The sequence below is a fragment of the Amblyomma mixtum genome, chromosome 2 (assembly GCF_055824585.1).
Source record: "Amblyomma mixtum isolate Tamu chromosome 2, ASM5582458v1, whole genome shotgun sequence".
Lineage (NCBI taxonomy): Eukaryota > Metazoa > Arthropoda > Arachnida > Ixodida > Ixodidae > Amblyomma > Amblyomma mixtum.
The window spans coordinates 28887999-28950560 of NC_143013.1; the positions used below are offsets into that span (position 1 = coordinate 28887999).

The 62562-nt window shown below is 45.5% G+C and overlaps 3 protein-coding genes across 3 annotated transcripts; all 3 read left to right on the forward strand.

Annotated features, from left to right (window-relative positions):
* Positions 1-1156: 1156 nt before the first annotated feature.
* On the forward strand, positions 1157-18714 carry LOC149358800 (solute carrier organic anion transporter family member 74D-like). The gene is made up of 9 exons (XM_089570991.1): positions 1157-2045; positions 2632-2718; positions 4191-4397; positions 9972-10136; positions 11722-11920; positions 13371-13500; positions 15139-15323; positions 16706-16770; positions 17835-18714. The coding sequence occupies exons 1-9, from the start codon at positions 1343-1345 to the stop codon at positions 18161-18163; spliced, it is 2070 nt and encodes a 689-aa protein (XP_089427117.1). The 5' UTR covers positions 1157-1342; the 3' UTR covers positions 18164-18714.
* A 7397-nt stretch (positions 18715-26111) lies between these two features.
* On the forward strand, positions 26112-43243 carry LOC149358801 (solute carrier organic anion transporter family member 74D-like). Its single transcript, XM_089570992.1, has 9 exons — positions 26112-27065; positions 27702-27788; positions 29106-29312; positions 33010-33174; positions 35642-35840; positions 37466-37595; positions 38169-38353; positions 39892-39956; positions 41534-43243. The coding sequence occupies exons 1-9, from the start codon at positions 26351-26353 to the stop codon at positions 41860-41862; spliced, it is 2082 nt and encodes a 693-aa protein (XP_089427118.1). The 5' UTR covers positions 26112-26350; the 3' UTR covers positions 41863-43243.
* Positions 43244-44084: 841 nt separating this feature from the next.
* On the forward strand, positions 44085-60747 carry LOC149358802 (solute carrier organic anion transporter family member 74D-like). Its single transcript, XM_089570993.1, has 10 exons — positions 44085-44241; positions 45289-46171; positions 47388-47474; positions 53543-53734; positions 54832-54996; positions 56288-56483; positions 56680-56818; positions 58119-58303; positions 58838-58902; positions 60002-60747. Exons 2-10 carry the CDS (start codon positions 45451-45453, stop codon positions 60424-60426), a joined length of 2175 nt encoding a protein of 724 aa, XP_089427119.1. The 5' UTR covers positions 44085-44241; positions 45289-45450; the 3' UTR covers positions 60427-60747.
* The last annotated feature ends 1815 nt before the right edge of the window (positions 60748-62562 follow it).

A 62562-nucleotide genomic window follows, 5' to 3' on the forward strand; every position in this document is an offset into this window, starting at 1 on the left:
GGTCCGTAATCTCAGCGAAATAACAATAAGAACCGTCGGAAGAGTCTGAAAGTCCATTTCAATGCAGGCACCACTTCGTGAAAGCAGCGCGTAACTCTATTTATGTAGAAGGTTCGCCTGGTTGCGCTGAATGCCACCCGGATTAGTAATAGTCCTGGTCGGATTCAGCTTATTAGCATTGAATACAGTATTCTTGGCAGAGAATATTTGGTCTTGGGACGTTATTTATTGAAATGTGTACGAAGGGCAATGCATAAAAGCCTGTCTTTCAATGAACATTCTAGAGAAACTGAAATCGGCCTGTATCGATGGGTTGGTGCGTATTAATTCCAAATGATAATACTTTATTTGAGAACAGGGCTTTAAAAAACCACAAAAGACCAACAAAATGAAATGCACGCCTCAGGCCATTTTCCCACTCTCACACCCGAAAAAAAAAAGATGGCAAAATTACCTAGTCTCTTTGTAAACCTGTCAGGTTAGACCGTATCGCTATCCACTTCCAGTCACCGATCATGGAGTTTATAATTTTCACGACGTCAGCATCAACGTCACTAGTTTGAATCGAGTGGAAAGTAGTTTTAGTTTGAACTGCAAATTTCTCATAAATGATTGCATATCGTGCTACCAAACAACACAAATGAGCCAAAAAAAAAACCTCCATAACATTTGGATGTTGTTGTAGTAGTTGCAATCACTGTCTCTTTAATGACAGCGTGAAAGGTGGGGAAAGTGGGACAGGCAAGCTCACAGTGTAACATCATTTCATTAGCCTTAACTTCACACGAAGAGCAGGGGATGACTGGTGAAATCTCTATTCCCCCGCAATTGCTTTGCGCGTATTCACAAACGCGATTGCAAGTGCGTTTCCAAAAGACCAGGAGCATCACGCAGCCAAGAGCAATCTTCTCTAGACAACCCAAGATGATCACATTGCCACCAAAAGAAAGCATTAGGCGAGACAAGGCCACAGCTAGGCGATAGATACCCTGAAAAGTCTTCTGGCGACATCGCGTGGTCCGATATCCCCCTCGGACCAAGACGAGTCCCTTGCTTATCGGCGAAAGATGTGTTTAGATGTTATCAGCGAGAAGGTTCACTTTGTGGCTATCGGGAAACACAGCGCTGGCAGATTTGCTGGCCCCTTCAAAGCCACCTTAGTCACAGATCAGCTCCGTGCCTACTGGTACGACGCTGCCAATATCGTCCGCCAGACTGCGCCTTGGAGCCTTCAAGAAGGCCTCTCTCCAGCCTTGTACTCCGGGTCTGCGACCATCACTCTGCAGTCTTCGACGAGCAGCCACCGCGTTTAGTTTGAGGCGGCTAGGCTGGCGAGAGGGCCATGTCTTCCAAGAAGCCCAAGTTCGAAGCGGTTCCGACGAAGGAGCCCGCCGATGATGCAGTTGAAAGGCAGGAGACTGACCCGGATTTTATGTGCGGCATATTAGGATACAGGCCACCCTGGCTCCAGCGATTCGCCAAGGCCTACTACTTTCTCCTGTTCTACACACTGTTCGGCATATTTCAAGGAGCGCTGAAGGCCTACCTGAACGGGTGCATGTCCACAATTGAGAGGAAGTTCGGCCTGACTGGAAAAACCTTCGGCATCATTCTCATCGCGGACAACATCAGCGCGCTCTTCGCTAGCTTGCTGATCGGTTACTACGCCACAAAAATCAGCCGGCCCAAGATCATCTCCTTTGGAGTTTGGATCTCTGTTTTGGGATGCTTCTGCAGCGTCTTGCCCTACCTCATCTACGGGCCAGGATTTATAAACTATGGTGGGCCTACGTCTGACACTGAGACACATGCCGTGTCACTGAGTGCGACCAGACAGCTGAAGTTCTGCACAAAGGTGGAAAACAACGACAGCGATGGTCCCGGAGTTGTCAATGACGAGGCGCCAGCACCGACAGCCATTGTGGCTGTTTTTCTTTTGTTTTTGGCTAACTTTCTCAATGGAATCGGCGGCACGGCCTTCTACATAGCCGGGGCAACGTACACAGACGACAATGTGAAGAAGAAGAACTCTCCAGTGTACTTCAGTAAGTTGAAAATCCTTTTTTGCTCACTGCGTTTTGCTTTCTCCCAGTCACAACTTGTGCCGTGGCATAGGCACGGTCAGGTTGTGCTGAGCATGCTATGAACTGATAACAATTTGATATGCTGCACTAATTAGCGTGACCTCCTGCGTTAATAGGGTCCCGTGAGATTAGGTTAACAAAGGTTTTTAATGACGGTTTAAATGCAGCGTCATATCCGTGGACATTCTGAATATTTATGCTAGAGTACTTAAGCGTTTTAATGGAAGACAAATTTAACAGAAGGGCAGTTCCGTACAGCACTAAACATTCCATCGCTCACGCATCATGTACTCTTTCTTCAAGTCCCAACCGCTTGCTTAGGTTCTCTTGGAACTTCAAGGAGGGAAAACGGAGGTCTTGGTGCCAGCCACCGGGAAGCTTGTAAAGAATTTTCATAGAAGTAGTAAACAGTCATTGTGGTTGAAAGAACAAATTTGTAGTTGTGTCTAATCGGGGTCGAAAAGGAAATCTTCTATTATTATAAAGAGATTATTTATTGTCGTTGTTACAGTAATTTTCTAAAGAGGTTTCGTTTTGTTCTATGCAGGTTTAATCATGTCTCTGCGCCTCGTTGGACCCATGTTGGGGTACGTTTCGGCATCGGTTTGCCTAAGCATCTACGAGTCACCTTTCGGTAAGTAAAATAAGGGAATCACCAATCTCTCTTTTGCACCGTCTCGATTTTCAAGCTTTAAAAAGATTTGACTATTTTCTTCTTAAATCAAGGGAACGCACAAAAATGTAACACGTTGTTAAGTGTTCATCAAAAAGAGAAAATTTAATGGATAGCTACCAGCGGTTCCCAAGCACAGGAAAGAAACATCTGCTTGAACAGAAACTATTTTTCAGAAAGTTGTCTACAGGGCTTGAAAAAAAATGAGGAATTTATTGCCTAGATAAGTACAATATATAGATAAGCTCTTATCTTAACCTTCAGAATCTTCGCAGTGCAATGAAGGCATATGTTATCAGGAAGAATTGTAATAATCTGTATTTCTTTGTTCCTTCTGTTTACTTCGTCCGAGTGGCCTCACGTAAACATATGTTTTGTCTTCCCTTTAACTCTTGCAGGAGCTATAGGTATGCTTGAAAATATTAAGTCCCAATATATACGGGGCGCGCAGTTATTACGGCACGTATTATACTCACACAATGACGCCACACTGGTACAAATGTCTAAAGCGGTTTTGAAGAGGAGCAAATCTTGCAGCAAGTTTCACTAAAGGCACTTTCTGTGGAAGGAAGAACAATTCACATTGTTGCTAGGAGTATTAGAAGAAAAAGAGGCCCCCATCTAAATTACAAATTTCCGGTGTTCCAAAATAACTGAGTTCTAAATATCCAGCGGAAAAACAACGATACTTGAGAGAGCCTTGACTACAGAAGTTCGAAACTGTCGGGTGTTGTGCTTTCGTGCCTAACGCGTAATAAATTGAGGGCGGTTCATTCTATTGGTTTTGCCTTAGAAATATAACGCGGGTGCCACATTTGTTTCAGTTTCTTATTCAGAGGCTCGGGGATACTCCCCACTACAGCAAAGCCAGTTAGATTGTACGCACCTCGTAATTAATAATGGCAGCTGCTGTGGGCACGTTCTTGTGACGCCTTTCATGACCTTTCGGAAGATTTTACGGTTAGCCTACAGAGCTTTCACTGTAATAATTGAAGTTTAAGAGCAGTTTTTTTTTTTTCATACCATTTCTGGATGCTGAGAAATCTGCAAAAAAATTAACGAAATAGTGAGGTTCGCGGAAACCGCGCCATTAATACAGGCGTCAGTGCAGAGTCAGCACTCTTGGTGCTCGATTGTTTTTTTTTTGTTTTCGACCCCGCTTTTTTTGCTCTGTTCAAATTGAAGATTAATCAACTTTCCAAACTTTCTGCCTCGTTTAACTCCTTATCTCTGTTAAAACGTAAACGTAACACCACATATCGAACTGAAGGCAGGCAGCGATAAGTGCATTTATTTCGTGTGCTAACGTTCGCTTTATCCGCTTTCTGAATATATCCCCCAAACTGACAACGTCCTCTGGCCTCCTCCTTTTTTTTTTTTTTTTTGCTGCTGTCTAATATAAAATGTTCTCTCGCATGCTCTGCGCGCACCAGTGGACCCGGGCATAAAGCGGACGCACCCGAACTGGATCGGCGCCTGGTGGCTGGGCTTCGTCGTCTGGGGAGGCGCCATGGCACTGATGTCGCTGCCGATGTCGCTGTTCCCAAAACACATCCGCAGGAGCTCCGTGTATGCGCGGCCTGAGAAGAAAAAAACCGAACCGAAGTCACTTCGTGAAAAGATCGCCAGTGACGCAAGAGGTGAGGACTTTTCTCAAACTCACGGGGCTAAAGTTTGTTTCAGCCATGGGTGCTTGACAAAAAGATGAATAGAACGTTCTCAGTTTGTGCCACTGAATGTGACGGGCTCAAACTTATCAAAAGTAAAAAAAATGGGTAAGGTACAAAAAGAAGAGTTTAATGACGAAAACATAACCGCAGTATACAAGCCTAAAAGGAATAAATGAATTAATAATACCGATAACTGAAAAACAATTCCTTTGCAGTTAACTGTAGTATTGTTTTGTCGTTACGGACAGTAAATAGCTGTGGTGCGATATGTTATGGTATGATAAGGTACGTTTGTTTAATCTCTCCTACACGCGAGTCATGAGAGAAGCTGTATTGCAGGACTTCGGATTTATTTTACCGCATGATGTTCTTTAATGTGCTTAATAACATCACACTGAGCTAGGGTATTTCGGCTACATCGAAATGCACCTGCCGTGGCAGGGATCCGATCTCACGACCTTGGGATAAACAGCCGGACGCGATATTCACTAAGCCACCGCTGAGTCAATAAATAGACAGATACGTGTGGCCCGGTCAGATGCCCTATCAGTGACGCCACTCCTAAATGACAACCAGATTAGGCGCCCCCCGGTCCTTCAGCTAGCTGACGTTGCGACGCTGTGGCATATAAACTTCTCCTCAATCAATTTTAACTTGGTCTTCACTTCACTGACTAAAGTCTCGTGGTCACCGAACGAGAGGACATAAGGTGCCAGTTCAACACTTCATTTTCCGCTGACAGGCGTTGACGCATTGAACATGTTTTGTTTTCAATGCAACTTCTATATGTGATGGACAAATGTTGTCACGAAAAGGGACGGTACTCGGTTTTGTAGAAACACTGAATTTTTTGGGGGGAAAAATTGTATATCACATGAAGTAAAAAACACCGCTTTTGCACTGTTTCGCTTGTTTCAGATACGTTCAACATTGATATAAGTCCTCTGTTTCGCGTGCTCTCTCCAATTCTCGCAAATGCTAGCAAGAATAAATATTCTGTCCTTCTGAACTTGTGTGTTCTACTGTTATTTTATCGTTTAGCTGCGTTTAGTATTGCTCAGTTATTGTATTTCTTTATTCACTGTCTTTTAGCGAATTTTATACGGCTGGGAACTCCCCATAGAAATTATCATATATGTGTTTTAAAACGGACAACTTTTCCTCATGAAACTATGAGTGCCTTGATGTTAATAACTTTTAACAGGTCGGTTAACATAGGCTGAAGTACAAGCCGGAGCTGGTTCAGGTTAATACTCCATGAACTTTCTTGACGCAGAAATTCGCACTGGCCTGCATTCATTGGCAACGGACTTTTTTCAGGACATTCAACGTTTTAGACGAAGCGCGAACGTCTTCAAATAAATAACTTTTTCAGGTCCATGACTCTGTTTCCAGAAACTGTATTATCAAATAAACAGGAACAGATCATGTCGCTATCCCCACAAGGAGTAACCCTGCACAAGACCGCAAATTAGAATAGAATGAAATTCACTCCAAAACAACAGTGTTGGCCCCATAGCATTGCCTAAATTCAATGGAACATCTTTACATTCGATACATGTGGTTATTGTGTACTTTTTATGTCCTCTTTCATCCTGTCCTGACACTCTGTAAGCTCACTATGCCGAAAGTCCTAGATGCTAATACCGTTTATGTCTCCTTTAAGTGCGCCTAAGAAGCCACTTGCTCTATCTAAGCTTTTATTTCCAGTCGAGATCGAGGTGTGTAGCGTTTGTTAACTAGCCCATCATCGCCATTGCTCGCAGTTTTTGTGTTCCCGGTGATCGGAAACATCAGCTTTGTTGTTTAGTAATCCTTGTGTTGGAGCTCATGAAAATAATATTTGCTCTTACAGTAAGTGGGAGTCCTGTCGGCAAAAGGTTCCTAGGCGTATAGATGGACACATTGTGTTGATGCATGTTACGCTTTGTTGCGGCACCAGCACAGATGTGCGGACTCGTCAGACATATCGTCGGAAATAAAGACCAATTTCCGCGTCTATATTTTTTTGAGGCGGAAATTGATCTGAAATTCGCTAACTAATATATTTTTGCAAATGGTATGCTTTGACTGAATCTTGAAAGGCGGGCGTTTAGTACTGATTGAAGCGAAAATGCAGAACTATATTTTCTAGTTAGAGCTCTACATTCTTTCATGCGTAAATCCTGCTGGAATACATCTTGAGTAATTGTGGCGAGTAATTCAATGACCTTCCTTAAATGTTATTTAATCGCAAAAAAGAAGCCTTAGGTATTTAACGATTTGATTTGGCTCCCAAGTTGCGGTTAGGTTTTTATGTTTACCTCATTGAAATTTTTTTGTCTGTGTGACGAAAGTTACGTCATTTCTGCAACGCTTGCTTGTACCGAACGCACAGGCCGCACTTGCCTGCCGACATATGCACAATTGATATATTTCTCGCTGTCCTTGTACATTTTAGAGTACCATAAGCAGAAATACAACTGTACCATTTCGCGCACCCTCCGTTTATATATAATTAAAGGAGATACGGTTGGTTTAAGCGCTGCAAGAGTTTGCTAAGCTTTTTTAAATTTGATTCCAAACCAAATTGTCGTAAAACACTTGAAGTGGGTCAAAGTTCTGACACCCATTAGCCAGACGTGTAAAATCAACGCCAAGAAGCAAATATATTTTTGGTTTGACTTATTTAAAAAAGCTTATAAGCAAAAACATGCTTCCGAAGTATTTTCTGAGATGAATAAATAAATAGCAGCGCAAAGAGACAAGGACAAGAAGAGACAACAAGGACGGCGCTGAACTTCCAACTTTTATTTCTAACGAATCGTGCGAACATATATGCACTCTGTACAATCCGGCGTCATCGTCAGTGCATGCTGACGCCGGATTGTACAGAGTGCATATATGTTCGCACGATTCGTTAGAAATAAAAGTTGGAAGTTCAGCGCCGTCCTTGTTGTCTCTTCTTGTCCTTGTCTCTTTGCGCTGCTATTTATTTATTCAAGTCATGTACCAACACGCCCAATTTTCCGCGTTAATTTTCTGAGATCTTACCATTGTGATAGCTAAAACGCAACCCCACGCATTCAGTCCGAAGTGGAACTCATGATTGCTGCTCTTTTTAACGGACAATAGTCAGTAATGGTAACTGCAAGGTGCACAGTCTTCATTAAGAGCATTTTTATAGTTTAAACAATAGATACACGTATTTTTTCTTGATATAAAAATAATAGGTACCAAAGGCCTTTCAGGGGAACTTTAAAGAAAATTAAAATAAATCTACGGCAAACTTCACTTTTCTTTGAACTCCAAATCATTTCAACGCTTCATTAAAAAATCAATTTTGTCCGACGGCAGTAAGAAAAAAAATTAGTACTAAAGAAACTTTAAGCTTCAAGTTTTCATTCCTTCTTGCCTCATTATTTTTGTGAAGGCTGCCCTTTTTGAAATACGTTACTTTTTCAGCATTGTTTGCTATTTGTTCGCTGGGAAATTATAGGAACCAAAAAATGGTTCTGCACTGTTTCCAAGAAGAAAGTTTCGATATAACAACTTAAAATATCGGGTTCTAAAAATTTTATTTTGCTTTCAGTGACAGTCCAAACTAGCGATTTTGAGAAATCGCAAAAGCGACGTTTTGCACCTCGTGTGATACATGATTTCAAAAAAAGAACAACAATTGCAGTGTTTTTGTGCAAAACGCAGTATACGTTCCTTGTATCGACACAGTTGCCATCGCATATAAAAAATTCATTGATTACAAAGAATATCCATGGAACCCCGATTGCCATTCTCATCGAATACATCCTTATTTCTTTCACAAGTTGGACTCATCGCCGCACAGCAGAGCTTCGCGCCTGTGTTCTTTTCTAAGGAACAAATACCTGCAGTCATATAGCTTCAGCTGTAGTTCGGTCTTCGGTGGTTTTTCGCTTCCGACAGATTTGACGCTCTTTTCGGGTGGTCTGTGCGGCAATCTCAAAGACTGATAGCTTCCACACGCGCACTCTGACAGCGCGGAGAGCACTTGACACGACGCGCCGCGCTCTAGAGAGCTTCTGCTGGACTCAGACTATCCGCCACAATTTTCGCATGATGCGCTTCCCGGAAAGACCACGAACTGAGTTTCTCTCCGAGGAAATGTAGAGACTATAGTTTTTTGGTGCATAAGTGTTTGCGCAAATGCGGTCATTTTCCAACTTCACCCTCGATATATACTCGTTGTTTCGGTCTATAGTTCTGGTCGTTTGAAGCCAAGATCGTGAACAGCGTATCTGACGTTTATGAACGGAGCAGTCAGAAATCCCCAGATGCCCAAAAATTCTGGACAAAACCATTTTGCAGCGGGCAACCGTTTATGAGTGCAGTTTTTTCACATAATCTAAGATTTCACTATAGCAATCAATATATCCGAAGATCAAACGACGGCAGTCTTCCATTTTTTTTCTATTAACGTTTTGCTATCCTCAGAAGCATTCCCCACTGGTTTTCTATAAAAGTCTTGATTGTTCGTTGCGATTGATGGAAACACTCTAAAAGAAATATTTTGTTACACATCTGAAGAATGGACAATTACCTTCAATATTTTCGTAACGGTATTATACAATTTTCCAAATTTCAAAAATTTTGCTCAAGAATGTTGGACGTGAGGGCCCGATTTGGATATCGTAGTTAGAGCTTTCTGGTTTAAGTCGTGTAAAGTTTTAGCTGTTTTGCTTACAAAAAATGGCTGGTGGTTTAGCATTGCTAACTACGAAATATTGTGCGAAAGCAAATTTCTTTGCATGTGGACACTACCGCTACGTACCTGAAAGCGCGATTGAGGTTTCCACTGAGCCTAGGGAGCCAGATATGCGCGTCTTCAACTTTGTCATCGTCAGTGCCAATTTACCTAATTTACACCGACGGCGTTTGCTCCAGAGCCGCGTTTCTGCAGCAGAATTGTCAGCGCCAACGCATATTGCTCTGGCGCCGTTTATCTGCCACAACACTCTCAACGCATGCAGGGCACATCTATCCCCCTTACGCAATACCTGTGGAAATGCCCCCAACCCATAGCAGTTCCCTCTAACCCAACCCATCCACCTTATCATGGGAGGCTGCTCTGTGAGCTGCCCAACCAGCTGGCTAAACATGGCTAGTGGACAGAGCTCTCCGTGAATCCCAATCCCGCGGACTCTTGGACAAGTAGGAGCCCACCTACGAGGACATTTTGTTCTTTCCTTAAAATAAAGTTGTTCCTCCTCCTCTTACCGCCACATAGCTCCAAACGCGAATGTTAGTTAGATAGTAGGATTAGCCGATGAAGAAGACGATGTGCAATGCACAGCGCGATAGCCTGTTGCAGTTTAACACAAGGCGTGTTCGGCTGCGGCTATAGTCTAGAGCTCTCGCGCAGCGGCCTGCGAAGCTGATCTGTTGCGCTACCGTGTGTTGAAATTAAAGTAGTGAATGTTTATTTGATTAATTTGTATTCATTGCTTTCGCTGTAAGAGGTCTCCACGTCTTTCCTCACTTAAAGCGGAATACAGTTTCTCTTTAGATATATTTATTTGAATAACGCAGATTTCAAGACTGCCGTGATGCGGCTCTCCAAGAACCCTGTCCTGATGTGGAAAATGGCGACACTCGTCTTCATCATCAATGCCATCGGTGGCTACGTCAGCATGTTCCCGAAGTATGTGGAGAACCAGTACCGAGTTTCTGCGTCGAAGGCCAGCCTCTTTACAGGTACGTGCAAAAGCACTCATGAAACACATACGTGTTCATGACGTATCGAATTCTTGCGGAAACGCTGACGTGTCGTCCGCGACATTTAGCTCTCAATATTTATTTAAGCGGCTTAACGCTGTCCTGAGAGAATGGGCAAATTCTTTGTTGAGTAAATGTTGGAACACTTCTAAACATTATTGGACAACCCGGCTATGACGAGAAAGAATCATCAGCGCAACCACCGGAAACAAACAAAAAAAGGCGTAAGAAAATTGTAGCGTTTATTTTTAGGAAGGATGTAGCATGAAAAGCTTCTAAAACATGTGAGTAATGTCTCGTAGCGAAAAATGGCAAAGCAGAAACGTCAATCTGTATAAGAAAGGCACACGGCTTCGGAAGCGCAAGGTTTGTACGTTGCATATGATTCCAGATACCTTTTCTCGCGCCACAATTGCTTATAATCGCGAAGTCGAGAACAGAGCAGTCTTCCTCATTTGGAGTCGACAGCAACAGTCCATTGTAACTTTTTCTTGCGGCTCTAAGCTGAGAGAGGCTCCGGAGGCGAACTGTGACTTAAAGTTTATTGGCATCCAGTGAAGGCTGCACCGTCCTGATGTCCTAAGGTGATGTTTCGCGGAGTGTCTATATTGAGGGTATGACATTCTGCTTATTAGAGACCGACTTAAGCGAAATTTCGCCGGTCATGTCAAGACTGGTCGAAGCGGATAAAGTAAGCGGCAAGGTCTAGTCCAAAATTTGCGTCGAAATACGAGGGATAGCGCCAGAAGTGACCCATCAGTTTCAGTTGGCGTAACTAAAAATAAACGACGTTCATTGCCAGTCACCATAAGTGGCTTAACACACAGAATAGGTCCGGTCAGGTCATTCGCACCTGCTCGTTGCACGCATGCGCGGCTGCTGGCCGTCGGTGATGTTTTAAGACCTTTAGCTTCAACATATACCAAACCCTAACGCAAAGTGTGTGATTTACGTATGTTAACTATTTAAGATGACCAGAAACTGAAGCGCAACGTTTTGTAAAGCAGTTCTGAATGTCGGTGTCCTGAAAATATTCTGGCATAGTTATATTCTGGCTTGTGAAATCCGGGAACTCTGTCTAATTTTGGTGTCGATTAGTTTTGTTCAGGCATCAGTCATTTGGAATGCGACTTTTGCTTCACTTCGTAGCGCCAAAAGTGTCGCAAGTATGATTATTCTAATGACTTCACCGAAGCCGTAGCCTATGCCCTTAAAATAAAATCAAGTAAGTCCACCGAGATATGTGAGGCAGATACTCGTGTTCGTGTTCAGAGAAAGCCAAAAAGTGGGGGCAGAGGGGGTAACAGGAGTGTCATGGTTTCCGAGAACTGGTAGCAGGGGATTAGGAGAAAAAGAAAAAAAAAGAAAAAAAAAAGAAAAAAGAAAAAAAAAAGGTGAACAAAAAATTTCCGGAGCCCTTGACTACGGCGTCCCTCATAGCCTGAGTTGCTTCGGGACGTTAAACCCAAATAAACTAAACCAAACCAAACCTATCTTGAACGTATTTCCTGATCAGAAAACATTTCTAGTAATGGTAGTTGTAAAGCTCACCAAATGCACGCAGGCCCCACCAAGGTGCTGGCTATGATGATCGGCCTTTTCCTTGGGGGAATGATCATTCGCTTGTGGAAGCCACGGGCCCGCACCATCGGCCTGCTGGGAGCCTTCGCGGACTTCGTCAACATTGCGGGCCTCTTCGCGGGAATCTTCCTTGGATGCTCTGGGTGGCAACTGGCCGGTACAGGGATAGACAGTGATGGCCGGTATGAGCTCACTGCTACCAAAATAGTGTGACGCACTTTTACCATGTAGTGCCGCTAAAATGTCCCCGAAAAAAAAAAATGTTTCTTACAATTTTACAGGATTTTCGGCTTCCTGTGTTCCTGAAAACTGACATCCATAATATGTGTTCAAGGTCTGACACATTTAAAATTTGCTCATAAATTTCCGCAGCACCTGCTTCTTCAGATATTGCTCTCTTTAGAAAGTTTTTAAATTGAGGACCATTGTTATATAAAATGGGCGCTAGGTTAGTCATATGATTCTGTTTTTCCTGCGTATGAGATATACCGAGAAACTGAGCAAATCTTTTAAAGGCAGGAATTGTACCGAAGCAGGAAGTGATTAGTGCCATAAATGTGGATAATTGCTGCATCTCACACTATGACCTGCCGATATACCTTTACAGGGTGAATCCTTCATATTCATGGAAACCTCGCGCGCTGATCAAAGACTGATTTTCCTAATGGAAAATTTCAGGCATCCCACGTTGAGGAAAAGCGACGTCTATAGAGCGTAATGAATGCTGTGATCTGTGCATTGGATGTTGTGTTGACTCACAATGCTGTATTTGAGACCTTCAAAAATGCGGGCAGGCCAGCAGCTCAAGAGGTAGTTGTTGCCTGATTATTAGTAGGGTCTGGCAGAAAACAAGGAAGGCTTAAGGTACAGAAGGACGGCAAGGGATAGTGGACTGCCAAAAAAATAAAAGCACTGGCAGAGCGCGAAAAAAAATTGTGAGTGGGGTGCTGTCATCTCACAGAAGACAAATATTTACTCACGAAGGCATGTGACAGTAAAAAGGCGATATGTGCCGCCCCAGTTTATAACGCGCAGAAATAAAAACGGTTTTTAATGCCAGCCGGAAACTACATGACAACCCAAATGCTGTCTCATTAAAAGAAAAAATTAACATAATGTGTACATAACTTACACTCGCTGTATAGGACGTTACTCGCGCGAACTAAGACAGGGCAGAACATATATTACTTAAAGATTTCCCACAGCTAATGCTTCAACGAAGGTGCATCCTCAGTTCAGTCGTAGGGCTTTGCCCAGTGCACACGTTCTCATAAAGGCTATGCCATATGTATCTGGTGAAAAATTTGCACTGGGCCAAATTTTCAACCTTGCCTCTGGAGTTTTATATTTAGCCCAATTCTAGTTCTTACAGTGGTGATGTTTCTGATGGGTCTCAATGAACCTCGCAAAAACGGTACATCATTTCACACCTCATTGGTCCATAATGTACTTCCCGTGTAGCAGAAATGTTGGATGACATCTCTACAAAACAAAAGTTTAAGCATAAAGAACAAACCGCCCCAGCGCAATGCTACGCGCCACTACAGTGGCAAACAATCAATTCCGTTCCACAAATTTCGATGGACACTATTCGCAACATCAACTTCAGCCGCAGCAAAACTTTCCACGCAGGTTGTCATTCAACGCTGCCTGCAACCAGGACTGTGCCTGCCCCACCGGTCATTTACAGCCAATCTGCCATGTCACCGAGCGTGCCACGTACTTCTCTCCCTGTGCGGCCGGTTGCATCGATCGAGGAAACGTACGTTGATTTTACTTTGCAAAAACTCGCCTCTAGCTACATAACATTCCCATGAACACTGTACGAACGGTTAGAACTAGCTCCAGTGAAGTTTTTTTTTGTTTTGTTTCTGATTGTGTACAGAGTGCCGTATCTCACTACTTTAAAATCCGCTTATCAAGAGTCAAGGAGGCATGGATAAGATGGCTTGCACGTGCTGCTGTAGTGAAGAGCACGCACTAACAGTGGACACGCTTTCGGAACACCTCCTACCTTTTCGTTGAGAATTTCAGTATTCTATCGAGACTCGCCATTCTTTTTATTTTTATTTTTGCGAAGGTGACCATACGTTTCTGTGGTTCGGTGCGACATCTGATGTGGCACTGTTGCATTCTGAGCTACTTTTTAAAAATCTCTCAGCAAAAAATTAAAGCTCGCCCCATTAGGTGAAAGGGACATGGGGCACAGAAACACAAAGGAGAAATAAAAGTAATTTAGTACAAATAACCCCTCCCTATCCAGATTAAGATGATATACGTGCGCTCAAATCGAAGCTTGCCCCGCCGCGGTGGCGCAGTGGTTACGGCGCTCGGCTGCTGACCCGATAGACGTGGGTTGGAACCCGGCCGCGGCGGCCGAATTTCGATGGAGGCGAAATTCAAGAGGCCCGTGCATTGTCCGATGTCAGTTCACGTTAAAGAACCCCAATTGGTCGAAATTTCTGGAGCCCTTCACTACGGCGTCCCTCATAGCCTGAGTTGATTTGGGACGTTAAGCCCAAATAAACCGAAAAACTAAATCAAATCGAAGCTACCGCGCTGGTTGCGTTCTCTCTTTCTTCTTTTTTTGTTAAATCGCCTAAATGCCAAAGCGCATTACGCAGCAGTCAGCAGTGGGCAGTAAAGACGGTGGCAGAGAACGCTTGGTTCCCGGTCATTCTTTACGCAGTTACCGACTGCTGGCCCTCGCGGCTAAGGCACAACTTCATGTCCAAGAAGATGCTTCTAACTGGCTCCGGTTATTGTAAGCCTCGTAAATGGGAATAGCCGAACACCTCTCCAGCTTCGTGGACGCGACCAATGCGATTTATGAGATACTCCTTGCTTAAAACACCGAGACTTCCTGTACATGAAGCAGTCTGTACAGATGTATTGAACAGGGCGAAGATCATAGATTTATTGAACTTTCAAGCCTGGAAGCATGACGCAACGTTGTCTTGAGCAGACCAAGCTCATTCTGGAAATTACTGCGTCTTAGCCATGAGAACGTCTGTTATCTTCTTGGCCTCTTTAGTGCACAGCCTGCTAATCTAGATTTAATGACGGGTATTCCAGAAAAATTGTGTATTTTTTGCTATTATAAAAATTCAGTGAATAAGTGTATATTGTCAAGGATGCTGCACGATGCAATTTTTATTTAACGGCAAATAAAGTTGAACAATACACCTGAGGAAACAAGAATAAAATGCAGTCTTTGTATAGATACGAATTTGACATTCTACTTTGTTGAGTATGCACGATTTGATGATGATGATCGGCAATTGTGCCCCCCCCCCCCCCTCTCCCAACCCCCTTACGCTTTCTATTCTATCTATAATGCCCATGTAAGCTTCACTTGTCAAATATCTTGTCTTAATTGATTATTTACCGCGCCTCGCAGGCTTCCATGGCGTGCTCTTGCATTCTTGGAAACTCGACAAATGCACTAGATGCGCTGCTACCAAAAATCACCCACGGGTTCTGCGACTTCCCGTGTCAGAACATGTACATCCTGGTACTGATCGTCAGCCTGGGAAAGCTCATATCCCAGCTTTCCAGGGTAGGGTCAACACTCATCACGCTCAGGTAAGCGTAACCGATTGTTGTACGCTTTCGTGGCAGGAATTATGATATTCCTCCGATCCTTGCTATTATAAGGATTAACACTACATAAAACGTTGCTTGAAGTAATTTTTACTCACTACCTTCAAATTAAACTAGTTGCCAGTATTACCACAGCTCAGCCAACAAGACTACTGGTGATATGTTGGTGACAGAAGCTTCGAGTTAGCTGATCAATCAAACCTTGGTGAAATTCATTGATATGTTTTCAAGCATTCATGATGATTGTTCGATAAGGTTTGTTTTAGTGCTCTAGCATGTGGCAGACTGCCTGCCAGGGGGTCAGCAACCTGCCACCTGCCCACCGTGTTGTGAACTACCGGCCCACCAAATTTTGAGCAAACTGCCCACCGTGGAAGGCAGCAGTTCAATTAATGACTGGTTGCCAGAGGTTGCTCGGCAAGAGCAAGCTGGGTCTCAGTAGCCCCGTCGGTGGCAGCGCCTGCCATCTCAGGGCAGTGGCGCATTGCTTAACCACTGCACCACTGGGCCAGGAGTGGTATGAGAACTCCCAGGCATCTACGAATGTAGAGAGTGACTGCTTACGGAAGGAGACGAATACTTGTCGCCGCGGTGCAGTTTAGTAGAAGCTCGCGTGGTGTTTGCTCCGCCAATGCGTCATAAATTCTGCGCGTGCCTTCAAGTAAAAAAATTATTTTTTTTAGCAATTATTTATCTCTCCCTGGCCTGAATAACTTATTGTAGAGTTTAGAGAGAAACTTCGGCAGTGCGAAAAGTGATTCTCGCCTTCCGCAAGCCAGGCGATCTCATTTCTTAAAAGTAGTTTTCACTAGGCATTGTATTTATTCAGAACGAAAATTACACGAGTAAATTTACGCGCACTACAGCTGCGCCTTGAGTGCAATGCAAGCTGTAGCGAATGGCTTCCAATTAACTTCTAACAATAGCTGTCTTAACCGTGTACCAAAATTTTTGTACGCATGCACACAATCTCCTGTAGACAGAAGGCTGCCGCTTAGTTCCAGTAACGTACATACTGCTCTTGTAAAACGTTTCCAGGCCGTGACGTTTTCGGCCGGGCCGTGTAGTGCCGGTATAGCTGCAGCCCTGGTATTGCAAGCTTTGGTAAGAGTGTAGGTCTTGCCCTCCTGATATTTGTAGCGCCATAAATGTGCTACGATACACGCAGCCGAAACTAAGACGAAATCTTTTGGTGTCGAATCCTTTTAAGTGTCCCGCAGATAAAAGCCGCTTCCTTTCTTCATTTCATATTGGCTTGATATTGATGCCAAAAAGAGTATAATAGACCGCAACATTTTTATTCAGAGCACAGCCTTGCATCACCTCGCCGCTGAACCGTATCTTCCTTCTGTCATGTTTTGCAGGTGCGTTGACCCGGCAGACAAAGGAATAGCAGTGGGGATGCTTGCCGGCTGCCTGAACTTCCTCGGTATGCATTCTATTTAATCTGTAGGCTCTTTCTAAACCGCAGCATGATTACGAAAGGCTAATGCCACGATTTAATGTCAAGCCTTGACACATACACAGTAAAAAAAAAGGAGTAAAAGGGAATAAGCTGTTCTCTACCACACTCCCTTTTATAACAGGCAGTGCACTAGACGACATCTTACTCTCTTTTTATTCCCATATATGCCTATCTGTGTTTAGATTGCAGGTCAGCACATAAACGCTCACACTACAAGTGTACAACTGTGAAAAAAGAACAAAAAAATTTTGACATCACTGCGACGGCCCGCATTCGAGCAATGCGAAAGCAAAACGTCCACATACTATATCGGCGTCCGTGGTTGTTCTGACGTCCATGTACTACATCGACGTCCGTGGCTATTTTGACGTATAAGTGCATTTTTCACGTTTTTTACGCGTTTAATTAATGAACTAATTACACCACATCAGCCAAATTTTTCTCACGGCAAAATTTTATCCCACACTATCTATCACAATCCCACTTGCACACATTTATATTCAGAGAACGAGGTTATCGCGAGGGCAGAATTTGCGGACACGTATGGCGGATCCTTTTTGCTGACGCGACGGAGCCATGTAAAACCGGAACCGCATGGAGTGTGCGACGCGCGGCGAACGGCCGCGTTGCCGCCGACGCGGGGTAATGCCAGCTCTGCCGAGGAAACAACACAGTTCCGCCAAAAAGGTTCCGCCGAGAGGCGTAAAGTCCCCCAATGAAGCAATTAGTTTATTGAGGGGCTTTAGAGGCGTTCGGAGAGCAGAGCCATCTGTTGGCAAACCAAAAAACCAAAATGACACGTGACTGCACGCTGATTGGTGGACGGCGGCCGTGACATCAGCGCCGCCGCGCGAAGCGTTCTTTTCTACGTACTTCGCGTAGAACCACGCGGCGGCGCGATTTCGTGATGTATTATCCCACCATCCGCGCGGAAATCGCGGCCAAAATCGCGCTATGCGGTTCCAGCTTAATGCTCTCGCATGGAGCCAATTTAGTGTGTTCTAATTTTGTGTCCTTCTTTTTCACAGGAGCCATACCCTACCCGCTCATCTACACGGCGATCTTCGACGCGACCTGCCTAGTGTGGGAAGACCGCGGAGGGCACCGAGGCAACTGCTCCTTCTACGACGCCGACAAGCTGCGCGTCGCCTTCCACGCTGTCACCATCGTCTTCATGAGCATCGGGCTGGTGTGCCAGCTGGTCATGTCCTACTACGCCAAGCGGGTCAAAGACATGTACGGTGAAGAGGACGATCACGCCGAAGTCGGGGACCTGTCCAAGCCAGGAAATGGCGTGTTGGAGATCAACGGCACAAACGGCATCGACGCCGAGAAGAAAGCACCCCTGAGTTCATAAGTGGGAATAGGTGGTTCCTTCTGGACTTGCATTGCGCGCGTTTAAGCGCGAAAAAGACACCGCAGAGTGCTAATGAGCGCCATTTTAGGCGACCGTTTGTGGGTCTTCGTGTTGTAAGACTCCACGCCGGGCTCTGCTCACGTCCAGTAAAGCTTAGTGAATGCGCGACGAATGCAGCTCGCAAGGAGAACATCGCGGGCAAGTCAACTCAAATGTGTGTGGAAACGGCAGAACCTAAATAGTCGTCCCACGATGGCTAAGTGGACGTACACAGCATTGGCGTCCTTAGCATTTAGCGTCTTCGTTTGGATCCCTGCCTATACGTTGGCGTCTCAGTGTAAAGGCTGATTGATGTTCGTGAAAAACTAGATTGGCGATAATAAATTTCACTGCACATGCTCCAGAGTGAATAGGTTTCGTTGGAAACTAGTATTCACGCATGGTAAAACTGCGACCTGCGGCGTACGCCGCAACTATATTGCTGAATATATATGTGAAATTTCGGAGTGTAAAATTTTACGTGAACAGAATAAAAATTGGGGGAGCACTAAGACATGACAGCGGTTTCTGTTGCCCACGCCGACACAGACACCGCCTCCTATTTTTCAGTCACAATCATTGTGTCAAAGACTACACGACATACATAAAAAGCCCCCCTTTAAATAAGCCGTACGAGCGTGACTGCGTGGCCTAGCGCTTGCGTGTCTATCTCCCAACCTCTAGGGTCAGGGGATTCAGCGATGGGTCTGCTACGTTGCAGCTTGAGTAGCGTCGGTGGCAACGAGAGTCACTGCCTACCGTGTGTTTGTATGAGTTTGAGGAGGAATACGGCGGACGACGACCCGTGCGCTTGGCGTGTCGCTCGCTGTTGCTCCGATCGTTGAAGATCCGATGTCTCGCTGGTGTGGCCGGCGCCATCTAGGGGCGCCTGTTGTAACAGCCACTTTTTCAACCAATCCGGATTTTTCGGTAACAACAGGACGCCGACGCCGACGATGGCAGCACCAACGCCGGCTTTTCTGCAGAACGGGGTCCTTACGCTATGGCGTGAAATTTAAATGGCAAATTGGGAATCATATTTGAAGTGTCACGTGAGTTTAAGGAAGGTGCACTTATGTCTGTGGCGTGTTCAAGCAACAGCACACAGTGGCCTTTCGTTACTGCCTGAGCAGTACATTAAATAAGCCAAAGAGAATGCTTTCTCTATCATCGCCATTGTCAAAAGCAGTGCTTCAGCAAAAATGGTTTAATATGGCGGAAATATTCATGAACTGTGTCTTTTGTGGAAAACGCCAGGGCTATTAATAAATATTTTGTGCTGTGTTATTACTTTCGAAGTGATGTTGAATGAAATGTAACGGAAGGGAAAGATGACAACAGACCCATGTTAGTGTTCTTCTTCCTAATGGACAGATGTCCATATTAACATGATCGATAGCGTTATAGCAGTCGTTCGAAGAAAACCCTTATGTTTTGGGATGAAAATCAACATTGGGTGAATTAGACGGGACGCCACAACCACATGCCCTCGCGCCGGTAATTCAAACACCCCCTAACGATCACAGAGTAGAACAGTGATGACTTCACTGCCAAATTCTGCATCGGTCTACAGGGTCGTGACGTCACACGAAACTAAAACTGATTGAAACGACAGATACATTTTGATTATAAGATCGCAACATGACCCAAACGTCATTATGACATGTAAGTAATGTACAGTACATTAATTGCGATGAAAAGAAAGTGGTGTGAAATAGGAAACGAACCAGGGACACTTGCGTAGCGAGTAAGGAACGCTACCCCTTGTCCACCTAAGCACTTTTTTTTATTACATGGAAGTACAATACTGACAGGCTTCTAGCCTTACTTAACCAGACCACATTCCGCGAACCCGTCATACGTGGTCACACCACCCCCCTTGTATCACTCTGCCCGCAGATCACAATTCCGGGGACACACACTCACATCTAGTAAAGGCACTCAGACAGAGGTCGGACTGCACTCTGAACACAAGCTTCCATTAGCGCGGCGGTTCTGCTTGCCGATCTGTAATGCGACTCTTCCACAGGCCGAACAGACCCATGAGCCCAAAAAGATCACATGGAACCTTAGAACCTTCCATTGTAGGCAAAAATCTTATTTGATAGGGCGTGATCTCAATACCCTTTTGGACAGCCGGTTGAAGAATGTCTATGCGACAGTTCACAGACCATGGAACGAACACCTTTTTAGCACGAAGCCACGTTCTGACAGATATGGCTGACGTGCGAAGTTTAAAACAGAAAGTCTTTGCGGTCGATTGGACACACAGTCATTGAACCCGCTTTAATTAATACAGTCTAGCCCGGTTATAACGAAGTCGGCGGGAATCGGAAATCACTTCGCTATATCCGCTATTTCGTAATATGCGGACTACGAAAAAAAATGCAGACATCGGCATACCGATTTATTGCCGCTGAAAGAAGTCGTCCAGCGTCCCCTGAACACGTTTCACGAGTGCGGACTTCAGGATTGCGGCTTCCATACCATCCAACTGCGAACCAAAGATCTGGTCGAACTCCGGACTCCCGAAGTACATCCGTAGGGTGTCACAGCTACGATGGCAGCTGCGGAGGTGACCGGCTTAGGGGCACAACTAGCATCGTCGCATTCGCTGTCGGAGGCGCTCTCCGCCAAGGTCTCTTCCATGACACTCCCGGCAACTTCTTCAGTCGTCAAGTCCTCGGTGGCAACAAGGTATTCGTCGGCGAAAACGAAGTCCATGTGGCTTGGACCCGCAGGCACAAGGTTCAAGTCGCTAGCGGAATCCCAAAGCTGCTCCAAGCAGGCCGTCTCGGCGGAGAGAACCGCGATTGGCCAAGACGGCCGCTCTCTGCTACGTCATCGAAAAAAAAAAAAAAATCGTCTCTGTTCTTTTTTACATTTTTCCCCTGCGCGGTGTGCTCTACCGCTCTACGCCGTGACGCCGTTCAAGGACGGCGCAACACGAGACCGGCGTGCCATGCAATGCAGTGAAGCAACCTTTCGCTCCGCAGGAGAGCAGACGACGCCACGAAAGGACGCAGTGAGACGAATTTTGCTCTTATTTTCGCGGAAAAAATCGCCTCAAGGACGCAAAAATGTGTTGATTGGCAGATTATTTTTCGGTTGGTATTAAATCTCTTCGTTATATCCGCTGACGCGCTCTTATTTACTTCGTTAAAACCGGACCCAAAATGTATTGAAAACGCAAAAATGGGAATGAGAAATTGAAATCCCTTCGTTATAACCGCTATTTCGCTATAAGTGGCTTCGTTATAAACGGGCTAGACTGTACACTGCGTTAAAAAGTAGAGGTAAGGCTGATAATACATCGGGCATAATAAATAACGCCTGAATCAGAACTTTTGTCGTCTGTTTTTTGGAGAGACTTTACAGGTACTCTAAGACGAAACTTACAGCGAGCAATTAGAATATGTTGGCCACTTCCTTAACAAAAACCTAAAAAGGCCCCTCACGTATATGACTAGTTTGCGCGAATAGTATAGGCAAATGCGCACTTAATAATCGGTTAAGCACAGCTATGAGGAGGGGATCGTTTGCCATTTTGAAACAGAAAAACCTTGAAACAAACTGAAGGAGAAACAAGTGCTCAGACAATCTCCGCCAGACTCGAGACGGAGAAACAAACTGTCTCGACGTATAGACTCCCTCTAAGAGCGCCACACAAAAGGCGCAAAAATTGAATGCGTTGCCTGTACTTGCTTGCATGCACAATGCAACACTTGCATTACGTAAATGCAAGTGTTAAATGCAAGTGTTAAATGCAAATGTTAAATGAAAGTGTTACATGCGTAAATGCAAGTGCAAAGCTTCGATACCGAGAATATATTGCATACTTTTGCTTGTGCAAACTATACAGCGCCACACCTATCCAAGCCTGGGTTTGTCGCCTCACGGAAAAGATGTGAAAATCCCAGTGTGGCCCACTGTTGCGATACTCATACAAGGGGGGTCCCTAATGCTGAATATCTTCGGCGTCATCATGCCTCCAAAAATGCACTAGGTCCCAATGGTCATTGCCAGAGCCCTTTTGATTCATGCATATTATAGGCTGTTGTGACTTTGGGCATCCCACCGCTGCCACCAATGTTGTGCCATAGAGTTGGTCCCGTTGATCTCGCCACCTGTTTCGTGACTGAGCGTTGCCAGCTCTCTTAGCGGTAGCGAAGACTCCGAGTCAGGCGTCGGTAAGACTAAGAAAATGGTTTATACATTATGTACAGGGCATAATATAGTTCAACATCGGCACGGGGGCCGAGAGCTACACAACAGCGAGACACCAGCACGTCACACCACCCGACTCCACTCGTGAGCAGCACTCGACTCACGGTGGGCCGGTCACTCGGTCACTCCGGTAGTTGTAGCTGCTGCCCAAGCGGCAGCGGTGGGGCTTATATAGCCTGAGGAACGGCGGCCCCTCAGAACTGGCCAATCCAAAGGCAGCACTCGACGGCAGTCCGAAAGGACCAACCAGCGACCGCGCCGGCCACCCGCTTCAAATTTTGCCGCGCGCTGTGACACCCTGGGGAAAGGGAAACGGGCGCCTCGTAGTCTGGCACCCAGCGACGTGTCCAGGCACGCTGCTCGCCGATGCTTCTCCTTAAGACCCTGCTGACTTACGGCGCAGCATCGTGGCTTGTCAAGGGAGCGTTAGGGCACGTTGCCTTGCGGCGCAGCACCAGGGCTTGTCAAAGGGACGTTCGCAGGAGAAAGTTTGCGGCCTGCAGATTTGGAATCTGGGCGGGTTTCCCGGCATAACAAGGCCACATCCGAGCTCTCACGCAACTGTCCAGTTTATCAGAACAAAAAAGAGCAACGTCATCAGCATAAGTCAAAATTTTTCCTTTCCTATTGCCATGGTGAGAAGCCAGGAACTGCTGTGGTTTTGTTTATACCAAGGTATAGGGTCTCAAGATATAAAGCCATCAAGGCATATTCGATGCTGCCCGCCGCGGTGTCTCACTGGTTAGGGCGTTTGGCTACTGATGCACAGTTCCCGGGTCCGAACCCAGCCGCGGCGGCCGCGTTTCGATGGAGGCGAAACGCAAAATGCGCTCGTGTGCTGTGCGCTTTCAGCGCACGTTAAAAATCCCCAGGTGGTCGAAATTATTCTGGGGCTCTCCACTGGGACCCCTCTTTCTTCCTTTATTCTCTCACTCCTTCCTTTATCCCTTCTCCTACCGCGCGGATGAGGGGACCACCGAGATGTGAGATAGGTACTGCGCCATTTATTTTCCTCAAAAAACAATTTTCCAATTTTCCAAATTCGGTAGACTTGGTTAAAGGAAGCCTTCTATATCTTATAGTGAACAAAAATTTAGTTTTAGCTCCTTAACCACGCAGAAAAAAAAAAGATCACAGACTAACTCGTCGTCCAGAGTAGATGTAAGCGCGAAATGCACTGCAGGAAAAGCGTACTTTAGTCTATAGGACGGCACATAGATACTGATAGCCACACACGAGTTTTGGGGAGTGTCTCTCATTGGCTACTTTTCTTTCCTTGACTTTTATACATGAGCGACAGTACGCCCGGCTTCCTTTGCCGTTCTTTATGTATGGCGACCAGCGCGACCAGCGCTCGCCACGTGCCGAAGGGCAGAGGTGGTGACAGCACGTGCTGCACAGAACGTTGGGACCTTCGCCGCGGTCCCACGCCGCTGTCACCAGCTCCGAACAACAAATTAGAGCTAGTTACTTGGCTTGTTAATAGATGGCGCCATGTGACCTGTATTCTATGTGTTCCAGGCATGGTTATAGGGTTCGCGCGAATTACGTAATGACAACAGCTCACGCGGCGCTGTTGTCTTGCTTATCAAGTGCCACCAGTACTGTGCTTGCGCCTCTCAGGCTGCAGGGCAAAATGTAGGTGCCTTTGCAACGCGCGATAGCTCCGCCCACCACGGGACCACGAAGAGGCTGTTGTTGGTTCATGCGCTGCTCGGCGGCTGCGCAGCACGCACTTCGCGGACTGAAAGTTTCGCCTCAGATCGTTTAGGTTCGCCTCGGTGTTCTCCCTCCGTCCTGAAGCCAAGGTCACCGGCAGCACGCCGACAATGGGAACTAAAAGCAATTCATGCTTAAAAAAACTTTTTGTCGACCCTCGGTGGATCGACAGTTTACCAATCCTCGAGAGAAAAGTCTACAACAGCTGTATATTACCGGTACTCATCTATGGGGCAGAAACGTGGAGGCTAACAAAGAGGGTTCAGCTTAAGTTAAGGACAACGCAGCGAGCTATGGAAAGAAAAATGATAGGTGTAGCGTTAAGAGATCGGAAGCGGGCGGAGTGGGTGAGGGAACAAACGCGGGTTAATGACATCCTAGTCGAAATCAAGAGGAAGAAGTGGGCTTGGGCAAGGCATGTAATGAGAAGGCAAGATAACTGTTGGTCCTTAAGGGTAACGGAGTGGATTCCAAGAGAACGCAAGTGTAGTAGGGGGCGGCAGAAAGTAAGGTGGGCGGATTAGATTAAGAAGTTTGCTGGAATACGGTGGCCGCAACTGGCGAAGGACAGGGTTAATTGGAGAGACATGGGAGAGGCCTTTGCCCTGCAGTGGGTGTAGTCAGGCTGACGATGATGATCATGGTGGTGGATCGTCTGAATGCGCTAGAAGCCAAACGTTCGTTATATCCGAAGCTGACACACTAAAGTTCGTTAAATGTGAGATGGTACACTTGGGTTCGCCATACCCGAGGTCAACACACTAAGTTCATTACATCCGAGGTACAGAAACGAAAGCTCGTTGTATCCGAGGTAGTATACTAAGTTCGTATAGGTAGTTCACTAGGTTCGTTCGTAGTGCTGTGCGCAGGCTGCCACCTACCACTGGCTGCTGACAGACGGCGGTCGCCGTTTCCGCTTGCATTAACTCTTCTAATGCTAACGAATTGATTAAAAAATTTGGAAATTTCAAAAGTAAAAAAAAAAAACAGGTTCCAAGACTGATGTGTGCGCATAGAGAAATTATGCATGCCGAGTTGCGCAGAGAGCCTCTTGCTCTATTGCGTACCACTTACTAAGAGTTTACTTAGGAGTTCCCAAAGTTTGTTTTTGTTGTTCTGGCTTCAATCAGAAGTAACACAATTTTATTTTACGAGGTATTTGCGTCTAATGTGTGTGCGCGTGCTTGTTTGTCTGCGTGTGTGCGTGCGCGATTGTGTGGTTGTGGTTGTAACGAAGAGGAAAAGTTATCTCCCTGCACAGTAACAGTCTCTCAACGCATCTGGCCTTTCAGTTATCAGGCAGCTAGCATGGAAGAAAGAGAGAAAAGTGGGGGAGGGCTGATGAGGGGAGTGGACAGCGAAAGGGACGAAATGCGTAACGCCGGTTTCCGTCAAGTGGGTGAGTTCGGGGAAGCCGTCGTAGATAGGGGTTAAAGCACATGCTGCATAGGACGTAGCTGGGTCGGATTCGCAAGTGCAAGGATCCTGCCTACGTGGTGTTGCAATGCACCAAAGACTACATGCATACACTCACGTGGTAGCGTATTGATAAGCTGGATGAATGTTACCAATTAACAAAACCGACTGATCAAAGGGAGTATCCGAGGGTGAACAAGGAACTGAGAGAAGCTCTTTCTGGTTAGAGGAGTGGCTGGGTGCCTAAGTTCGCCTTTCATACGGATTCATTGCTGTTTAGAGGTTCTGTCAAACTGTTCACATATGCTACAGGTCTACTGCAGATGCGGCTTCAGAACTACAGAAGTATTAATAGGCTTAGTTTTTTTTTAATTATCCTGCTGCTCCCTACAAAAACAAAACCTAACAGAGCAGGAGAGGTAAAAAAAGGCGGTCACTGTCAGAACTATCGAGAGCGTCTGCCGGCGACATCACAAGGTTCCGTATCTCCCTCTTTGCACGTGTTTTCCAGGTTATCTACAAGACACGCAGTGGTGTTTTCTCAGTCGGAAGCTTTGGCTTAGATGATCGGTATCTGAAACTAGGCGCCGCCTATTCTGCCGACACTTGAATGGCTACGGAACCTGTGCCGCGCCCGCAGACAAAACACTTCGCCAGTCAGACAGCGCATTGGACCCTTCGAGGTGACATCGCCTAAGTTCTCCTCTACCAAGGTGTCCCTATTACATAAAATTCACCTTGATGCTAAGAATTTTGTTTTACTGACACAACGACAGCTATCAGCTCATGTCTCTCAAAGAATCCAGGTTCGAAGCCGTGCCGACGAAAGAGCCCAGAGATGAGGAAGGCAAACGGCCTGAGACAGATCCCGATTTCATGTGCGGTTGCTTAGGATATCGGCCTCCATGGCTTCAGCGATTTGGCAAGGCTTACTATTTCCTCATTTGCTACTCGCTGTTCGGTATCTTCCAAGGTGCGCTGAAAGCGTACCTGTACGGCTGCGTTTCAACTATAGAGAGGAAGTTCGGCCTTACTGCCAAGACAGTGGGCGTCATTCTCATCGCTGACAACATCAGTGCGCTCTTCGCTAGCCTGCTGATCGGATATTATGCCACAAAGATTAGCAGGCCCAAAATTATCACCTTCGGAGTTTGGGTGTCCGTGCTGGCGTGTTTCTTCAATGTGCTGCCGTACCTCATCTACGGTCCGGGGTTCGTAAGCCACACAGGAGATGTGTCTTCCACGATAGCAGACGCCGGATCACTTCACGGACTGAGGAATCCGAAGACAAAGCTCAAATTCTGCACACAAGGTGAAGACGACATTAGCAATGAGTCCAGTTTTGTCAAAGACGAGACGCAAGCCCCCACAGCCATTGTGGCCGTATCCCTGCTGTTTTTAGCCAACTTTCTCAGTGGTATTGGAGGCACGACATTCTATATATCAGGGTCAACGTACACTGACGACAACGTCAAGAAGAAGGACTCTCCTGTCTACTTCAGTAAGTGACCTCACAACGTTTCGTTATGTCCTGCGCGTTGCCGTAGTGAGATCATAGCAGTCGGCATGGGCTGTATTTTAAAGAGGATGTGTGCCATCACTTTATGTCGTTCGAACAAATGAAAGTTTCTGCAAAAGGTCGAATTTTTTAAATGAGCAACAAAATGAGGTCCTTCGAGGTCTAACTGAAATGTGTCTTCTAGGAAAAACAAGAAGAATTTTAAAGGGGTACAGCGCTCCCTTGTAGACGAAACTTTTTATTCATGACCCCTGTGAGTATCAACTCTTTTATGGAAGGCTTAAGTTTGGGACTATGCAATGTGTAGGATTGGGTGTCAGACCACATATGTTGCCGTTCTTGTAACTAGCTGTAACTAACTGTAACTAACTGTAGCGCATGATTGGGCTCAATGACTGCAGTGAAAAAACTGTCGAGATAGATACTGCTGACGTGATCATTGCATTGCATGCAGAAGCTGAGATGGAACTCATCGGAGTTCTAGTTTACGATGATAAATATTGTTCGCGGTCAGATATGTACAAAGTTATGGCCGCATTACACAAACGCGTAGAAAGCATTCGTTCATGCATAACATGGAGCAAAGTGCAGTTTTGAGTGATTGCGTTTTCTGCGCAGGTTTGATCATGGCGTTGCGTCTCGTCGGTCCTATGCTCGGATACGTGTCCGCATCAGTTTGCCTAAGTATATACGAGTCGCCATTCGGTAAGCGAGTTTTTCTGAACACACCCGTATTTCTTGCGACTGTACCTCTGTTTTCGGTAGCTGCGCAATGCTGGTCTGTACCTTTCATTAGGTGCTGCCTGGAAAAAAAAAATATTAGCGTAATGGTAACAGAGTTTAACACTGCTCTTTCACAGAGGAGGAAATTGGGCTTATGATAGTCAAAAAAGTACTTTTGATTAATGCAGAGAATGCGTATAAGACAGCGTCAAACGGAGAGATACGTTGTTTCAGATGTACGGTGCACGTGTGATCTGAATCAGACATAGCTTGCTGGGCTTGTTTGCGTGATTAACCTTCCATGGCTCAAGTGGCACAGCTTATAATAAAACAAACAAACAAAGGGAAAATAAAAAAACAGCTCACTCTGTGTGAAAGTAACCTAACTATGAAAAGATCTTAAGTACTAAAGTCTGAAACCGGATGTATTATGTTCAGAAAGCAGTGGTTTACTGGGTTTACTCCTTCGGTGACGCTATTTGTTATACCCTAGATTAGGGCCATGAAGCCGATGCATTCAGGAGTAAAAACTTGCGATACGCATTTTTGAACACTTTCATGAGAGATTTAGCAAAAAAGTTCCTTCCTGAATGCTTTACCGTTTTTATGAAGGAGCGAGGTGTCGAGAAAGCACCGTTTTCCGCTGTTTCAGTACACTAATTCGACGTAGTCGCTATTGTTCAGCAAAGTGTAAGACGACAAGATAATATAGTGACGACACCTGTGCCAGTAAATGAGAAATTGTTTGTAATACGGTATGGACGAGGAAGGATAGCAGTTTGTTTAGGCTGAGCAGTAAACATATATACCTCGAAGGGCTCACCCTATCTCGCCCCATAAAGTCGAATGTCGTAGAGAATTTATGTGTGCGCCTTTCCTCACTGCCACACAAATGCTCAAATAAATTACGTTTTCTTTGTTTACATTTGTTGTTTTAGCGTGTTTCTTCTTTAGAGAAGAACATGAAGACAATTTTTCCAGAGCACCACCTTGCTCTTTCCAAAATAGAGTTCTAACAATCTAATTTCTTGTCATCTCCGTGTTACACTCTGCACTTCATGCCAACAACGTCTGCTTCACCGTTAAAAAATAGTTATATAGAGAAAACAATGGAAACCTAACAGTGGTCTAGGAGTTTATCATTTTGTGGCAGCCTTAGAACAGTTCAAAAACCGGTGGAGGCGAGTAGAGGCCGCTCAGGAAATCTTGTATTGCGTTCTCTCTTTTTAAACACGAAAATGGTCGCCTAACCTACAAATATATGCCTTTGGTTTCTCCTGGCTGTCGTGTGGACAACAGAGAACCCGGGCATCGGCCGCACGCACCCGAACTGGATCGGCGCCTGGTGGATGGGCTTCGTCATTTGGGGTGGTGCCATGGCGTTGATGTCAGTGCCCATGGCTCTGTTTCCCAAGCATATTCGGAGGAGCTCTGTGTATGCAGCTCCAGGGATCAAGAAGGCAGAGCCCAAGTCACTTGGGGAGAAGATAGTCAACGACGCACGTGGTGAGCACACAATACAAGTCGGCGATTGACGCATGCGGCGACGTTTCCAAGTAAAGTTTCACCGCTGTGGTGGCCTATGCATTTGAGAATATGCCTCTTAGGCGGGAAGTGTGAAGCCCGATCCCCAGTGCAGCAGCGTACCAACCAGTCTGCCAATAAGCTGAACCTCGTTATAAAAAGTTGAAGGGGCCAGGGTATTACTTCGTTATAGCCGCAGCTTCGTTATAGCCCGTGTTGACCGAGCTTCGAAGGGGGATTGTGATTCCTTTCGTTATTTCCAATATTTCGTTAAAACGAGGTTCGACAGTAATTACAAGTGCTGGGTTTCTTGTAGTGCTGGGCTTCTCTGCCGCGAAACCTATGTGGAGGATCAACCATAAGGGGTGACTTGCTTGCCAAAATGGGTCCTTGATTTCCCCTCGTCTATACCAGAGACACCGTACCATAGCCCTCTTCTACCACGATACCATTGTGCCATTTATTCCAAATCACCATTACTATAATGCATATAGGTCTCCTCATCTTGTTTTTACAGTTTAGCGGCTCGCCAGTTTGTCTCTCAGTCGACAGCCGGCTCGCAGAATTTTTGGGCTGTACAAGTTTCGAAAGAGGGTTCTGAAGTTAATAATGACGCCATTGGCCGTACGAGCCTGGTAAACTCAGACACCGTCTATCACTTTGGGCGTTAACTATTCGCAGTGTCATTGCATCTATACTCTCTGTCTTTATATCCTCACTGGAAAGCCGACAGGAGCTAAAAAAAAAGGGGGAAGGTGGTACGCAAGTACATGTACAAAATATCTCCCTTTCCGAGAGCCACGGCAAGAGGCAATACTTGTATCCACTAACCTTCGCATTGGCGCTTATGCCTTGGACTGGTATTTGAAAGGAACAACAATCGTAATTTTTTACTGCTTTTACAAATCTGGAATACGGAAAGCAACATGGAATTCTGGGAAACAAAATCACATCTTTAAGCTGTGAGCATTTCTATGGCCTATTTCTATGGCCTCTTTTCAACTCCTTAACATCTGTTCCGTACCGTTGTTTTCCCTGCTAGAACACATATTAGCTTTGTCCGCAGAATGTGTCTGAACATAAGCGGGAGAAGTCCGTGCTTTCTCATAAACTGTTGAGAAATTATTTAAGAGTAACCCATTTTTAAAAGAACATCAATTTGAAAGGCAGAACTTAAGAGGAAATTTTAGAAGCGTTCGATATTAGGAACAAGGAGCAGGCCAACATCATCATCACCATCATTATCATGAGCCTGACTGCGCCCACTGCAGGGCAAAGGCCTCTCCCATGCCTCTCCAGTTAACCCTGTCCTTCGCCCGCTGCGGCCACCGTATCCCCGCAAACTTCTTAATCTCATCCGCCCACCTAACTTTCTGCCGCACCCTGCTACGCTTGCCTTCTCTTGTAATCCACTCCATTATTCTTAATGACCATCGGTTATCTTGCCTTCGCATTACATGCCCTGCTCAAGCCATGACAAAAATAAATCATTATTGTTACATTTTCGCTGTTCTGTGAAATGCATAACTGCTTTAATTACAACTGATTTTACCTGTTCCAATTAGCTGGAAACATAACTTCTCATGTCCATTAGCATAAGTGTTTGACAGCAGTGTTGTGCTAAGTTGTGAATGTTAAACGCATGCACAATTAACACACACCCCCACACGCACGCACGCACCTTATATATTGAAAAGGTAAACATGTCTTTTGCAGTAACAGTATAGGGAGCCAAGGAGAAGGCCGTTTGCATATTACAGTGACTGTGCAAATTGCTTGGGAAAGGCTGCAAGTGCAATCATTTTTTTTTTCTCGGTCAGCAGTGCAAAAACACTGAAGTGTGCTATTTTGAATAACTGACTAAAAATTTTAAGTATGCAATCGTAACTATTTTAAAAAGTGGGATTATGCCGATAGTAACTAAGGACGATTGTTAGCAGCCTGTACTGCAGTGTGGCCCGATCAAGAATTCGCAGTAAGAATTGCGTCGTCGCAGCGAAATCGTCTGGGCAGCGTAACTTTCAGAGCAGGCAGCATTCTGTTATTTTGGGGCCGGAAATCACGGTCCGTTGTGAGAACGTATCGTCGAACGGGGACGCGATGTGACGCGTTTTTCAATCTCTTTGGTAGAAATGATCCAAACACGTATCGTTTCCGACGGCATCGCTTCAGATGAGCAGACTACCTTCGATCTTGCAAAGTTTTGTCGCGAATTGTTTCGCGGCCGTCAGGGTCGTCTGAACCGAGATTCGTGCCGTTCCAGCCCGAATCACAGCCGACCACGAGTCTACCTTCGACGAAAATCCCGCAGCAAAAGAAACGTTGACGCAACGGATATTGTCTTCAATACGCCGCATTTAATATGGGTAATTTCTGCCGCAAGATATCTGCGTGTTTCGCTACAAACACATGCCTGTACCGCTGCAGGCGATTAGGCGGGCGGCACTGCCGGGAGCGCCAATCGGAACGTTCGAACCATCCGTCTCGTCCGCCAGCAGCAAAAGTGATCGTACAACACCATTCCGCCCCACGCCCGAGCGGAGGCTGAAAGCGAGCGGTTCGCTCGCTGGCGGATCCGCCCGAAAAACGATCGTACAACGACCTTAAGCGGACAGCCGAAGCAGTTGAAATTGTTAAAAATGTAACACACGATTTCTCGGGAATTCATGATATCAACTTTTAAAAGAAGTGCAATAACTTTCCTTTTTAGAGTCTCAGTATGCGCATCTGCTTCAGACATTTTTCACATTGTGAATAAAACTCGTACCACAAATAAACCAAAAGCAGTTTCGCCACCAAGTACTCCTCGAGGAGCTCTGGAAGACGTCCGTGCGCACTCCCCTGCTGCGAACGCAAAGGCACCGCGAAGTGTGTAACCTCATCCAGCTAGTTTCACCATCGACAAATCAAAGAGGAATTATCGGACCGCTTCTTCAAAAGGTGCTCATGCGATCGAACCCACCTTGAGTTTTGTCTTTTTTTTTCCCTAGCTCGCTGCGTTGTCCTTAACTTAAGCTGAACCCTCTTTGTTAGCCTCCACGTTTCTGCCCCATAGGTGAGTACCGGTAAGATACAGCTGTTGCATACTTTTCTTTTGAGGAGAAAGCCATGGCCTACGAACCCAGCAATTCTGGGCAGAAGCATGTTTGAGCGGGAAACTTTTTATGAATGCAATTTTTTCATATAATGTAAGATTTCACTATAGCAATCGATGTATCACCGGACGGCAGTCGATTTTTTTTTTCGATGAATGTTTTTGCTATCGTCAAAAGCGCTCCCCATTCGTTTTCTACGGGAGTCTTAACTCTTCAATGCGATGAGTGGAAACCCTTTAAGACAAAGATTTTGCAACATATCAGAATAATGGGCCGTTATCTTTAACATTTTTATAAAAGTATCTTACAATTTTCGAATTTTCAAAGTTTTGGTCCTAAATTCTTGGGCATGTGAAGAGGATAGGGTCCCAACGCCTAGTTAGCATTTCCAATTTTGGAGTTCTTTGAGTTCGTTTTTCGCATCGCTGTTTTTCAAGGCGGTAAATGTGTGAAATTTTGAAGAATAAAATCTGTAGTTGGCGGCCACCTGCTGCTTTTTGACCTTGTTCTCGTTTTTGCTCATATCATACGTTTCAAGATACGTCCGGTCAGTTGAATCGGGCAGAAGTTTTGCTTGTTCGCAGATTTCAAGATTGCTGTGAGCCGCCTCTTCAAGAATCCTGTATTGGTATGGAAGATGGTGACGCTTGTCTTCATCGTCAACGGCATTGGCGGCTACCTTAGCATGTTCCCGAAATACGTCGAGAACCAGTACCGCGTCTCGGCGTCAAAGGCCAGCCTTTTTACAGGTCAGTGAAAGGAAAAGTCTTACTTGCGTAACCTGTTTTCCCTCATTATAAACACCAGATACGAGATATAGATACACAGAGAAATGCAAGTTATCCCAACTCTGTTTGAGTGCGTTGAAAGTTACACTAAGAAACAGAGGCATGCATGAACAACATCGGATTCCGCACCTTACTGGCATATGAGGCGTTCTTGTTACTATTGCCGAAGTTGCTTTTCTCATTGAAGGTATTGTGGTGGGTTTTCTATTTTGCCCATCCTGATGCTCAGCTTGCGCATTTGTAATTTCGCTACTGACAACCTCGAAAGGTTCGCTTTTACCGTGCGATACTGCGCTTGGAAGCCTGACCGCGTTATACCAGATGCAAGAGGCGCAGCTTATTGAGCGCTGTCGTGAAAGGCCCAAAACGTTTCACTGGGCAGAAAAACTTCCTCGTGAGGTTACGGGCCACGTACTGTGATGTGTGTACTCGGTACTTTAAAAGAAATAATGTCGGTCTCATAGCTTAGCTGTGTGAAAAAAAAAAAAAAATTGGATATTTGAATGTAAGAGATAAGTCGAAGGGTTCTAAATATGCAGCTTCGAGGTGCAATAGCATATTTTTGAAGTCTGTTCCAGGTGAGAAAAGAATTTTGACAAAGTGAGTGTATCTATTACGAAAGAGGACAATACAGCCGAACCCAGATATATCGAACTCGGAGGGTATCGCGAAATAGTTTGATAGCTTATAAATCATTCGTAAGGTCGAAACTAGAATTTGCGTCGCCCATCTGGAATCCTCATCAAGCCTATCTGATCAATGCCCTCGAATCTGTTCAGAATCGCGCTGCTCGTTTCATTCATTCATCCTACTCTTATGACATCAGTGTTTCGTCCTTAAAAGCAGCATCCGGATTATCACCCTTATCGCTCCGCCGTCGCATTGCCAGCATGTCTTTATTTCACATATTCTTCCACAGCCCTATGCACATCGCACCTTATATTCTTCCACCCGCACGCATATCTCACCGCACCAGCCATCACCTACAAGTTGCCAGTCCACGATCACGCACCGTCACTTTCTCTAATTCCTTCTTTCCTCGTGCAGCCGCAGACTGGAACGGCCTTCCAGACAACGTTGCCATCATCACTTGTCCAAGTCTTTTAAGTGATAATGTCGAAACTTTCCTTTTATTGTGAATTTGTACTTTTATTCTTGCCACCCCTTATGTAACACCCCTTTTAAGGGGCCTTTAAGGTAATAAAATGAAATGAAAATTAAATGAATATCCGTAATTATGTGGATGAAAAATGGCAGTAGTTAAGCTTACCTGTCACCTAGAAGGAAGAATAGAAATGAACGCCCGGCTATAGGGCCGCCTGTGGGCTTTGGTTAGTTATGTTGGCTCTGCCGCTTGACGGCAATGTGACGTTGAAAAAGTACGAGGCTGAAGGCCATCCCATAGCACACCCCAAGTTTACCTTGACGCGCGGTTGCTGCCAGCAGGTACCCAAAGCCGCGCAGCCAACGTTTCTGCGCGTGCGAAAAGTGATCCAAGTACGTAGTTAGAAGAATCGTCACTTGCGAGTGCGCGTTACGTCGTTCGATACATCAAATGACCAGCGAAATTGGAGTTCGATATGCAACGCGACTGTGCTACACTTTTACAAATAATTTTCAAGGAGATAATTTGTGTGTTCGATGTAGCAAACCATTCGAAATGTACGGTTTCGATATATCTGGGACCAGCTTCAATTCAAATGCTAACAGTACTTGACATCAATACAATTTAAAAACGGAAAAGAAAGACAAGAAAATTTAGGGCATTCACTTGCCTAGCCAAGAGTGAAGCGGTCTTTTTTCTCAATGATATATTCCTCGCTGCTACAGATCGCGTTATTGAGCGATTGTTCATACACACAGGTATCTTAAAAGCGTACGTATGGCTTTTACTCAGGTCAGGCCCTTTAATGCTGCATTAATATTTTTTACCACTTTCGTATTTTGTGGTTGGTGGCCCCCCACCGCGTCCATTCATAAACAATAAGACCACAAAAAAGAATTAGGGGGTGGGTTAAACAAACGAGAAAAACATTAACAAAACATCCGATAAGCCGGCTGCTCTGCACATAAAGGAAAGAGAGAAGCTTTAAGCAAATAACCCCAACATCAAGAGAGAAATTGAGGGCCTTGATCAGTACAAGAGGTGCTAATTTCGGCGGCATGTATGTCGATTGTGTCGCGAACCTTTTGACAGGTTTGCCTCTTCTATTATCTTTGTCATTCTGCGCTTTCAGGCGACATTATGGGATTTTTATTTCGTTGCGCGTAACTTGCCTTCATTTCTCACTGTAGTGAGCATCCTGCGAGAGTGTTCATTTGTTTGCTTACGCTTTTCTTCCACACCTTTTGTCTTCCATGCTCTGACTTTTATCCGTCGCGGATGATTTCTAAGGGGTACATGTAAAACCCGATACATAATGTGCAGGCCCCACAAAGGTCCTCGCTATGATGGTCGGACTCTTCCTGGGCGGTATAATCATTCGCTTCTGGAAGCCCGGGGCCCGAACGATCAGCTTACTAGGAGCCTTGGGTGACTTCCTAAACCTGTCCTTCCTCTTCGCGGGCATCTTCCTCGGCTGTTCTGGTTGGCAACTGGCCGGCACAAGTATGGACAGCGATGGCAGGTACTGTGTTCGGGTGTCCTCTTGGGGTGTCCTTGAACCACACCTTTGTCGTGCAATAAAAAACGGCTTGGAAAATATAAGCGCCTTGACAGCAATTGTATCCAGTGTTCCCAACATGAATTTAGTGCACTCAAAATTTTGCCTACTTATGTAAGTTTCCAATTAAAAGCAACCACTCGAGCATCTGTTAGTTCACGCAATGTCCGCTGGAACCAGAACCTCAGTTCTAATAAACTGGAAGACCCAATTCAGAAGAGTTCGAATTAACAAGATCTCAGTGTACAACATTTATACTTTGTTTTTGTTCTCGACCTACTCCTTCGTATTAAGGCCGTGGTGAACGCTGTTGCTCACGGAGCCGCGGCTCTTCTCGCTCTCTTGAGAGGTGGCGCTGTGGGCGGTGTGGGTTAGTGCAAGTGACTGCCCTGAACGGGTAGGTCCACCCGGCTCGGAGGCTCACTGGCTATGGCGTTTGCCATCTGGCCCCAAGGTCTCGTGTTCAATACCACTCGAGGGGATGCATTTGATGGAGGCGAAATGCAGAAGACGTCCGTGCATGGTGCGATGTCAGTACACTTAGAGTACCCCAAGCGGACTAAATTTATCTGCAGTATCTACAGCAGTGCGCCTTATAGTCAGCAGTGTTCTTTTGTCATGTAAAAATCCGTGCACTTTTATCCAAACAGCATGTACTCTGCAAGAATTTTTATGCTGACTGGACGGAAAGGCGCTGCTAAAAGGGTGGATTGAGGGAGGGCAAAAGGGAACTGGAATGGGCTGGAGGAAATGCGCCCAGTTGTGACCATGCGGTAAGCGGACGATAAATGCAAATAAATGAACTGGATGATAATAATAAGTGCCTATATGTCATCATTTTCGGAAATTCTTTTTGGAACCGGAGAGACCAATTGCATGTTTCGGCCGCTCGAAAATAACCAGCGCCACAATTCTACGCTCTCAGAGACCAAGAGATTAAGAAAGAAAGACAAAGAAAGGGCTTGCAGCCCATTAAAATTTGAACGTTGGACCTATCGTTGTTGCAGTTTCCATGTCATGATAGTAGTGACACGCGTTATGACTTCTATGCCTTTGCTCGGTTTAGCAGCATAATGTGAAAAGAGCGTTTTCAGTAGATACTTTATTGCATCACTGCAGAGGTTTGAGAGTTGGGAAAAATACATTACAACACTTTTTATTTTGTGTAAATTTCAGCAATAAGATGGTGAGACGCGTATTTCTTATTCAAAGGCGTTCAGATCTTGCCTAGAGGATTGCCTGTAATGCATTTGAAGCGCAGTAACAGGGGTGGACGTAACGTACCTTAGAAAAGTGAGTTAAGCGAACTGCGTATTCTGCAAGATCCCAAGACGAAGTTCGTAGGTTTCGGACTATTGTCATGAGAGAAAGTTACGTTTCGGGAGTGCAGTGGCTGCAGTGCTACAAGGGAGCGGTATTGCTTCCGATGGCTACCGTCAGTGGCTATAAGCCTCTCGGTTTCCCGACGCGGCAATATGCCCTCAAACAGTAGAATTCTGCAAGATGACTGATTTAATGGTAAATTTTTAGTCAAGCGCTATTTAAGAGCTGGGGTATATTTCGGTCTTTGAATGCATTTCTGTGCGCAGGCTCTCCCTGAGCAACCCGTGCAACGAGAACTGCTCCTGCCCTACGGGCCGGTTCCAGCCAGTCTGCCATGTCGCCGAGCGGGCTACCTACTTCTCACCCTGCGCAGCAGGATGCGTAGACCGTGGAAACGTGAGTGAAGAAAAAAAAAAAACAGGAAAATTTTATCTCGGTACACATAGAACATCGTTGAGGGACTCACTTTTTAACGCTTTTTTTTTTGTCCGCGGTGCTTCACAAGTTGTATATAAGGGAGAAGTACATATTTCCATGTAAATAAAGTTGTTGTTCAGCCGAGTTTAGGAGCAAGCAATGTTTTTGCAGAATATGTAGTTCTTGATTGCAGTAAACGCTTAACTGGTACTTGTAGTATAAAGGGCTGAAGTGGTGCTATAAAAGGGTTAATGACGCCCCGCGTGAAATAAAGAGGACGGAATTGACATGGTGAGGACATGCAATGCGCAGAATAGATAGCCGTTGGTCAGTTAGGGCAACAGAGTGGATTGCAGTCGAAGGTAAACACGTCAGCTGGTGGCAGAAAATCAGCTGCACAGATGTGATCAGGGAAACTGCAGGGACAGATATAATTGCTGCTGAATGAGAGGCACTTTTGTCCAGCTTTGGCCGCGACCGGGTGTAATGATGCTGGTTGGATAAATAATTGCTTTTATGGCTGAAACAAGGACTCCGCTTTGTACTTCGCAGGGTTCGATGGCATGTGCCTGCATAGCGGGAAGCGCAAGCACGCAGCTGGAAAGTGTGCTGCCCACGACCGCCAATGGCTTCTGCGATTTCCCGTGCAAAAATTTGTTCGTTTTAGTCCTGTTGATCAGCCTAGGAAAGCTCATATCGCAGCTGTCTCGAGTGGGGCTCACACTGATCACGCTAAGGTAAGGTTTCGTTTTTGGAACTTTTATTGCAAAAAGTTGTGAAACTTGTGAGGCATTGAATGCCGAACTTCCATAAAAATAAAAACATCCAAGAACATTGAAACTGACTCAAATACCGTTCAGTGATGTGCATCATGCTGCGATGATACCGCGCTGACCGCACAGCTCTGTGGACGTTCGAGAGCGCAGCATAAAGCTGCCAGCTCTGCCTTATTTGTTTGAAGAAACGCAGCATTTGACTCAGCAAACTAAAGTTTTCCAATAAATAGCATTGGAAACAAGCTAGTAGATCATGCATGAACGTGAGTTATTTTTCACTGTCAGCTAGCGACTCCTATTAGCAGGCTCCTCGCTCATCTATCTTCTGAAATTCTCTTATCGCCCTTCAAACTTTACCAAGATGGAAATGCAGATATAGTTGGTTTGCTAGAGCCATTAATCAGGTGTACCTCGCTAATATTCACTGCCAAAGCCATGCCATGAAACGCAATTTCAAGGAGCCTTTGACTTCGTTCATACCCCTCTCTGTTAGTTGCGTCTCTTGTTAATCTCTTGCTTAGGAAGAGGAAAGTGCAGTTCACTGAGAAAAATAGAAGAATAGTAGCGGCGTCCTACATTTACGGCGCGCTTGAGTGGCCGAATAAAACTCAGCGCCGCTTTAATACGAGCCTGCTTTTTCTGCATGAATATAATTGCAGAATATGTACAAAATCGTTAACTGATGAACGAAAGAGGTGTGCACACTAGCGTTCCAGCGAACACGCAAATCATATCGCGGAATGCAGCAAAATATGTGTCGCGCAGATTGGACCTGAATGGAAAATTAAAGGGACATTTCTGCAATGTCAAAGCTATTACCAAACACTTTGACAATCACTGCCGGGGCAGCGGACGCGTCCGATATTCGCAATAACCGGGTGCTTCGGAGAGACGAAAACCTAACCGCGCGCGGGATCACTGAAGAGACCGAGATTAGGAGGCTAACGGCACAGTGTTTGTTGTGCTTTGATTCCTACGAATTTATTTCTCGGCTGCGATCAGCGTTTAAAGGAACTTTTATGTATTTTTCATTTCATTTTTTTTTTTGTCACAAAAATGGATTCAAAATGTGCTGTTGTTGCATTACTTTATGTTTTTGTTCATGTTACTCGTTTGTGATTTGAACGCTGAATGTTATTTTCTTGCTGTATATGTTTACACTTTTTTCACACATACACACTGTTCTCTTTGTTTATTCAGTGCTCTATGGACGACTTCTTCGATCGTAGGCGTTTTGATTGCTTTGACTATGAAGGCCCCCTGGTTTACCGCGTGTGTTGACCTACAAGTCCATTTGCTGGAGGCAGTTCTCAGCGCTTGTGAAAAGTTCTTGAAACGATCTTTCCGGGTATTAAAGCGCATAGTTTTGTCACCTTAGTCCTCTTTGAACTGTTCATCGCAGTTTATACACCTCCCTTGGTTTACCTGGGAAGCCACATATACTCTCCTATACCATAACATACGAAACTGTTTCAAGTTCAACGGGGCTCTTTTTGCAGGTGTGTGGACCCCGCAGACAAGGGTATGGCTGTTGGAATGCTTGCCGGGTGCCTTAATTTCCTCGGTAAGTAATGTACTCTTGCCACTCTCTTTTAATAACCTTTGCAAGTTTGAAGCGTTGTATAAATGAAGGAAGTGCTGTTAAGTTTGACAGTTAAACGTATTTGCTGTCCTGTGTGACAATTTGATGTCTGAAAGTCCCAGGAGCGCAGCTGCCGCTGACCATATATAAAATTGAAAAGAGTTAAACAGTGGGCTACGAGACGCGTGTGATGTACCGTGTATGCGACAATGGTTGTTAACGAACAAAGATTTAATGTTGACCAGCATGTGAAAACAGACAGCCTGCATGTCGTTAACTACACCTAGGTCAGAGATGGTCGCATACAGATATACTTGTAAGAACTTCAAATCAATTGACGTTGAGCGTGCGTCCACCGTTTTTCTCTTTCTTTGTCTTGAACTAGCAATTTCTAAAGGATGAACGACAAACAAGCACAGTTTTCTGCTTTGACTTGAAGAGCCTCCTATACGTTTTTCTGAATCTCTTTTTCGGCCCCAGAGACTTGTAAAATGGGTAAAACAAAAGCGACGTCGAGAATTGTCTTCTAGCTTGGTGAAATTCAGAAAGTTTTCGTAAAATATTTTGCAGAGGCAAGATCGTGCAACGCCATCATTGAGAAACAACTCTTTCGGGGAGGAAACAAAGAGCTGCACTGATTTTCCTCCTCGAGCGTTGTACATTTGAGGGGCATGGCGTCAAGAGCGCGACCTAATGAAGGCGCTCTTTCTATCTTTCTCTCTTCCGGTGTTCGTTCCCTCGCGCCATTCAAATTTATTATGAACCAACTTGGCCAACAGCAAGTACTTCTGCAACTATTACGCCGAGTACTATTATTACAACTAATGTTGACAGAGACATATTGAATACTTCCATAGAGATTGACACTGCCGCAAAGCTTTGTAGTGTTTATTTGTTCACGCTCAAAACCGCCAACAAGCGGCTTTATCACTTTGTTTCTGGCAAGACACGCTACCAGATTTATCTAGAATGTTTGTAGCCGCACGCAATTGGCTCTACGTTGATCGAGATTGTCGTCGACGTTTGCTGCGCCTTATCTCGAAAGTTATTGTCAGCTATAAATTGAGCACGGCTTAGAGCGGCGGTGATTGTGTTCTGCGATGACTACCGAGCACGTTTGTTGCTATCGCTGCCGTCATGGTGTTTTGTTCTTTGTGGGCGCTGGTCCACCCAATGAAGAGTATCTTTTCAGTGTGTTCCTGCTTAGTGGGCTTCCTCACCACACGGAACAATATCCTCAAAGCTACTCATATCTAAAGCTGTAGATATGAGTGCTTTTATAGATTAACGATAAAGAAAAACAATGTTTTATGGAAAATATGAAACCACAGAGATGACTGAGTTGCACTCCACCAAACTCTTACGCATCAAGTACGGGGTTAGAGCCACGGAGCTACCGATAATTCATCCTTTTCTTGAAAGGGGCACGTGTCCCTATTGCGCGTGTTTTACACAAATAAAAAATGCGCTGCCTTCCAAATTCGTACCGAACACTACGAATTAATACCTATACTTCGTAGAACCTCCGATTTATTCTCTTTTTTTTTCTTCTGCTTCAGGAGCCATTCCGTACCCGCTCATCTACACGGCCCTGTTTGACGCCACTTGCCTTGTGTGGGAAGATAGAGCTGGTCATCGGGCAAACTGCTCCTTCTACGATGCCGACAAACTGCGCATCGCCTACCACTCCATCACCATCGTGTTCATGGGACTCGGCCTGACGAGCCAGCTTATTTTGTCGTACTACGCCAAACGCGTCACCGACATGTACGGCGACGTGGACGCCCATGTTGAAGATGCAGCGGCTGCTAAGTTGGAGAACGGGGCGCTCGAGCTTGAAGGCATCACAGGTGCAGACTCAGAGAAGACGACGCAGAACAGTTTGTAACGTGAAATATACAGTCCCTTGTGCTCTCGGCAGAAAAAAGTGGAAGCGAGAAAGAGAATGTGGAAAGGAATAAAGAGAGAGGAAGAGTACAAAAGTTGAGTTGGTCGTGTAAGTGGAAAGCGTGACATTGTTGTGGGCTCATTGTGGTCAGTAAACTCAAAACGAGCCCCAGTATCCGACACAATAAAGTGTGAAGCTGAACACGCTTCGCTTCGACCGGGATTCGACGCCAGAAGTCGCGCTCAGTCCTAAGCCAAGAACTTTCGCACGAGGTTCGCCGATGCACTATTATGCTATCTTCATTCTGGTCGTCGGCGCAACTGAGTTCATGTATCGCAGATTCACAAAAACTCGGCCGTTCCATTAGCCCCGTTCCGCTATGTAAGCGTTAAAGCACTGAAAACCATATTATGGTCGTCAAATTTGGTTGTATTTTGTGATTCTCGTGACCGACTCCCCTGCATGCTCTTGCTGGTACTTTATGCCGTCATGCCGCGCGCACTTGGGCACGGCTCTCATGATGCGTGGGGCATACTAAGCATGTAATGGCTCCGTACGCTGTGAATTGGGCGCACGAAGAATATGCGCTGCAGTGCGTTGAGGGACCCTAACCCTTCTCAGGGGTGTTCACACGATGGCCAGCTCTTCTGAAGGCGAATCTTCTCATTGGTCGAAAGAATGAATACAGTGACCATGTATCAACCGTACCGCTACTTGAAATGCCATAACAGTGGTCGATTGGCAGAGGCGACGAATTCGACTGACACCGAAAGGCTTGTTTCACAGTTGCGAACGTGAATGCCGGCAGAGAGAACGACGTGCTGCGCATGAGAAATAAGAGCGACGAAGCCATGTCAACCAAATCCCATAGACGCCGTGGATCACAGACAATTTCAAGTAAGGGTACAACGCTGCTGTTGTCGTAGAAGGTAGTCCTACGCAGGACCATTCCCAGACCCCTCCTCCACAACAGCTAACTTTTCTGCTCACGACTGTTCATGTGCTATAAACAAACAAAATTCGAAGTTGAATGAAACTTTGGCCGTGGAGCTGTGCTTATTTCAAAGCGTTCCCATTTCCTTCGATAGCTCATTTTTGCTGCTGTTCAAAATGCAGAGCGAATGAAAGGAATGAAATCAGTATTTGGCACTCGGCTAGCCAATCGGCTCCTGGTCATATTTTTTTTTTCGCGCAAAAGTCTTCACAGTGAACTGGAGAGAGCAGCCCAAAGGCTAAGTACTATGTCCGAAACATGGCAATTACCGGACAGGAAAAAAGAGGGACTTGAAAGCCTTTGATTAGAGGTATTTATTCTTCAAGAACTATTAGATCAATGGCCGGCGCGTGTGCTACAAAGAGGACCAATCGTGGCGCTTGCCCGGCTTGCCCTACAAAATTTATACCAAATAAAATCTTGAGAAAAAACAGCGCTTGCAGACAAAGGACCAGAACAAGAAGGACACACAACTGGACACACACAGCGCAGTTGTGTGTCCTTCTTGTTCTGGTCCTTTGTCTGCAAGCGCTGTTTTTTCTCAAGATGTACCCCAACCAACTCGCCCAGCAACACACCTTGCTCAAATAAAATCGTCTCGGTTCATTTCAACATATTTTTATCCTATCGTGTGTTTAATGCGACTTGCAAGTTTGATGCTCCGAGTTGAATAGCATTAAAAAGGTTAGGAACCATTTATGTTCACTTTGTATTATATCGAAACGGTACAAATTGTCCGCTAATACAAGACAAGGATAACAAATTATTTCTTGATCTCACTTCTCCTTCTGTTTGCGAGCACGAGGATCTTTTCGAGGAAAACACCTGAGCAACGAGAAGGAAAGAAACACAATGGCTGATCACGTGACCGGCAGCAAAGAGCATCTCGGTAGAAGTCGTACAAAAATCTGAGATGGCTGATTCATTATCAGTAACAAGAATGAAGCGGTGCTGTCTGCCAAGCAAGTCATGGCCAGAACGGAACAAGAGGCGAACGAATGATGCATGCATACAAGCCAAAAAGTGTTTGTTTTCCACCTCACGGCACGAGGCACACCGGGCGAGCTTCTAAGAACTCTGCAGCTCGGTCCTTGGCGTTCCGATAAGCGTACATTGCGTATCGGGCACAGGGCAAGTGGACGGACGCCAGAATACTTGAAAACCATATCGGCAATCACTCCGCTTTATCTGAAAAGGCGGCAAGGAAACAGCATGCACGATAACAGGAAAGGAATATAGAACAAGCAAAGAAACGGGTGCCTAGGCTGCGGACAAGACCAAACTTCCCCGCCAACTTCGGTGTCGAGGGCGAGGCTATCACGTGAGAAGGTTGTGAAAATGTCTTTAGACGCCATCGGCGTATTGTACCGGCTGTAGGAATGGAGGTAAGTGAGCGCGCAAGCTTGTTGGTTGGGAAACCTCCATGTTATTAGCGTGAAACACGTTTTTATCCGTGACTCTGACCATATCTGCAAAAGTGCGTACGTTCGTCAAGTAGCTCGTTTTTCCCGGCAGTCCTAATATTCATGTCTCTTCACGTGTGGGTTATGCATCCGCCGAAGGCTTCAGCGTAGTTCCGGCTTGTAGGGGTGTACCTGCGCTGATCCGGTGTCTGCACAATATATTTTCAGTTAGTGCAAGGGAGAGCTGAAGACAGCAGTGGATATTGCAAATTTAATTTTGCTGCTTCTCAGAAAGAAAAGAAAAATATAAATCTGGGTGAGGTCGTTGTTGTTGGGATGTTTTCGGGGAGTGTGCTTGCGGTACAGGTGCTGTATAACATTTTCACAATTAGCAGGTGTAGGGAAAACACTGTGGTTGCGCTGTGACAGCGGCGAAAGGTATTGACACGCGCCTGTGGAGTCCGTAAAGTAATGTTATGTTTCTTTTTTAATTAGTGTAATCAAACCTCATTACATGTCTGGTGTCTTAAGTTCTACTCTATGCTGCAATGACATGAAGCTGCTGTCACGGATGTTGTAGTTCTTTAATTCGCAGTGTTTTCTTTTCGTTGGCTACTGTAGTCACATTTTGAAAGGAGAGGCTCCTGCATGCAAACAAAACTAACGACGACATTCGCGAAAGTATTATATATTGGATGCACCTTAGGACTGAACACAATAGCTAAAACTTTTAAAATGTCTCGTTTCCTTCACATAGTGACTCACTTTCTTGGTAAACATTTGAACGAATAAACAGGGTTGAATAAAACTAGCTTTGAATGAATGGCAGTGACGATGGACAAAGCAGGTTAAGGGTAGGTCGCTTCACTGTGCTTTTAGCGAGCAGTAATACACTGACTGACTGACTGGTTTATGGAGACCATTCCCATGGTTAAAAAAAATAAATATAGAGATAATAATACAACATTCATGGCTCTCCGCGCACGGATGTTAACACAAAACTGCAACAACACCCTACTTCCGTTCTAGGTCGACTGGCGGAGGTGACGAAATAGACTGACGCGCCGAAAGCTTTGACTCGCAAGGGCGGACGCCGATGCTGACAGAGAAGAGGAGCAACTCGGCGCGGACGAGATAAACGGAGACGGAGCGGCGTGAGAAGAAGGCGGCCGGCCAGACACGCCACATCCCATGAATGCACACAAGGAGAAACCCGACGCCGACGGCGGTGGCGGCCAATACTTGAGAGTGGATCCAGATGCAGTGATCCATGCACCCCCAGCGCAAGGCTCCAAGCAAGATGCCGAGGATGATGGCGATTACCTCTGCGGTGTGGGGAAATACAGACCGAACTGGTTGCAGAGATTCGCGACATCCCGTTACTATGCTCTCATCTTCGGACTGCTCGGCATCTTCCAGGGTGCCTACCGTACGTACCTCGTGGGCACGCTGTCCACCGTGGAGAGACGCTTCTCTCTTTCGAGCCGGGCCACGGGGATCATCATGATCGCCGATGACCTGAGCCCCATTGTGGCCAATGTCTTCTTGATGGTATGTTTGAGGCGCACCAGCAAGCCCAACTGGGTGTCCGGAGGGATGCTCTTTTCGCTGCTGGGTGTCGTGTCCAGCATGTTGCCGTACTTAGTGTACGGCCCCGGCAAACATCTGCTAGTCGACGTGCAGAAGGACGGCGGCGTAACGGCTCAGACGATGCAGTTCTGCGGCACTTCGGATCAAGAGGCGGCGGCTGCGAGTTGCCAGGCGTCTAAAGAAGACGCCGCATCGCTCGCGCCTCTCATCTTTTTTTTCCTGGGAAACTTTCTGAACGGGCTGGGCGGCACGGCATACTATGTAATCGGAACGACTTACATGGATGACAATGTTAAGAAGAAGCATTCTGCTGTGTACTTTGGTGAGCTCCATTTCTGACCTATCTCTATTTTGCTGTTCAAGAAAGTATTTGTTCATGTAAAGGAGCCGTTACATTGTTGTGAGCGCAGAACCGTTTCTATCTAGACTAGCGCATTGTTTGAACGTCACTACTGTGAGAGGGGAATTAGAGATGCGATAGGGGGAGTAACAGTTATTAGAAAAGGATGTCAGTTGCATAGATTGGGGTGATACGTTCTTTTAAAGGTCTTAATTCGCAGTGGTTATTAGTTGTTGTGTTGTGTTGCTGAACTGATTTTTGACCTTCCCTCGAAGGTCGCATTGTCATGTTGGTGAAAGGCAGAAACGCAAGTGATTTAATTTTTTGGCGTATGTTAAGAAACTTCAGTTCAAAATTAGGGAGTAACTGTCGCTCACTGCGTCTCCTATTACCTAGTTGCAATATTGGTTGTTAAAAAAATTGCATCTCTGTCACGAAGCTTTTAACTGAGTTGTGATTTTCATCGCTGTTTTTCTTTGAGCGGCAGCCTTATTTACTGATCATATGCTCGAGGCTGTTTGTGCATGTAAGAGGCTAAATACTATTCTATTTTTACGCGGTTTTTTTCGCAATATGCCTCCAAGTTTGGTAATGAGTGTGCATTATAGTTGGTTATACCATTTGTGAGCACCGTACATTGCATTTCTCTAAAAATAAAAGGTCAGAACAAGTCGCTGAAGCATGTAGCGTGGTTACATTAGGTATACAATTTAAGAGCTTATGTCTCAGGAAAGCATGGGCCACCGTCGCTGCGTCTCCGGTGCATTACAATTTCAAATCAAACATTTTTTCATTCCAATGCGTTGTAGCAATTCAGACCCTGTGGTGAATGTGTTTTCTGGGGCCCTGTCACGTTTATAAGACGCGTAACGATACAGGGGATGATGCTATGAGGGCTACCTATAATATAGCTAATGGCGGTTTCCTTAGACACAAAGAACTAAAAGCTCTTTCAACAATTATAATGTTTCGGATGAGTTCGCAGGCACTTTAAATTCAGGTTTCAGTTTTAAATGGCGAATATTTTGTTTGCTTCACAGAAAGCTGCTCATCTTAACTAAATATTTGACTATGCAGTCTACAAACCACCATCCTTTACCTGCAGAGTGCATGAGACGCACGCTTGGTTTAATTACCACATCCGATGACGCTTATGCATGCATATTTAGAAAGGACATGCTTATTTTATTCACCTCAGGGTCACTATATGTCTTCCGCCTCTTGGGACCTGTCTTGGGCTTCACACTGGCATCGCTCAGTTTGAGTTACCCGGAGGAAATTACAGGTAAGCGAATATCTGCAGCTTAATACCAGTAGGGCATCAGCATTATCCGGAAAAACATGGACTTTTTGTGCTTCGATCAATTGATATCGTAACTGCTGTAATAAAGCGTCAAAGGCACTGGCGGACTTATATTTTGGGTGTCAAAGGGAATATTTCTTGATAGAGAACAATGAAAAAAAAAAAGATACAGGAGCAACGGTGTACGTAATCAGTTATGCCACCCATTCTCTTCTATGTCATGTCAATGGCGCATGTCTATCTATAAGCGACCTGTAAGCTTGACCTTCTGGTAGTAAGGTTGTAAAAAGCCCAGGTGGAGAAGGAAAACTTTCACGCGCAGGTGATATCACGTACTGCTGAAATCTCCACAGTTTACCAGTGGCATCAGGAAAATTCAAAGAACGACAAGGGATGAACCGCCTGAACAGCATAGCCATGCGAACGAGTTCCACGTGTCTCTGTGCTCTAGGCGGGCACTACAAATTATCTTGACAAGACAGTGTTTGCTGGAAGGTACGTGTGATAGAGGCAGCAACGCGACCTGCCCCCTTCAGCGAAAGTCGTGTTTCCTTGAAACTAAATGCCGATGTTCTTATTCATAAAGTTGAACATGTAACATCTACACTATGTATCTTGGTTACATTGTCTCCTTCTCGAGCGAAGTTTTTCTCCAGCGTAGTAGATCAAATTTCTGTGCGGGGGCATTAAGTAAGCTCATTATACTAACTTCTGCGGTTGCCCAGCAGCTCAAAAACAAGTTGATTCTAGCGTTACCTAGTTATGCAGTCAACTGGAGTTGATACCAGCGGCTGAGTTTTGCATGACCTGAAGACGTTTCAGGTGATCAACTGCGTGACGCTGTAGAAACAAACTATTTTTCCGCACCACCGCATCCTGCAGTTAAGAGCGTAGCGGTTGCCTAGTGGTTTGAGCATCCGCCTTGCTTGCGTGAGGTGCGCAGTTCGATCCCCAGTGCCACCGGGTACCAGATTTTCCTTAGCCCCGTGCAATGGGCGCAAGCTTTCCCTTGGCCTCGTACTAGGATTCTGCGGAGGGAAATTCTTATAAATGTGTCTCCGGCCCTACCTTTTCCGTCATGGCGCTCATTACGTTGTGTGATGGCGCTCATAAGCCAGAAGCTACCCTTGCTCCTTTAGAATTAATCGTCGTCATCAGCATCCTGCAACTGTGGTCGACTGCTCGTATCTTTTCATTTTTTGTCAGCGATGTAAAACGCAAAGCCGAGGCTGCTCGGACACACCCACTGTATATGGTAGTGTACACGTTTATGTCATGTTGAATAGATATCGTAAATAAACGGTACGTTTCAAGCTGCGCAAGGGTGAATCTAACCCCGGCGGCGAGATGGCCTAGTTTATTCAAGTCGCCGTCGCCGCCGAAGAAGCGCCTTTTATGGCTAAGTATTTCATGTGGTTCCTACGAGCAGCTCGACGACCTTCCTACGTCGTTCCATAAAGCGGTGCTGATGTGGTTACAAAAGCAGAAGTGGTGCGGAGCCTCCTTGTTCAATTTGTTTGCTAAGGCGAGAGGAGAGCTGCCTTCTCGCCTCCGATGCTCGCTTCCCTCCGAAGCCGAGCATCATTGCGATTTTTTTTTTTGCGTCATGCTAGAATTTGATGAAATGAGGGAGATGTCACAAGATGCCCATATATATTTTGCTTTCATGTATCAGTAGCATCAATATGAGATTAAGTTCTTGATGAGCTCCATTCATCACAGGATGGAGGAATAAAAGATCAAGTAAAATGTCTCAAGTACTTGGGAGTGACATTAACAAATAATCTTGACTGGCGCACCCATATTGAAAATGTCTATTTAAAAGCCTACCAGAAGGTCTGTTTCCTGAGGAGGAAGTTGCCGAATGCGACTAGAGAAATTAAATTGATTGCGTACAAGACGTTCGTGCGGCCAATAATAGAGTACGCAAGTGCAGTGTGGAGTCCTCATCAAAAGGGTTTAAAACGGAAACTGGAAAGATTGCAAAGGATGTCAGCACGTTTTATATGCTCTAAATACCGCCGCACTGATTCAGTCACAGCAATGCTAAAATAGTGTCAGCTAGAATCACTAGAAGTAAGAAGACTAAAGCAGAAATTGAAACTTTTTTTTCTGATAATGAATGATAAAGTCAAAGTTAATAAACATCACTATGTTGCACCTCCCCTGAAGCGTTGCCCTCGGAAAAATCACAGTAAGGTATTACAACCTATTATTACACGTACTGATGTCTATCGCTACTCCTTTTTTCCCGATGCTGTAGAAATTTGGAATCAACTACCAAGTGACGTTGTGGACCAAACAGATGTAGACAAATTTGTGATAGGTGTGAACGCGTTCCTGGAAGATTGCTGTGCAAATCTGTAATTCTGTGCATTTGAGTGTTTCTTTTTTTAGCGAAGAGAATTGCACTTGTGTCTGTATATGTTTCCCTCCCTGTAATGACCCTCATGCAGAGGGTTAACAGTATGAATAAATAAAATAAAAAAAAATAATACAGTATTTTGGGAGAAAGTGCACGCTGCTGCTGTCTTCAGATAGCGAGCAACGATTTTACCGCGATAGCGCTATAAGCCTCGTTCTCCAGAAAATCCGGTGTCGGCGTTGTCGGCGTCGACGTTGTAGCGAAACATCACGGGCATGGCTCTGGCAGGTGGTCCCAGGGAGCAACCTATGGGAGCCAGGTGGGCCAGCCAGGTCACGTGACCTTGCAGCGTCATCATAACCTGCCTCCAGATAGTGAGACAATTGCCCGCCGTGGCAGGGGGCAGCTAAATTAATGACTGCATACATGCACAAATTAAATTCTGCATACATGTGAATTAACCCATTAAGCTATCGCGTCATAGGGCTGAGCGTAAGTGTCCCCGCCAATTTTTAATGCGCTTATAGAGATACAAAATTCTTCACGTTGCCGCGCCTACAAGAATCATGAGTTTGAACAAATAAAAGTAACATAGATGCTACTAACACTTCACTACACAACTTTCATCACGATGAGGCACCTAACGCTAACAGCTCATCATAGGACTCGCCCCGCCGCGGTGGCTCAGTGGTTACGGCGCTCGGCTACTGGCCCGAAAGACGCGGGTTCGATCCTGCCCGCGGCGGCCGAATTTCGATGGAGGCGAAATTCTAGAGGCCCGTGTACTGTGCGATGTCAGTGCACGTTAAAGAACCCCAGGTGGTCGAAATTTCCGGAGACCTTCCCTATGGTGTCCCTCATAGCCTGAGTTGCTTTGGGACGTTAAACCCCAATAAACCAATACACCAATCACTATAGGACTCCACGCGACCTATGAACCTTGAGGATGACAGAGTCTGCAGAGTGATATAGAAAGAGGACCTCAGGCCGCTGAAGGAACGCATTAACTCGAACCCGTCGTATACCCTTAAGTGAGAGCTTGAGTGTCCCGTCAAGGTGTTATGAAGGTGACTTTTATCAGCGGATAGGAGGGGAGCCCGTATACCCACGTTGACTCGAGGATCCTGGCGGTATAGTTAAGAAACTCAGTTTCGACGAACACTTCTTGAAAACTATGGATTGTTGAGCGCTTGCTTCTCCAAACGAAAGGAACGCATCAGGTGATGCGTACGAAGCTGTCGCCGCTGATTATCCCATTGACCCGCGTGTGCAACTGTGCTTGACTTTTATCGGGCTAACGAAGTTAACAGCAAATGCTCTGAAAGCACTTGAGCTTAACGGCGAAAGTCGTCCATATCTGTTCACAATCACCGTAACTTGAAATACGGTCGACGAGGTCGTGTTTCTACTACAATGGTGAGCCTGTCTCTTCATTCCCTTTATCAGCGAATGTGCAAAAGCGTAAGGTATGCTATACGTCGTCTATCTGACAGGCAATATACCTAGGAAAAATGAAGACTGGCGGTGTCAACGGAGCAACCATTGCCTCTTTCTAATTGTACTCCGTCCCTCTAAGTGTGCTACCGCCTGAGCGAGCGCCCCTGGCTCAAAGTCTGACTCCCAGAAGCCTTAGGTGTTATGAAGGTGACTTTTATCAGCGGATAGGAGGGGAGCACATACCCACGTTGACTCGAGGATCCTGGCGGTATAGTTAAGAAACTCAGTTTCGACGAACACTTCTTGAAAACAATGGATTGTTGAGCGCTTGCTTCTCCAAACGAAAGGAACGCGTCAGGTGATGCGTACAAAGCTGTCGCCGCTGATTATCCCATTGACCCGCGTGTGCAACAGTGCTTGACTTTTATCGGGCTAACGAAGTTAACAGCAAATGCTCTGAAAGCACTTGAGCTTAACGGCGAAAGTCGTCCATATCTGTTCACAATCACCGTAACTTGAAATACGGTCGACGAGGTCGTGTTTCTACTACAATGGTGAACCTGTCTCTTCATTCCCTTTATCAACGAATGTGCAAAAGCGTAAGGTATGCTATACGTCGTCTATCTGACAGGCAATATACCTAGGAAAAATGAAGACTGGCGGTGTCAACGGAGCAACCATTGCCTCTTTCTAATTGTACTCCGTCCCTCTAAGTGTGCTACCGCCTGAGCGAGCGCCGCTGGCTCAAAGTCTGACTCCCAGCAGCCTTAGAATCCGCGGCACATTTATTATTTTTTTTTATATACAGTATCGTTAAAATACACGATACTCGATACGCCACGATACTCCAACGCGGGACAGCTGCTAATGTGCCCTAAAAGTGCAGATGTTTGTTCTTTTTCAAAATAACGAAATGCTAATAAAACCTGCACGGTAGCTTTCCTTTCCGTTCTTGGCTACTTCGACTAAGTCTGGAGGCCATGGGAAATGTCTTTCGGGAGCAAATCAATTGTGGGAGCGTGCGGGAGCGCGACATGTCAGTGGCATCAGTTCAGAATATTTCCACGGGCAACATTGCATTGCGCTAATGCCCACATTGCGTTAATCCACTGCGTTAAGAAAAGGCATTAACACAAAGTTAACATTGCGGTAATGCACTCTTCTCTCTTCGGGGGCAAACATTTTAGGCTCATAATAAGTTGTCTTGAGAATTTTATGAAACGAATCATTGTTTTCAGTCCTTACTTCAGCCATTGAATGGTACGGCAAAACAGCGCTGACGGACGGGACGGAAGAAGATGAGACAAACACATGCGCTGAGACAAACACATGTCTCATCTTCTTCCGTCCCGTCCGTCAGCGCTGTTTTGCTGTACCATTCAGCATGAACCAACCAGCCCGACTCAGCCCTCGCCTTGACTTCAGCCATTCATTGCGCATTCGAGTGCCTTTTATAACTGGATACAACTTAGGTGTGCAGTGAAGCTCCGTCCACATTACGGACCGCCGAACAAGATTTCTTTGTAACAATGAGTAGACCATTGTAAAAGCTCTTCTTGTTACCTAAACAAGAATCTAATAACGAGACAAAATTTTAAGCCCAAAAGTTTGTCTGTGGCTTGTTTAGTACAGCGAAACTTTAGAAAGTAATTTGATTTTGTTCTTTGTTGTCGCTGGACAGCGGAGCAATGCAGGACCTCGCGGACCATGGCCTGTTTTACCAACTGCTGTTTTTTTTTTATTGCGAAAGCAATAGTAATTGCACTTTCAGCCCGTCGCGTAGCGAGGCCGGTAGCTGCCATATTAGCATACTGGATTGGATTGGATTGGATTGTATAACCGATGCATCAGCACAAGTCTAACCACAAGCACCACCACCAGCTACACTACCAGCTTAACCATGGCGTAGCTACGGATATGCTTTCGCAATTACCGGGCTTACTAAGTTAAGCCACAGCCATTTTTTTTTTTTACTTTATATCTCACTACAGTAACGTCTTTGATGTCATCGCTGCGTCACTTGAAGCATCGTCCCAGACGACGGACTGGGTTTAGATTTCGGTTTGCTCTCCTCGCTGCATTGAAGTGGTTTCGCACGGAATTTCTAAAAGCTGGTTGTTGTGGCGTAGAGAGGGGCTCAAAGGAATGTGATATGGCTATCAAATCGAAATGTTCGAAAAAACTTCTGAGTTTTCTTTTAAGTGCTGTCACGCTAAGAAGTGTTTTTTTCCTTTTATGCCGCTGTCAGGAGACCCCCCCATTCAACCTGGCGACCCGCGGTGGGTTGGAGCCTGGTGGTTCGGATACATATTCATAGGCCTGGGCTTATTCGTCAGCACGCTGCCCATGCTTTTCTTCCCGAAGAAGATCCGCTCCAAGTCCGAAGCGAACAAGGAGGATGCGGTCTCCAAGGACAAGAGCCTCAAAACAGAAATCAGAGGTAGCGTCTTCATTTGTTGGCGCCCGCGTTCCTTGCTTACTCCGCATACGGTGCCGATGAGAATGTCTTGTAGTGGGATATAGCTTGGCGGCAAAGACGTACGAAGTGTGCAGTGAATTTTATTTTCAGCTCATTAGTTCGGCCGGTTAGGGGGCAATAGGGGAGAGATATAAACGCTTATGGTAGCCCAAATTTCTTCACAGAATGTTGAGAAGACCGGGATTAGTATACAGTCAAACTCTGGCTGCAAAAGATTGGTGCCTTCTGTCGCGTGCAATGCAACATCAATCACAAAGGCACCCGTCCCAGCACCCATTGCTGCTCTCAATCACTGTGCTATACGTGGATGCAGCATTCGAGATTTTGCTTCAAGGTGAACAAGTGTATATGAAGTTCGGTAGTAGTGTGTCATCTAATGCGATAAAGGAAGGCCCAATAGCCTGGTGCCCAAACATTCTGACAGGAATGCCAGAACTCCGCTTCAACAAGGTGCATCAGGGCTCGATGTGTTTCACCACATTCAATCAGCGCCAAATTCCATAGCCAGAACATGGTCGTAGAATGAGACCATCAGGACTATTTGTGCATCGAAATTTCCGGAGCTCTCCACTACGGCGTCTCTCATAGCCTTAGTCGCTTTGGGACGTTAAACCCCATAAATTAAACCAAACCTATTTGTGCATTTATTTGTGCGTGCGCGCGTGCGCGCGCGTACACTGACTGCTCAGAACAGCACACTGGATTTCAGCTGCGCCTTTTTTCTTTTCAATGTTCACTTACGTCGTGCTGATCACACAAACGGATCTGTGTAACAAAGTCGAATATCAATAACGAAAAATCGAAGCGGTCCAAAAATTCGCTTCAATGAAGGGGAGTTTTAATTAAAAGCCACCCAGTTGGAAACTTTTAATAATCACAGCACCGAACCGATCGTTGATTTTGCGGAGAAGAAACCATGAGTCTCCATAAATCAGGGGTTAAAAATAAGCAAGCCCGAATTTACAATATTGCACTGTTTTGCAAAATCTTGTCAATGTACCTAAAAAAAACCCGCAGATCGGTGTTTTAGGTGCTTTTGTTTGCTTGTTTGCTTTCAGAGGGCCTAGAAGGAATCGGAAGGTTGGCCCGGAATCCTGTGTACATCTTCAGGCTTCTCGGAGCCATCGCGAGCTACATCGCCTTGGCCGGCTATTACATCTCCTTCCCGCGCTACACAGAGCATCAATTCTCACAGACTGCGTCCAAGGCTAGCCTTCTTGCCGGTGAGTTCGCAAGGCGCCCTCGTTCGGGACGCAAAGTCATAAAGAAATTGTTTCAGTTGTTTGAAGCGCATATGATCAGTAAGCGGCTCTTCGTTGTTTTGCGTAAATAAGGCCCGGAAATTTGTTATAATATAACCGAGCTCGGGATTCCTTTCTTGCTAACGGAGTGGCTTGAGAAGGCCATTGGATAACTGGATTGTGTTTTTTTTTTCTGCCGGCTGCGCGTCTCATAAAAAAAAACAGAAATCAGTGCACTTAACTGTTTCAAGTGCTACGATTTGTACACATGTAGTGAACGCGCTGCGTTCCTTAAGAGTGTGCAACGCCTAGCAGTCACTTCATGGTTTCATGCGCATTTCGTGCTCTTCATATCGCTACTGGGACTCTTTGTTATGTTGGCCAGAAAATGCAGTAAATAATATTTCTTACAATAGCGGATTTCACAAGGCGTACATGATAGACACAGTCATATCGAGAGATGAACTCGTAATAAAAAACTTTACTGGGGATGTCTAGCATCCTCTACATCTTCTAAAAAGAAGTATTTGATTGTATTATCCATCGACTGCTTGCTACAGAAATGCTATTCATTTCGATGCTTCAATTTCTAACCATTGTGACGCGTTGTAAGATCATTTCAACATGGCTGCAAGAAATCATCCAAGTATAAATTATTGACTTCCATCACGCCTACATGCACTATTTAACGGGGAAACTTTTTCAACTCAGAAATGCCCAGTGGTGTCTGAAACAATCAGTGCTCGTGTGCTGTTGGGCTTGCTGGTTCGTTCTTCAGGACAAATTCAGCAGCACTAACCAAGAACAAGCACCCAGGGAGGGCTTGTTTTGTTTTATTTCAATGTAGTTGTAGAGAGGGCAAAACACATGACTAGAACGACCGAATTGTGCGTTCCGCAGCTCCTAAAGCCGCTGCGACCAGGAGGGCAAAATATGATGATAAAATCCTATGATTTTAACCGCACAGGATTACATACAGACAATTTTTATCCAAATGTTATCGCTAGATATCGCGTGTTCAGCCACAATTGTTAGTAAAACTGCCGCTCCTGTTCTCGACGAAAAGAAAAAAAGGTTAAGCGTTCCGCATGTGTTGGTCGTTTCCTAATGGATTAGAGAGAGCTTGGTTATACTTGCCAATTAAGTTGCACTTACATCGAGCTTCGCCGCACTGCGAAACCTGCTTACTTCTGTATTCTGCGAAGAGCAGTGAAGCAGACACCAAATCTAACATGGCTGAGTCATGCTCCTCTGGACGGCGGAATTCACGCAGGGCCCACCTATATACTGTCCAGCGTGGTCGGCATCATCCTGGGGGCCATATTCGTGCACAAGGTGAAGCCGACGCCAAGGGTGGTGGGCATTCATACGGCGGTCGTAGGCTTCATATCTGCTGTCGGCATCATTTCGCTCATGGCCATCAACTGCGGATCAATACAGTACCCGGTTGTTCCAGACGCTGTTGGCGGGTGAGTGACCGTTTTCACTTCCGAAAGTGTTCAGCAGGCAAACTTTAAACTCGCTTCTGCTGGAGGAAACGTAACCCTGTCGCGTTGTTTACAACTCTGCGCCTGTTTGCAAATCGACTAACAAGACTCGCATTTGATGATGATGATGATGATGATTATGATGTCCTCAAGTCGTCCTCCTTTCCTTCGCGCACAGGCTGAGCATTCAAAACCAGTGCAGTGACGGCTGCGACTGCTCCACAAGAGTCCATCGTCCAGTGTGCGATCCTCTCACAGGGACGCAGTACTTCTCGGCATGTTTTGCCGGCTGCCCGTCGAGCGCCTCTAATGAGACAGTGAGTTGCCTCGTCTTGTTCTGTTTCCACTATTCACAGAAAGCCAATGAAGATAGGCGCCACACTTCAAAGAGTTGTGATGCTCTCGAGACCGGCAACGTATTAGATTTATGATTTTTTATTTATGGCGGTTTAAACGTCCCAAAGCGGCTCAGGCTATGCGGGACATCGTAGTGAAGGGCACCGGAAATTTCGACCACCTGGGGTTCTTTAACGTGCACTGACATCGCACTGTACACAGGCCTCTAGAATTTCGCCTCCAGCAATCTATTGGAGTACGTCAGTCAGGCAACAGGCGAAGAGTGACAAATCAGAAAAAAAGAAAGAAGCTTCCGTTAACAGCTGCAGTGCATGATGCTTTTACGTGTCCTCTGAGCGTCTTCGGCGGAAGGGACGAAAGCAGCAATACATATAGGGATATTTCTGTCGCAGTGTTTCTTAGCATAACTGCTGATAGACGTGTTGGTATAATGCGTGAACAATACAAGGCTTTGCTGCGCGTAACAAAATGATTTCGTGGTAAATCACGTGGTGAATCAACATCGTGAACACTGGAACGCGACGTTATCGAATGCTCTAAGACAATTTAAACTGCCTGGTGTTCTTTCAAGTATCAATAAGAGCGTTCCGCATCTTGATCCCACCGAAATAAGGCCGGCGTCGCTTGCAATCAAATTCTCGACTTCCTGTTCAACAGGCAAGACGCTATAAGCACTTATAAATCATGGCGGATATACACGTTTAAAACATGGTTTTTCAACGCTCCTAAAGTATGGATTGAGTGGAGAATTAAATAGTAATACTTGTTGGGGGGCCGGTTGGTGCATGTTTCCTGAAAAGGGTTGTAGCGCCGAAACAGACAACACCCAGAAAGCTGCGCCTGTCCCGTCTACCTTTCTGTGCATTGTCTTTTTTTCGGCGCTAGAACCCTTTTTTGTAGAATTAAAGAGGAGGGAATTGTGAAGCATCTTCCTTCTAACAAAAAAAGGAGTAAAAGAGGTGCGGCGGGGTGAAAGACGAGGGCTGCGACGCGCACCCAATCTCTCTTTCCTTCATTTCTATTTATTTCTATTTATTTACCCTGATTTCTTCTTTCTAAGTGTGGCCATGAATGTGACCTCATGGATACACTCTAGCAAACTGGCCTTTGTTGTCTTCATTTTCCTATATCCGTTCATTACTACCGCTCAAGTGTTGGACCTTATAGTGCAGCGAATTTGAAGTTAATAAAACGAAATTAACAGTAAGGGTGCGATATTCTAACCAGTTGATTTTCCCCTTGTTCTGTGCTTGTTTGCAGGGATTCGACGAATGCCTGTGTCTGCAGTCAGAACCTGGTATGAACAGATTTACACAAGGCAGCGTTACTAATGGCAAGTGCGAGCAGGACTGCTTTGACGCAATGGTGGCCTTCGCCGCTGTGATCTTCGTGATTCAAGTCGCGCTGGGAACCACACACGTTGGCTCGACTCTCATCGTGCTAAGGTTTGTGCTAGTACACTGCCGAGTTGCAGAGGCTAAAGCTACCGCGGAGAAAACACACACGCAATGGAGAGGCCTTGATTTGAAGGCATAACGAATAAGCGTCTGTGCTTGCTCTTTGTCCGCCTACGCGGTAATTTCCCAATAATGCCGGTGAAGCAGCCGCAAACAAATTATTGTTTTCGACCTTACTTAGCGTATCCAAATAATGCAGGATTCAGGATTTGTATGTTTTTAGACGTACAGGTTGCTTGCAGTTCGCTTTAAAGCTACAATTAGTGTACTGAGAAAAGAGGGTGTGACGGGTATGACAAGTTCTTTTTTTTCTTCTGTGCTATAGACATGATCTCAAGGTGAGAGGTTAACTGCTGTGTCCCAGCCCAACGCTGACGTAGCCAGTCTAGATCGGATACTGCATTCCATGACCGCGGGAAAATTCACGTTTTTGGAGATTCTCATGCTAAATGCACGGGGGGACTACTCTCCCTTCAGAGCATTAACCTAGCCCTAAGAAAATAGTTTTTTTTTTCTTTGCAGGTGCATAGAACCGAGAGACAAGAGCCTCTCTCTGCTGACGTTTTCAGCTATAATGAACGCCTTCGGTAAGTGGCAGTTCCAGCATTTTTGGGCGCTTCAACGCTCCGCCACTTTCTGCACGCCCTAGAATTGCGGAAGGCGTGCAAGTGACTCAGCGAGTTACATTGCTGAAATCGTTGCAGTCACACGCCACTAAGCACGCTGTGTAGCTGTGATGCCCTGCTGTTATCTTTGTGCGGAGTGCTGGCAATTTTCAAACTTACTCATAGCAGCTGTAGTTTATTACGCCAGCTAGCAAAAGAAAAAAAAATGAAATGAAACCTTGAACCTCGATTTCTATGAAGGATTTTAGGATATGCATGAATTCTTTCCCGAACCGGCTCGCATTTTAGCCCCATGGCTAGCAGTGCGCAATCGTGAATGCTAGATAACTTAAGGGGCTATAAATTTTTTCTTGAGTGCACCTGACCGATGATGTCAGGCTAAAGGCAACTATTGTAAATCTTTTTCCAGCTTTATGCAAGTGATAAGAAATAAATGATTCATGATGTTAGGATGCTCTAGATATAGTTTTCAAGCTTTCCGTTACGAGTAATCGGAGCTATTCTCAAAGAACTTGGATGTTATAATGAACCTTCAGTTGTAAATTGTTATTGTGATCTCAGTTGGAAAGTATGGTTTACTGAAGAATTCATCCATTAATTGCAAGAAAACTGAAAACACTTACACTTTAGGCACGTGTCAACAAACGAATAAAATTCAACCAGGATGGTTTGGGACATCGGGAGGGGGGACTGGTGACAGTACTATTTATTTATTTATTTATTTATTTATTTATTTATTTATTTATTTATTTATTTACTCTCAGGGCCGAAGCATTACAGAGAGGAGTGGGTGATACACAACAAAAACAAAACAGGTAACGCAGCACTACAATATAAAATCAATTACAGCATTCTTAAACAAGTCGGCGTTTGTAATGGAGGCGGTGGAAGCGGGAAGGTGGTTCCATTCCTTAGCAGTCTTTGGGATAAAAGAGGTGAAGTGTAAGTTGGTATGAATGCGACCGTAGACCTTAAGGTGACATGCGAGCCTGTGGCAATGTGGAGTTATGAGTGGATAAATAAGATAAATAAGAGTGTGTATTTATTTCGCTCCTGGCAGCCTTCATCCCGTATCCGCTCATCTACGGCGCACTGACGGATGCGTCGTGCATCGTATGGGAGGACCGGTGCGGAGAGCGCGGCTCCTGCTGGCTCTACGACCTCAAGAAGCTACGCTACCTCATCCACGGAGTCACAACCGCGCTTCTAGTCACTGGCTGCGTCTTCCAGGCCTGCATGGCCTACCACTGCAAGCGCATCAAAAACTTCTACGAAGACGAAGAGGACGCTGACGCTAGGCATGGTGAAAAGTCCGGTACGGCGACCGGCAGCGACGTCGAGGAACCCCTCAAACAAGCTGGCGCAGATGCGCAGGAGATGCACGCGCTTGGTGCCGGCGTTGAGCACCGCCCGAGGACTCGAACAACGAGCATTGATAGCTGGGAGTTCCAGAACTTTAACCAGATTGCCAATGTGACCAAGTGAAAGTCCTGATTCATAGTTGCGATTAGGTGGTTTCATTTGCCTTCAACCGCTGCAACCGAAAAAGTCTTGTGGTGGGTGCTCGGTGCCAGCCTTGGTCGAAACGAGCTAAGGCGGAGAAATGGTCATTCACTGAACAATGCTTCTACCGTAAACAGAACAAAATAGAGTGGCTCTTCTTTCTTGCATAGCCTTGAATCCATTAAACTGAACAAAACAAGGTAGCACGTTAACTATTCAAGCAATCTCTGCAAAAACGGCCGTGCTTCGCATGTTTCCGATATAAAGAGACGGAGATAAAGTTTGAAATATAGTTGTACACTACTTATGTTCATAAATTGCTCGACGGGCTAAGGAAATAGGCAAAGGGGAGTTACCACTTCAGGTGTTGCTTTTGGCTTCGCAGGTTTCCGACGTACAGAGGCAGAGATATACTTTTAAATATACTTGTACGTTATCCATATTCATAAACTGCTTGACAGGCTAAGGAACTGGGCGAATTGCTGTTGTCACTTCAGGTGTTTCTTTTGAGTTTATGGAAATGGAAGGCACCTGTTCGCCAATAAGGATCCCCGTATACTGTCTAGCTTAAAGGTGCACTGAAGAGGATTCTGAACATGTCTTTTTGCCGCGGGAACTCGATCCACACGTTCCTAGCATTCTTAGAAACAGTGACTTATTGCCCTGTGTGGCCGATTTCCCCAATTAAAACGAATTAACGTCCGGCTCCCGCCTTTTTTTTTTTAATTCTGCCTCGTACGGTGGGCGGAGTCGACCAACGCGTGGAGCGCCTTTCACCCAGTCCCGTGGAGGCTTTGCTTTCGCTTTATTCTGTTTTTTAGGTTTCCATGAATAAATAGTTTCATTCGCAGATAATATAGCCGCAAAATAAGCCCCAAGAAATAAAAATACGCGCGGACTATTTGCTACTACGGACTACTACGTATTACTCCGCCGATGGCAGTGCGGCAAGCCGCCACGGGGCTGGGTGAAAGGCGCCCACGCGTTGGTCGACTCCGCCCACCGTACGAGGCAGAATTAAAAAAAAAAGGAGGGAGCCGGACGTTAATTCGATTTAATTTGGGAAATCGGCCACACAGGGCAGTAAGTCGCAGTTTCTAAGAATGCTGGGAACGTGTAGATCGAGTTCCCGCGGCAAAAAGACAAGTTCAGATTCCTCTTCAGTGCACCTTTAAGTGGTAATAGGCTTAACCTACTTCTCTTCTATGCAAATTTAAATCAAAAAGAGGGCAAGCTGCTTATGACTCTATGCCCCAAATATTTTCTCTCTCGTAGTTTCATGGGTAGCTTTACTTTGATAGGCACGTATGCTATCTGGAAATGGTAATCATCAAGTAATGTTTAACGCGATATTGACGCGGTGGCTTTTTAAGGGACCCGTTCAGAAGATGATGATGATGATGTCCTCGGGCTGAATACTCAGCGTTGTCGTCGTCGTATGCGGCGGCGGCGTGGGCGAAAATCCGCCGTGGGTATGTGCCATTAAGCCTGAGGACATCATCATCATCCTCATCTCGGAACGTGGCTCACCTGTCACAGTTAAGTGATTTTGTGACGTCATCGCAACCTGCCTACCGTGTGTGGTGGTAATCTGTCCGCCGCCGGATAATGGGCGAACTGCGCACTGCGGTAGGTTATCGTTTAAACTATTGATTGGCGTCGACAGGTTGCTCGGGAAGAGCAACCTGGGCGTCATAAGTCTGCTAAGCAAGAAAGATAATCGGGCAGCGATGAGAACGGAGCCGTGATAACCAAAAATATACCGGTTCGTGCATTTGGTACCACGCAGCTTGAACTTTTTAGTTCTTCTTCTTCTCAAGCACGGCTTACAAAAGCGTGGCGGTGTCTACAGCGTAGCGTATTTACAAGAAAACAAATTTAGCTGGCTCTTCGTTCTCTTTAAAATGAATGGGTGAGACGCACAAGTTTCAGTAGATATTTTGTTTATTTTTGCACTACCGGACCAGCTTCTTAAATGAATACTCAAAGGCATGATTCTTCCGTAGTGTAGCTCGACATAACTTCATGACCAGGTGAAGGAAAAACGCATGACAAGACACAACTTGGAAGTATTAATCGCGCTAGCTTCTGAGAGGCTCAGAGAAACACCTCTGGAAT

What these genes read in the sequence shown, in the direction of transcription:
- LOC149358800 (XM_089570991.1), top strand. Translation starts at nt 1,343, where the DNA reads ATGTCTTCCAAGAAGCCCAAGTTCGAAGCGGTTCCGACGAAGGAGCCC. An exon ending in GAAGGCCAGCCTCTTTACAG is followed by an intron (nt 10,137 to 11,721) that starts GTACGTGCAAAA and finishes AAATGCACGCAG; the next exon opens with GCCCCACCAAGGTGCTGGCT. An exon ending in CGGCTGCCTGAACTTCCTCG is followed by an intron (nt 16,771 to 17,834) that starts GTATGCATTCTA and finishes TCTTTTTCACAG; the next exon opens with GAGCCATACCCTACCCGCTC.
- LOC149358801 (XM_089570992.1), top strand. Translation starts at nt 26,351, where the DNA reads ATGTCTCTCAAAGAATCCAGGTTCGAAGCCGTGCCGACGAAAGAGCCC. An exon ending in AAAGGCCAGCCTTTTTACAG is followed by an intron (nt 33,175 to 35,641) that starts GTCAGTGAAAGG and finishes CATAATGTGCAG; the next exon opens with GCCCCACAAAGGTCCTCGCT. An exon ending in CGGGTGCCTTAATTTCCTCG is followed by an intron (nt 39,957 to 41,533) that starts GTAAGTAATGTA and finishes CTTCTGCTTCAG; the next exon opens with GAGCCATTCCGTACCCGCTC.
- LOC149358802 (XM_089570993.1), top strand. Translation starts at nt 45,451, where the DNA reads ATGAATGCACACAAGGAGAAACCCGACGCCGACGGCGGTGGCGGCCAA. An exon ending in TTACCCGGAGGAAATTACAG is followed by an intron (nt 47,475 to 53,542) that starts GTAAGCGAATAT and finishes TGCCGCTGTCAG; the next exon opens with GAGACCCCCCCATTCAACCT. An exon ending in CAAGGCTAGCCTTCTTGCCG is followed by an intron (nt 54,997 to 56,287) that starts GTGAGTTCGCAA and finishes GAATTCACGCAG; the next exon opens with GGCCCACCTATATACTGTCC.